General features: G+C 39.1%; 1 protein-coding gene and 2 pseudogenes across 1 annotated transcript; all 3 read right to left on the reverse strand.

Moving 5' to 3' along the window:
- Positions 1–6,606: 6,606 nt before the first annotated feature.
- On the reverse strand, positions 6,607–57,734 carry LOC131687876 (uncharacterized). The gene is made up of 11 exons (XM_058971967.1): positions 56,887–57,734; positions 56,703–56,830; positions 45,040–45,176; positions 44,390–44,981; positions 44,044–44,332; positions 34,123–34,423; positions 27,718–28,322; positions 27,524–27,651; positions 27,328–27,464; positions 7,040–7,637; positions 6,607–6,918 (listed from the first exon to the last, which is right to left on the reverse strand). The coding sequence occupies exons 1-11, from the start codon at positions 57,490–57,492 to the stop codon at positions 6,624–6,626; spliced, it is 3,816 nt and encodes a 1,271-aa protein (XP_058827950.1). The 5' UTR covers positions 57,493–57,734; the 3' UTR covers positions 6,607–6,623.
- LOC131694245 (ribosome biogenesis protein BOP1 homolog) lies at positions 52,844–54,056 on the reverse strand (annotated as a pseudogene).
- Positions 57,735–65,070: 7,336 nt separating the features above from the next.
- LOC131694244 (esterase B1-like) overlaps positions 65,071–72,089 on the reverse strand; it is a 15,972-nt pseudogene continuing 8,953 nt past the window's right edge.

Genomic DNA, 72,089 nt, shown 5'->3' on the forward strand with positions numbered 1-72,089 from the left:
TCGTGAACAAACTCCTGCAATCATAAACATCGTTTAACTGTTCGCTGTGTATTCCCAAATTATGAACAAGAGTCATAACAAAAACTAAACATGGCCAAGGAACAATCACAGTAACCCTACCAAACATTCGAATGCGCCATGTATATATTCGGCGAGAAGTGGTTTTTTGGAAATAGTTTCATGAATACTAGGTTTATTATTCATAATTTCAGGAACTTGATCATGGTTTTCGTAAGTCGTTCAGTTCCCGAAATCGTGATCTTGTTTTCATGAATTTATGAACGAATTGTTTTGCGTATTTTTAAAGTTGAAAAATGGTTGTTTTTATAGAAAGGTCCAACATCTTCTAAAATACACGAGATACGAGAATATATGCATTAATTGGTGTTATGTAGGTTGACGATTGACAAAACTGCATTTAATTTTTCAAACGTATTAGAATGACATTTTTTTTGAAAGGATTATCAGGAGACATGTTGGTGGACTTGAATGATTCGTAGTTATGCTGCCTAAGCTCGACTCCTACCAGTAGAAGACACAAGATCAGCCCGTAATATTATAAACCTGATTCTAATGACCCTGCCACTTCTAGTTTTCCGATCTATATATTTCACATTCTTGCTCTCACTTGTGTACTATCGCTCTAAATTTTCATAACTTTCTCTACTCAATAATCTCTAGCTAGTTGAATATCGTTCAGAAGTAAAATAGAAAATTTGACTACATATTAGTCGAAATGGAAACCGAAAAAATTAAAAAGATTTTTAAAATAAAACGACTTTTTAATGATTCAAAATATAACGAGCTTTAGGGTAACCAACCTAATTTGGACCCCTAAATATTTTTTTTTTGTATTTGCCTCCTGCACTGCCAGGTTTCTCTTCATTTGTTTGTTTTTTAATGCAATGATTACATTCCCTGGGTAGTCAATTAAGTTTCAATATGAAAATTTGAAAATGCATACGACAAAATATTCGAATTTAAGCATAATGAAATGAAAATTTTCAAAGAGAGCACTGCTGATGAATAACCTAATAAAAATAGATGATAAGGGACGCTGACGAAAATAGCTAACCACAGCCCATTTTTGAAAAATACCAATATTTGATTTGATTAACCCTTTCATGCCCAACTTTTTTCTCGTTCATGTAGGGTTACAAAACTATTTTTTCTTGAAAACGGTGGGGTAAATAAGCGAAAAGCCTTCATTCATAAAGATAGGTGCTACCCTCGCAGTGCTAGAAGCTGCTCAGTTTTTACCTGGAAAATTCATTTTCCGTCGTCAACGTAAACTGTTCCTGGCAGCACTGCTCCATCGGAATCCAATCAAACTAATTGCAATAACTTCAGTTCTAGAGCTGGTTCTTGCAACTATCAATACTCAAATGAAACGCAATAGTCACATTTATTAGCCTTACTTGTTTTTGTGAGCAAATTGTGCCTTAATCAAAAGTTAATGCTGTTTGAAAACGTGGTTGTCCACAAACAACCTGGGCATGAATGGGTTAATCGGCATAAGTTATTTTTTTCATGCCGAATTGTTCTGTTTTTCGAGGGGGGTTATTAATTCTTATCTCCCCTTCACCCCCCCCCCCCCCCCCGAGCAGAGTCTGATAACAAATTGAGAGCTAAACTTGATGTTGTGATGTAGTAGGGAATGATTGCTCAGGTTGCTATCATTTTGGTCGTTTTAACAGTTAAAAGATCAAAATCGAAAGCAGAAAAATTGCACTATGACATCAAACAGAAAACTATTTATGCTATCAGTGAAAGCAAATTGAAAACTCATTGAGATGGTGAAATATTTCATTGATAGCAAAATAAGTAATCATTTTGATGTTCGTCAAAGATATAGAAACAAACATTTTTTTCTAAAAATGTAAGCACATCAAAATGAGATCAAAATATGATGTCATATCTGAAAAAGTTTAAACTGATATCAAAATAAGATTTCAATGTTGTCTATTTGCTGTAATTTTGATGTTGGACTTTGCTCGGGCCTGGCTACGCTGTTGAAAATTGAAGCGGTTAATGTTCAATTTCTCTTTTCACCGTTCGTTTTCAACAAGACAGATTTCAATTCATATTCAAATATATGCTAGTTTGAGGGAAAAAAATCAGAATGACGCTTGAATGGTAACGAGTCGCGTGGATTTTTCGCGAACGAAATTGTATGATTAAAACCATTGAAAATTTCACCGCCCGCGCGTAAAACAAGGAAGAGGAGCATCACCATGGATAGCGACGACCAGCAGCAATAGTCGTTGTTTCCCGGCCAGCAAACGTCGGTGAATGGTCATCATCTTGGTGGCACGATATTTCCCGGCCAACAAATGCCGTTTAACTTACCTCCAGCATGAGCCACGTGAAATGCCGGCCAACAACTTCCTTCAACCGACGCCACGCTTTGTTGCTCCAGTGTGTGCAGATGATGACGCAGGTCCTCAGCCGGCAGCAGCCAGAGTTTTTGCAGACGGCAATCAACCGGCAGGTACCGTCTAATCCGGAAGTGATTCTGGACAGTTTGGCCTCCAACATAAAAGAGTTTCGTTACGAAGCCGACACAGGATTCACGTTCGGGGCCTAATACGGAGGGTATGATGATCTTTTCGAAAAGAATGAAGCACGTTTACATGACCTGTCTAAGGTTAGGTTACTGCTCAGGAAATTGTGCATTGCGGTGCACGACCGCTATATTAGCTACACATTGCCGCAGGAGCCTAAGCATCTAAATTTGGCTGAAACGGTCAGTAAACTGAGAAGCCTTTTCAGCATCAAGGTGCCCATCGTAAGTAGACGGTACAAGTGCTTGCAGGTGGCCAAATCCCCAACTGAGGATAACGTGACATATGCTTGCAGAGTAAATAAACTGTGCGTGAGATTTGACCTCGGGAAGCTGACGGAGGATCATGGAGAAATGTCTTGTGTCCAAAGTGTGATTTGGAAATTCGCATACGACTTTTCTCCAGAATTGAGGAACGCGAGAATGTTACGCTGGAGCAGCTTTCGGAGAAAAATCAGCGACTGCAAACACGATAGCGCCATGATAAAAACAACAGCAGGTGCACACGGTCAAACAAAAGCACTTTCAGCGTCGCGATCAAATGCCACATAAACCTGCCACAAGCAACACGAAGAGATGAAACACCGTGTTTCTTCTGTGGTGCTTTTCATTGCAACCGGACTGTTCTTCTAAGAGCCACAAATGTTCCGACTGCAGTCAAATCGGGCATCGTGAGGGATACTGTGGTGGCTCCAAACAGTCTCGAAATTCACAGGAAAGAAGACAGCAAATAATTAACTAACATTGCGGTGATCAACGAGTGCACCGTCCAAAAGCAACGGAAATTTGTCTCTGACGGTATTAATGGGACGGCCATATCGCTCCAGCTCGACACGGCCAGCGATAAAACGGTCATCGGGAAGCAGATTTGACGGCAAGTGTGAAGTCCAGGCCCAACACCAACAACAGTAAAGGCCACGATAGCTTCCGGTAACGCATTGCAGCTTATAGGCGAGTTTTTCAGTGACGTCACTATTGACGGTCACATCCGTCGAGAGCTTTTAGCCAGCAGCTAGGTCTGTGTACGAAAATGCCGGGCAAATTGGAATTTAACTAGCAGTGTAATCCAGTTTTTTGGTCTAAACGGCCATTGCAATGATGGCATACGCTATGTACGACTCGGTCGACCAAGAACTCGACCGGTTAGAACAGTTGAAAATTATCACTCCAGTTGATTTTTCAGAGTGGACGGCGCCAATCGTGGTTGTCCGCAAAGCAAATGGTGCCATCAGAATCTGCAGAGATTATTCAACTGGCCTTAACTCTGCTCTGCAGCCACATCAGTACCCGCTCCCATTTCCGGAAAACATTTTTGCCAAGCTGGCTAACTGTAAAGCGTTGAGCCAGAGTGATCTTTCGGATGCGTTTCTACAAGTAGAGGTCGATGAACACTCCCGCCCTCTTCTTCCCTCTTCGTCTCCCGCCTGGTGTGAAAATCGCACCTGGTGCCTTGCAGCAGCTCATCGACAAGATGTTGGCTGGTCTTAAAGGAACTTGCGGCTACTTGAACGAGGTCGTGGTCGTTGGCGAACCCGAAAAAGGCAATTACTAAGCTACTACCTCCCACAGATGTTTTTGGCGTCCGTTCCTTTCTCGGTGTGATAATTTTTTATTGCAAGTTTGTTCCCAATATGTGAACACGGCGGTACCCACTCGATAAATTACTGAAGGCAGAGTACAAGTTCGAATGGACCCACAACTGCAAGCAGGCATTTGAGCGGTTCATACAACTACTCTCATCGGATTTTCATCTCACACACTTCGATCCGAAGCTTCAAATAATCGTAGCGGCCGATGCTTCTTCTATCGAATTAAGGGCCGCTATTTTTCATCGGTTTCCCGACGGTACCATCAAGATACACGTTTCGAGAGCACTCACCAAGGCCGAGCAGAACTACAGATAACCAGATTGTAAGGGTCTGGCTATTATCTTCCACAAAATCCTGTTAGGTCGGCGTTTTCGACTGCATACTGACCACGCTCCACTGCTGCGTATCTTTGGTTCCAAGAAAGGCATACCGGTATACACAGCCAATCGGCTTCAGCGCTTTGCTGTAACGTTGCTGCTCTACGATTTTGGAATCGAGTGTGTGCCGACTGAGAAGTTCGGCAATGCAAATGCATTGACCCGTTTGATTTACCAACACATTTGGCCAGAAGAGGATTACGTTATCGCGAGCATCTCTCTTGAAGCGAATATAAGGTCAGTAGCAACTGGTACAATTGATGTTCAGCTCTTGAGTTTCAGTGTCATCGAGTAGGGCACCCAAGCTGATCCATTTCTTTGGCAAATCTATCGGTACGTGGTCTCAAACGAAAACCGTCAAACTGGAGATTAAGCGGTTCCACGCTAGGCGAGATTCACTCTGCATAGTGGAAGTGTGTCTTCTGTTTGCGGACAGGCTCGTTATTCCGTCGCAGTGTCTGGATCAACTACACCATGGGCATCCCGGTATTCAACGGATGAAGACCATTGGCTGGTCGTCCCGTAATGACGACATCGTGAGCTACACCAAGGTTTGTCAGCACTGCTTCAGCAGCAAAGTCACCCCGCACCCTCCCCCTGTGCCGAGGCCAAAATCGTCTGGTCCATGGCAGCGAGTACACATCGATTTTGCGGGTCTAATCGAAGGCGATCATTTTCTTATCGTGATACATTATTTCTCAAAGTGGCCCGAGGTTGTTCAAATCAGCACAATCCCCGCCCGCGCCACGATCGCTACCCTGCGTGGTCTATTTGCTCGACTAGGAATGCCTACTCTCGTGATGAGCGACAACGGGAAGCAGTTTACAAGTGCGGATTTTGCAGAATTTTGTGCAATGAACGGTATTTAGCACGTGACAACCGCACCGTACCATCCATAATCCAACGGCCAAGCGGAGTGATTTGTTGACACTTTCAAGCGGGTCATTAAGAAGATCAGAAAGGGGAGAGATACAATGAATGCAGCTTTGGGCACTTTTTCTCACTTTCCGAAGTAATCCAAACTGTTCAGCACCGCAGAGGAAGTCACCGTCGGAGGTAATGTTCGCTCGGAAACTCCGAACTTGTCTCGACCTACGGCGCCCGCCTGCTGTGTGTGCTCCAGCTACCGAGTCAACCGATTACAACAAACGTAGGTTCTTTCACCGAGCTGATCCTGTCTTTATTCAGATGCACGATCGAAACAGCTAGAGATGGCCCTCTTGCGTCGTTGTTGAGCGCATCGGAACTATGATGTACAACGTGTGGGTCGAAGAACATCGTAGGTTGCGATCTCACAACAGCCAAATGCGCAGCCGTGCCGGTCTAACACCAAACGTCGGGCAATATCCAACCCGTTGCCTTTGGAAATCCTTTTGGAAGCATGGAATCTACCGCAGTCACCACAAGTGTAATCTTTTTCACAACCAGCATCGGTAAGCACAACGTCTACGCAGATGTTGCTCGATAAATCAGTCCTCTGGGAGCCGTCTATTCGTGCGTCATCCTTACCGTGGCGTGGAGTCAGACTCATTTTCGCCATCCAGTCCAGAAATATCAACATCTTCCTCATCATCGACCTCACGCCGTTCAACATAATCAGGTCGACTTTAACAGCAGAATCGGTGGTTGGTCTACCACGTCGTACTTCGAGGACTCGAAGAGTGCTTCAGTGGTTCGATCCATACCACCTGTATTAAGAGAGGGAGATGTTACGATTGGTAACACTGGCGGTTTTACACCGCTGCCTACCAAGAGGCTCGAACCTGACAGCAGGAGCTGTCAGGAAAGCGACGTCATCGAAGCAGCAATAGCTGTTTCCGGTTGTCAGTCAGATTTTAACCTCGTACGAATAAAATGTGTTTTTCTATATTGTTACATTTCCGTCGTTTTATTACGGTTTCCAGTGCCATCTTCCACGGAGGCAAAAGTGTAGAATGACTAGGATGCGTGCATCCTGCAAATACTTTGATTTCTAAGGCTCATCTTTGTCTTTTATATAGAACTTGCTTATTACACATATTTCCAAATGGAATTTTAATTTTGTTAAGATTGCTTTACTTTATTTTCTTTTATTACGTATCATAAGTTTTTGTATTATAAAAATCCACTTCTGTGTCTGTCGAGCATATCTCTCCAAAATTCAATCCGGTTCCTGTCAGGATTTTGAATAATGCAAACGTCCGCTCCAATTTCGAGGCAATCCAAATGAAATTGGTCTGAGTTGCCTGGCAATCTCTGTACAGGTGGCCACTGGACTGGTAACGGGTCGTCACTGTTGGCTACTGGAGTTGGATTATCATACTTTGCAAAGTTAGTCCATAGCTTGACTAGATTCGATCGAACCTTCCACTCGTTGCTTTCAGTTGGAAGTGAAGGCAGAAGAGGTGAGCTGTAGGTGAATGAGAACAGAGTTGAGTTACAAAAATGAGTCTCGTCAAGAAATTATTGACTTTGATGGATCGTTTCGAAAATGATATTTCCTTAAATAATACTTTTGAACTCATACTTACTCAAACACGTAAAACGTATCATCTCCGTGACTGGCTCCATCCACATCGTCCAGATTAAAGAATCCTTTGTACAGACTAAACCGCCCATGATACGAGAATCGGTAGTGGTAGTGTCGGACATTGGGCTGATATTTAGCCAACCACTCGGCGCTGATCATGGTCGTGGTAATAAATGTTACATCCGACATTAGATCGCACATCTGCTTTCTAGTGTGGCGAGTAAATTTTTCAGCGCCAAGATAAAATTGTTTAATCTCTTGTCCCACCTCCATGCAGTTTATCGCTGGATTTTCTTTGAGAAAGCAAGGCACCAATCTTTGTGGTTCCTTATCGAAAGCGTTTTTCTGATTTTTTTGATTCATGCAATAAAGTGCCAATGTGCCTTCGCTGCTGTTGCATCCAGTGATGATGGTAGTTTTGATAGTGTCAAAATCTTTCAGAATCTTCTCTGGAGCGCTGGTGATGATGCTGTCCTCCGTTTGTGATTCCTCGATGACCGGTCGGAAAAGGTAATTCATTGCGAGTTCTTTCTCTTCTTCGGTGGCCACCTGCTCTTGGTATTTCACGATTAGACGAGCCGGAGCTTTCATAAGTGTTTCTGGAATGATGCCAGGTTCATTAGTGAAATATTTTTTCAAGAAAAAAACTTAAAAATATTTTGAATATGTGCGGGTATTTAAAGATAAAAAATACATCGTAAAGCATTTACGATTTAAATTTCTATAAAAATGTGATATCTGCAAAAGAAATTTCGTTTTTTTAACCAAAACCTTATTTGGTTTGAACAAACTGTTAGATAAAAGAATACATGGTGTGTAAAAATATATCTTACATAAATCAAAAGAATGTGATCCTATTAATAAAATATAATGATATATGCCCAAACATGTATATTTGACACGTATTGATTACATTTTTCGAAATGATGACCATGATTTTAAATTACCTTCTCCAGACATGGACAGAATCTGGAGCATACTCTTGAAATATGCCATTCCGCCATCAAGGCCTATGAATTTGCACTGGGGTGGTATTCATAGGCTTTAGCACCCAAATGAAATAATCGAGAAGATTTATGTTTGAGATACTGGAGTTCATTAACATTTTATATATACCTTTCTGTGACATTCATGTCTTATTAGACTACGGCGTCACTCTTCTGTCGAGAACGTGCGTGAATCCTTCTCTAAAAATTCTTAACTTCTCAAGGTAGCACACTAGATTCACTAATATTCGCACTGTTCTAGAATGATGTGGCCTGCATTCTACGACGTGGCAGAAAGCTGTTCTTCGCCGGGGACTTGAATTTTTTTTCTCGATAACCCTCCGGCTTTCGCGATATTATCTACATTTGGGCGACGCACAGTGGCGGATCTTCTAACAAAAGTCGGACGAAACCTCAAATGTCACCTAATTTGGTTGAAAATCACAAGTTAACCTAATTTTGAGGAGCTAAGCTCTTTTTTGATGTCAAAAGTCGTAAAATAATAAATGCATTTTTCCATACAGTATCATTGATACCTTATGCCTATTATACCGTTTTCATGATAGATTTTCCGTTACTGTTCTGTCTACGATCACGCCGCTGCTAGGTCAACTAAACGAACGCAGCCAACAATACTATGATCATACTTATTGGTCACCCTATAATGTCGGAGTTCGTAGATCGGGTCTCGTATACCATCTTCGGGATAACGAAACAGATGATCATCGCCATTACCTATCACTGAAATCGGATCAGTAGTCAGTCTCCAAACGATCACGGTCGGATACGGTCGATCAGGGCCAAGCCCTTTGCACGATTTTTAAATTGTTTAGTTTTAAGAATAAATGTTAGATTAGTGAAGTAAATGTGTCTTTGGTGTTAAATGGAGTGCGCGTTTTAATGCTCCGAAATGCATGCGCGAATGAACGCTTGAAGAGCATCTAAGTGCCGTGGTGGTCAATTTCCCGTGAAGGCGCGGAGACAACGGAACGATCATCCACCCAAGAGAACCACGGCATCAAAGGTCGTCTGAAGGACATCGAAGGTAGGCTGCTGCGGAGCAGGATTCATCCCTTAAACGTACATTGCTGGTCCTTCGAGCCGGATTTCTCCGGAAAACGGTGGGATTGGATCCTTTTGGGACGAAGGCACGCCAGAAGGTCGCCATTACGAACGCCAGGACGCGGCGTCGGTACTATTGTGTCCTGAAAGAACAATCGGCCTTTCAGCAGCACAAAGGGAACCTATTGAGGCTATTGGGCGATCACCATTACTGTTGGCTATTGTCATCATTGTCCTGGACGGTTTTCTTTGTGGATTGGGCCATCGTTACAACAAAGGGCAAGGAAGTGGCTCGGACTGCTGTTTGGTGACATCACTGCATGGTCCGGAGAAACTCAACGCACGTAGAATAATCCGGAGATTATTCTACTTTTCCGTAAGGTTAGTAGAACTGGTATATGTGCAGCCGAAGCCACGACCTGCAACTTTCTAACACAAATATTCGATTCTCGTCAAAAACATCTTTGGCCTCGGCCACATCACGATCACTACGGAGTGGTTACTTTGGCTCATCCAGTGCCAAGCGGTTCAACGTGCATCGAAGCATCCTGAGACGGAATTCCCACATCGACAGTTTTGCGGTAATTTACGCAGTGGACTGGACATTGCGGCGCCATTATTTCTGGCAGGTAAATACACTTTAGTTATGTCCAGCCGTTGCTGGATTATGTATGGTACTACAACAATAAATTATACTTTCGGTGAATACTGGATCGCTACTTTCTTGCGGACGTATCCCTGTATGTTTGTTGGCCGGAGGAGTTCTATCGCTCTATTGCGATTATCACGACATTATTATCGGAATTCCACTTCGTGTCTTGCTACGTCATTAGTTGTGGAGGTGAGGTGCAGTGTTTGTTCACCGAAGCAAGAGACATTTCGATACTACATAGATGTTTTTCCCTTACGTACTGGTTGGATGCTATGGTGGAGAAATGTGCGTTGCTAGCTGATGTCGGATCGTCAGTTATTTAAGTTGTTGCCTTTATTAAGGACATTCGTCAAGTCATCCGTTATTTTGTCCAGGTGAGGCAAGACGGTATATGTTCGGCCGTCGCAGGCCTGTTTTGTTGATACTACATTCGTAATTTCCTCCCGACATTGGTGAAACGACATTGAACATCGATATCTAAATTGGATTGCACTGGAAGAGCAACTGTATGTGGATTGAGTACTACCATCTCGTTGCTACAAAGGCATTTCGGTCGTGTTGCGGTTCTATTAGTTCTCAAAGGTGAGACTACATAGTATATGTTTGGCCGAAGTGGCCGCGTTTGATACTACATTGCCGTTCCTCTTCTCGCTCTAGGATTCCTGAAATCGCTGCTTCTGTTGGATCCTACTGTGGTGCTAGAGTTAATTTCACAATCGACTGACGTTACTACAAATCGTCAACATGCCGCCGACATCGTCCTCTAGTTCGAGTAAAAAGGGCCCATCGTTGAAGGCGCTATTAACCAAGTTCAAGGGACAGCAAACTTCCTTCAATAACATTTCGAAGTTTGTTGAGAACTTCCCTGAGGGTACCACCGCTAGTCAGATCACTGTGCGTTTGGAACGGTTGGATGATTTATGGGAGAAAATCAGCGAATCCATATACGAAGTCGAAGCCCATGAAGATTTTACGGATAGCGATGTGTATTTAAAGGAGCGTACGGACTTTGAAAACCGTTACTACGATATCAAGTCATTTCTACTCGATAAGGCAAAGGATTTGCAGGATGTCGTTCAGCTCGATCAATCAACCAGGGCCGCTGATGCGACACTTCATGGAGGCATGGATCATGTTCCTTTGCCACAAATTAAGTTACAGAACTTTGATGGCAACATAGATGAATGGCTCAGCTTCAGGGATCTTTTCACTTCGCTGATCCACTGGAAGCCAGATTTACCCGAGGTAGAAAAATTCCACTATCTTAAAGGTTGTCTAGGAGGCGAAGCGAAGGCGCTCATCGATCCGCTGAAAATTACAAGAGGAAACTATTTGATCGCATGGGAAACCTTGCTCAAACGCTACAATAACAGTAAATTGTTGAAAAGGAGACAAATACACGCTCTTTTCAAACTACCTACGCTTGGAAAGGAATCCGTTGTCGAACTACAAGGGTTATTGGAAGGGTTTGAGAGGAGTATTCAAACCTTAGATCAAGTAGTTCAACCAGCAGACTATAAGGATCTCTTGCTGATTGAAATCCTTAGTTCGCGACTAGATACAAACACCCGACGAGGCTGGGAAGAGCTTTCTTCTACGAAAGAACAGGACACATTGAAGGAGTTAACAGATTTCATTCAGAGGCGCATACGGATTTTGGAATCACTTCCTATCAAGACTGCAGACAACCGTCAAGAATCTGCAGCGACAATAAAAAAGAAACCGTGGGTTCGCGTTTCAAACAGTGCAATGCAGAATACAACTGGAAAATGTCCTGCATGTCCGGACAATCATCTATTACATCTATGTCCGGTATTCCAGCGAATGGCGGTTTCCAGTAGAGAGTCTCTACTGCGTACTAATTCTCTTTGCCGTAACTGTCTTAAGCGAGGCCACCAGGCTAAGGATTGTTTGTCTAAATTCACATGTCGGAAATGTAAGGCGCGACATCACACCATGCTATGTTTCAAGGTTGAAACCGACACCAAACCACAACACCCACAAAGAGTTTTCAGGGAAGGTTCTGGGCACAGCGAGACGCCGAAACCTCCTGATGAGCGGGCAGCCAATACAGCTTCTACAAGTACGGTTTCCGCCAATATGGCACATGGTCGAAGCTCGAATATCCTTCTCGCTACGGCCGTTGTCCTTATCGAAGATGATACAGGTGCCCGGTATCCCGCACGCGCATTGCTTGATTCTGGGTCAGAATGCAATTTTATGTCAGAAAGATTGAGTCAACGATTAAGCATAAGAAGAGAGAAGGTCGACGTTTCAGTGATGGGTATTGGCCATGCAGCAGCGAAGGCGAGACAGAGAATACAGGCGACGATTAAATCTCGGGTTTCAATGTTTTGTCGGTCATTGAGTTTCTTGGTATTGCCAAGGGTAACGGTTGACCTTCCCACGGTGTCAGTACAGACAGCAGCATTGGCTATACCGGATGGTGTGGAGTTAGCGGATCCAGAGTTCTTCAAATCATCTGTAGTAGATCTGGTTTTGGGAATACAGGCCTTCTTCAGTTTCTTCCGCACAGGGAAGGAAATCACATTAGGTAACGGTCTCCCACTGCTCACCGAAACAGTATTTGGGTGGATCGTATCTGGAGAGGTGGCTGACACAACTTCGTCTTCAAGAACTATGTGCAACATAGCTATCTCAGATAATCTGGAGAAATTAATGGCACGGTTTTGGTCCTGCGAGGAAGTAGGAGCCGTCAACAACTATTCTCCAGAGGAAGCGCGCTGCGAGGAGCAGTTTGGGCGCACGGTCAAAAGGGGATCAAATGGTCGATATACAGTAGCACTCCCAAAAGACGAAAACCTCCTATCGAAATTAGGAGAATCAAAGGATATTGCATATAGGCGACTGCTAGGACTAGAACGAAGATTGGCAAGAGACGAAGACTTAAAGCGGCAGTACACAAAATTCATGGCAGAGTATCTGACATTGGGCCATATGCACAAGTTGGAAAGTGCAGCGATGGGTGAAGGCAAACGGTGCTACTTACCGCATCACCCCGTTGTCAAGGAGGGCAGTACAACGACGAAGGTGAGAGTGGTGTTTGATGCCTCATGCAAAACATCAAGTGGAGTCTCGCTCAACGATGTTCTTCTTGTTGGACCTGTCATTCAACAAGATTTACGGACGATAGTGCTTCGTAGTCGAACCCGGCAAATAATGGTGGTAGCAGATGTTGAAAAAATGTTCAGGCAGATCAACATGAATCAGGCGGACATTCCACTACAATGCATCCTATGGCGGTTTGGATCGGAAGAAGATGTCGCGATATACGAGCTAGCGACGGTGACGTATGGGACGAAACCGGCGCCTTTTCTGGCGACTCGTACTTTAAAACAATTGGCCTTAGACGAAGGGCACAAATTTCCTCGTGCTGCACAGGCGGTCGACGAGGACATCTATATGGATGACGTTATCTCCGGCGCAGATGATGTCGACACAGCAGTGGAACTGCGCAAACAACTAGCTGCCATGATGGCGAGTGGCGGTTTCAAATTAAGGAAGTGGGCTTCCAACTGTCCCGATGTTTTGGATGGCATTCCGCAGGACTGTTTAGCACTTCCAGACTCCGAAGAAGTTAACTGGGACCAGGATCAAGCAGTAAAAACGTTAGGTTTAACTTGGTTTCCGAAAACCGATTGCTTCAAATACCAGTTTCGATTACCAATGCTCGAACCAAATGAAACGCTAACAAAACGCAAGGTATTGTCTGCGATAGCTATGCTTTTCGACCCCTTAGGTCTTCTAGGGGCGACTATAATACTGGCAAAACTGTTCATGCAACGTTTGTGGTGTCTGCGAGATGAGGAAGGTAATCGGTGGGACTGGGATGTACCACTACCTCGTACGGTGGGGGAGGAATGGCGTAGCTACTATGAGCAACTACAATCTTTAAATGAGCTATGCATTCCACGGTGTGCCATCATATCGAGGGCAGAAAACATACAACTCCACTGTTTCTCTGATGCATCGGAAAAGGCGTATGGTGCTTGTCTATACATACGTAGTGTAGACAACCAGGGTACGGTGTCGATAAAACTTTTTACGGCCAAATCAAAGGTGGCCCCGGTCAAGGTTCAAACATTACCTCGCTTGGAATTGTGTGGAGCGCTACTAGCAGCACAGTTGGTCGAAAAGGCCACGGAAGCGATCAAGGGCCCGTATCAAATCTACTTCTGGACCGATTCGACCTGCGTTCTGCGATGGATATCTGCGACACCAACCACTTGGACCACATTTGTAGCGAATCGAGTCGCAAAAATACAGAGGATCACGGAAAACCACATATGGAGGCATGTGCCAGGCATAAGCAACCCAGCGGATCTTATCTCACGCGGTGTCTGGCCAAATGCAATAAAGGAATGCAGTTTATGGTGGGATAGTCCACGATGGTTGAGGTTGGAGATGGATGATTGGCCAAAACAACAAACACTCTCGTTGGAAGACATGCAGGAAAAACGGCGGATGGTTACAACTTGTGTTGCCTCAGGTGAACAAACATTCAGCGTTTGGTTCATTTCTAAATTCTCGTCGTATACTAAATTGATCAGGAGTACAGCTTATTGGTTACGGCTGATGACGTCATTGCGAAGCGTAAATGAAAGAGGCAAAAATGGGTTTCTAAGTACAACTGAGCTGCGGCAGGCTGAACTGGTGATCGTTCGGCAAGTTCAAAGAGAATCATTTTCGAAGGAGAGGAATGCAATTTCAAATGGCAACAATGTTATTCGAAGTTGGTTTAATCCGACGATTACCGATGATGGAATATTACGGATTGGTGGGAGATTAGGTCAATCGACGGAATCATATCAAGTCCAACATCCAATGATCCTACCCTCTAAACACTCGCTCACTGATATGGTCATGCAGCATTATCATGAGCAACTGCTACATGCTGGTCCACAGTTGCTACTAGCCACGGTTCGGTTGCGTTTTTGGCCCCTAGGGGGGAGAAATGCTGCAAGAAAAATCGTCCACAGATGTCTACGTTGTTTCCGAGCAAAACCATCTATTATTCAGCAACAAATGGGAGAGCTGCCTTCGGCAAGAGTTACAGTTTCAAGACCGTTTTCTAGAACTGGAGTGGATTATTTTGGGCCTGTGTACATTCGTGAAGGACGACGACGCGCGGTACTAAAGGCATATGTTGCAGTTTTTGTGTGCATGTGCACCAAGGCAGTCCATCTTGAACTCGTCACTGACTTGTCCACAGAGCGGTTCTTGCAAGCACTGAGACGATTCACTGCACGACGGGGTAGATGCACCGATATTTACTCCGATAACGGAACGAACTTTGTTGGAGCGAGAAACCAAATCCGAGCATTGTTTACATTACTGAAGGATCAAAATCACCAGGAAGCAGTCATAAAAGAATGTGTCAACCAAGGAATACACTGGCATTTCAATCCACCAGGCGCTCCACACTTTGGAGGCCTATGGGAGGCGGCAGTTCGGTCTGCGAAATTTCATTTGCTACGGGTACTCGGAGGAAATTCAGTTTCACTTGAGGACTTCTCGACCCTCTTAGTTCAGGTCGAAGGGTGTCTCAATTCGAGACCACTAACTTCATTATCGGAAGATCCAACTGATCTGGAGCCACTAACTCCGGCACACTTTTTGACCGGGGGTTCTCTACAGGCGATACCTGAACCAGATCACAGCGCGATACAGATTAATCGGCTCAATAGATGGCAGATGGTGCAGCGTCAGCTTCAGGATTTCTGGAAACGTTGGCGTACCGAATATCTTTCCCAGCTGCAAGGGCGCACAAAAAATTGGAAACCAGCGGTGGAGGTGCAAGTCGGAAAACTTGTGGTGGTGGTAGATGCAAATTGTCCACCGTTACGTTGGAAAATGGGTCGAATTCACCAGCTGCATCCAGGACCTGACGGGATAACTCGTGTGGCGACAGTAAAAACTTCAACGGGCTATTTGACACGACCAGTTGTCAAACTTTGTTTACTACCAACAGAAGAAAACTGAGATCAACTCCGACAGCAACTAAACCCAGCGATCAGTTCTACCGGTGGTACACCTCTAGTACGTCAAAAGGGAGCTTTCTTTCTTTTTTTTCAGAAGTTGCATGCTACTTCAGGGTGGGCCAGGATGTCTACGATCACGCCGCTGCTAGGTCAACTAAACGAACGCAGCCAACACTACTATGATCATACTTATTGGTCACCCTATAATGTCGGAGTTCGTAGATCGGGTCTCGTATACCATCTTCGGGATAACGAAACAGATGATCATCGCCATTACCTATCACTGAAATCGGATCAGTAGTCAGTCTCCAAACGATCACGGTCGGATACGGTCGATCAGGGCCAAGCCCTTTGCACGATTTTTAAATTGTTTAGTTTTAAGAATAAATGTTAGATTAGTGAAGTAAATGTGTCTTTGGTGTTAAATGGAGTGCGCGTTTTAATGCTCCGAAATGCATGCGCGAATGAACGCTTGAAGAGCATCTAAGTGCCGTGGTGGTCAATTTCCCGTGAAGGCGCGGAGACAACGGAACGATCATCCACCCAAGAGAACCACGGCATCAAAGGTCGTCTGAAGGACATCGAAGGTAGGCTGCTGCGGAGCAGGATTCATCCCTTAAACGTACAGTTCACAAATATCAGCAATATCATAAAAAATGAAGAACACTACTTAAATCCATTGTATAACGTGTTGGTTTACTGTAGATTGTCTAACTATAAACACAAAACACCATGAGCCTCCATATCAGCAACAAAGCTTCAAAATATCCTTAAATCTTTTTGCGCACCTAGGCGCAGAACGACCCAAGTAACCATAAGCATTAAGCCATTGCACTATATTAGCTATACATTTGCACTAATGTTGCATTGAAACTCCATTACAGCATTAACAATGCAATAAAACTCTATATTAGCATCAATAATGCATAACTGCACAACCGACATATAGCATTATCGCTTGCTCTATATGCGTATATAAAGCTGATATAACGCGTACATGCTTCAAGGATCTTTAAAGCATGTAAGCTTTACAAGTGCATTTAATGCCATTATAGAGCAAATAAAATGCCGATATAATGCTATTTTAATGCTGTGGGTTTATTTGTTATGCAACTCTTCTTGAAGATTATATTCGGCATATTTCGTTTCAATCGAACATATGCAATATAGTCCAGGGAGCAAACGCAGCGCACTTACCGTGAAGGACGAGGTAAGGTACCTCAGTTGGAGACTTACTAAAGGTAATTTTCGTAAAACATTCATATCATATCAGAACGAAAAACCATTATGGATATTCATTACAATGCATTAGAAGAAAGTCAATTACGGTTTTAAACAGAACATTTTATTTTATTTTTTTTTCTTTTTGCTCGAAAGGAAAGGAAATATAAGAAATGGTTTTAAAATCATGGCAAACAATGACAACCAGCGGAAGCTTTTTTATAGCATTAGTAGTGCTAATATAAGGTTTTAAAATTTGACATTTGTGCGCTGGTGCTATATAATAGCATTAGTACTGCAGAAACGAGCTGTCAATCTCTGCACAGTAATAGCACTATATTTCGCCTTTTCTGGCATAATACCAGCATTATATAAGTATTTAGGGCTTCACAGCTCTATGAGACTGCATTATATGTGTTTCTAAAGCAGATATTAGGCTACGATATAATGCTTATTGGTTACTTGGGGAGACCATGATATTCGAAAAGTAGAGATTATTTCACATAGAATGTATAATATGCGACCGTTCCGAAATGATTTGCAGGTTTGTAGGACAAACCTTCTTGGCAAAATCAAATATCTAACGGTTCGAACATTCCACCTGGCCGTGCCCCAAAGTGTGATCATCGATGTTTTTCTTGTTAGTCCGTCAATGAACCGGTGCCAGTAACTGTGGTTTCTTGGCTTTTATCAAACTCTTCATTCGTGTTTCAAACGTCGAGTACTGTCGATAGCTATCAGGTAACCAGTCGCCCCGAAAGGTCTTGTACGCGGCGGCCTTCTCCGCGTATACGTCTGGGGACTCTTTGTCCCACCGTGGGTTGGAAGGCAATAGACCTTTCTCGTCAAAAAATTTTATATGATAGGATGCTTCCTTTTTTATCCCCAATTCGTTACTGCCGATTGCCGCGATGATTTGGTACCTCTAACTATTGAAAAAATCAAAAATAGTGCAAGCTGCTCATTTAACCCCATATTCTGAATACATATCTTGCCTTGTTTTCCCGTATTTTTACACCATTTGGATGAATTTCCTGTGGGGAATACTAAAAGGATGCCAGATCTGCATATATATTAGTAAATCTGCAGATTTTGCATTTTCACTGCAGATGTTTTGCAGATTACAAATATTTAGCAGAACAAAGCCTATGCCAGCCAATTTATACACAAGCCTTCAACATTTTTGATCATTTAAAATATATACATACTACATTTCTATGTCAAATTTATTGAAGACTTTTATATTTTCACTGCAGGCTATTGTTTAAATAGACCTGGCATCACTGATGCTGAAATGATTCATTCATATACCTGTCAAAAACATAGAGCATTGCATGAAAATGTATAACCTCACTTTTCTGACAGTTGAGTGTGCTTGTTTACCTAAGACTTGTTTACATGGACTTTTAAAATTTACATTACTTGAATACTTGCGATGCTTTTTGAAAGACTATCAACTCAAGAGGGATGAGGATTGGAACAATGGGAACCTGGTGCCACATTATGCAACCAATTCGAATCGACCTTTTCACACAAGCTTGAATACAATAAACCTTTCGTTTCGAGATGCGTAATGTCACCCCTGGTTCATACGTTGACCAATCGGCGCTGGATGCAAAACCCGGTGGCATATGCTGAATCGTAAGATCAATCATTGGGCTATAAAACGATTGCTTTCTGGATGATGGATAAGGATTTGTACACATTTGTTTGTTTGCTCGTGGGTTAAGTCTTAACAAGATGATCCGATTTATTACTCATTTTAGGTGGTGAACCTGAACTTTATAGGTAACGAATTCGGTCGACGATAAGTTGTTGAAATGATCGTTCAATGCCCATACCGAAAAACGTTTCCATTGGTCAGAATGCCTACCAGCGTATGATAGCTGCAAACATGAGGACAACAAGGTTATCGCTTACGAATGGAACAATTATTTATTATTCGTGTTCAAGTTCCATTACAGCAAAAGTTTCGTCGATTGACGATTATCGCATTGTCGTTGATTTAGCCGGCAAATGAAAAACAGTGCTCGGCACTGACGATAAGGAGTAAGAAGGATTTGATAGGAGTGATAAGAATGCAGAGCATTATACATTCTGGAAGAATATCAGGGAGGAGAAATTATATGTAAATTTATATTATATCCCGAGTTGCCATCATTTTTGCACCGCAATAAAGCTTTCTGCAACTGCTGTCTTGTTCAAATTGGCAGGAAATAACTAGGCAGCGAATGATAAATTGCATAGTCAATTTATTTACCGGCGACACACACACACACACACACACATATATATATATATATATATATATATATATATATATATATATATATATATATATATATATATATATATATATATATATATATATATATATATATATATATATATATATATATATATATATATATATATATATATATATATATATATATATATATATATATATATATATATATATATATTAGACCTCTCCACATTTTCAAAAAGTTTTGAAATATGCATCGGTCAGCTCAAATTTTTGTTCTAGGTGTGAATTTTAGAACTTTCGCCAAAAATGGCTTAATTTGGACATGATTTAGAGGTGTCTCCAATCAAAAATCGTGTTTTTGCTATGTTTCCATAGGAAGATCACTTACACTCTGAATTAATACGCTCTACATGCCAACATATCATCAAAAGTTGTTCCTTAAACATATCTTAACATGTTTTAACAGGTGAATATAGCTCCAATCGCAATAGAAAATTTGTTAACTGGATTTTCATATAGAAAAATATATCAAAACCAACGAAAATTAGTAATATTTTTTCTTGGTTTTGGTGTTCTTTTATATATAAAAATCCAGTTAACAAATTTTCTATTACGATTATAGCTATGTTCACCTGTTAAAACATGTTAAGATATGTCTTAGGAACAACCTTTGACAATATGTGGGCATGTAGGGCCTATTGAATCAGAGTGTAAGTGATCTTCCTATGGAATCATAGCAAAAACACGATTTTTGATTGGAGACACCTCTAAATCATGTCCAAATTAAGTCATTTTTGGCGAAAGTTCTTAAATTCACGCCTAGAAAAAAAATTTGAGCTGACCGATGTATATTTCAAAACTTTTTCAAAATGTGGAGAGGTCTAATATATATATATATATATATATATATATATATATATATATATATATATATATATATATATATATATATATATATATATATATATATATATATATATATATATATATATATATATATATATATATATATATATATATATATATATATATATATATATATATATATATATGTCGCCGGTGCCGTGTGTTATGGTGGTACCGGACGGAACCGTTGGTCAGCAGACCGTTCATGTCGTACTGGTCATAGATGCGACGTTTTTTCTCATCTGATAGCACTTGACATGTTTCGGAGATCTGTCTTAATGCTCTCTACTTAGCGCAGGATACGCGAAACCGCTGCTAGCTTTCGAAAGAAAATGCCTAGCTGCTGCTACTCTATCAGTCTCTCTCTCGACTGAGGACTACAATTTCGGTCGACTAAATTGTGCTATGAAAATTGTACTTCCTGGAATTTCACCTAACGAGATCAATTCATTGTGCGGAATGAATGGTGATGGTGAATAGGTGATGATGTGTGTGGATTCACTTCGGCAGCCAGGTCTTATGTTTTGGGTAATTTTGCTATCTTATTCTGCTGAATAAATCATCTGGCTAAAGCCTCTACGTTATACTATGGTCACTTTAATAAACGCATTGCTATTTAATCTTGTAGCTCTTGGAAAGTCAGTCCTGGCACTGTTCTCGACTAATCCTGGCACTATACCGCGGACGTCGCACTTATTACGGTGATCAAACTTGGCGAGAGCGGCAGTGGTTTCGTCGAAATTGTTCGCTCGACAAGCAGGAAGTGCAAGGACTCTGCTACTTATGCCTGAGCCCCTCGTTGGAACCTTCGTCCTGTCGGAGTGTTAGCTTCGTCCGATACCGGAGCGTATTGCTGAACCGAAGCAGTCTGCTACTGGCGCTGCTTCCTTCGAATCGGAATCGCTGAATATTCCCATTAGCCGAATGTCCAACGTGGCCGAAGGCAAACCGATTGCAGCAACACCACCAACCGTAGCTGAAATTTTGGCCTTTAATCAAAGTCCCTGCCATTGACATAGCGACAGACGAGTGCGGCGCAGGTTGGACCATCGGTTGACTCGGTGCCGGACAGGGCGAAACAGCTGCAACAGGAGCGGACCTAGTATGGGGTGTAATTGCCATAGATCACCAAAATGCTCTGCGACTAACATTGTGAACAAAACAAACCAAACGAAATTGATCGCAACAACGATAAAATAATCTAAATTCTACCCAAACATTTGAAAATGAGAAAAAGGCAAAAGAAGTTTTGGTCGAATTCATTATAATTCTATTTAAAAATTGAATACAGTTTTATTTAGTTTGGTTGCGCATATTGTTTACATCAGACACACCCCTTAATTCATTGAGTACGTATTTCACTGCCTTTATAATCCTCTTGGAATCAGTTACAATAATCCTTTATAATCATTTTATAATAAGTGTATTGCTAGTTAGGACTTTTATATCAGCCGGGCTCTTTTATAATTTGTTATAAAATCATTATCAAAATTCTTCATAATCCATTGTTGCGTTATATTTATGTACATGGCCAGATAGATAGTTTTTAACTGGGACGGAACGTGTGGATATGAAAAAACCTAATGTCGTAGCCAGGGGAGCTGTCAAATGCAGCCAAAGGGAACCGTCAAATGCAGTCAGGGGGACTGTCAAATGTAGCCAGTCCATTTAAAATATGTGAGTAAGAAAGTGGCTATGCAAGGCAAGAGATAAAATGAACAGAAAAAAGAAAAAGAAATCATCTATCCACAGGTTCTGTCCCAGAATTTTAATAGAGAACATCAAAATTTGATTTGTTTGCATTTGGCAGTAGGCCTTTTTCAAATGTTTGGCTAGAAATTCCTTGCTTCTTCAATGAATCATGAATCACTATGATCGAATCAACAAAAATTCCAAGATCATGTAAACAATCTCTTTGAACTGTCAAAAAAGTGAGGTTAAACATTATCATGCAACGTTCTCCACTGAGAGGTTCACTTTAGTTTGTTTACATAACCAATGAACTTTGTACCGCGACTCACCACTTCATTTGCCGCGTTGCCAGGAAGCCAAGCAAAAATATACAAAACAGTGCTGCCCAAACACATATTTTGAGTCCCACCATTCTTGCAAATGTGAAAAAATACTCAACATTCTTGCATTTTTCAAATTTAAAAAAATCATTAAAAAATCACGATAGCTCTAAAAAGTCTCATTTCAACGGAAATATTCTTAATAATGTGTAGTCTTTTAAATAAAAATAAGAAAAAAGGCGGTTAGGTCGTACGAGAAAGGTCTATTTGCGAGAGTTCGCCTCTGGTACTGGTTTAATCTGAGCTTGAATCATGGTATCCAGAATCAAGCCAGCCAGGGACCCGTACTCTTCATCCGGAGGAAGCTATGTGGTCTCGATTTTGCCGACGCGTAGCTCTTCCAACTAATATTACGAAACATTGTTTGCATTAAGTGGCTGTGAACCGTTAGCACTAGTAATTACGATTGGCATTTGGTCACTGCGGTGGGGATTGGGGATTAGCTCCAACATGCAATCTAACAGCAACGATGACGACCAGAGGGACAAGTGTTAGACGCTCGGGCGTGCTGGAAAGAGGGGTATTTTACCCGTGTTCAAAAAAGTCATAAGTTGTGACAAAGCTTGAAGGCAACCCCATACCGCCAAGCCGCCGGTGGCTAACTGTGGTTCTAAGGGGATATAGGTGGAAGCAGCGTGAATATCTTTGTCTTTAATTCTGGTTTGACAAGCGACAACTGCAATGCCTGGTGTCGAGCGCAGATAAATTTGATTGGAAGAATAGCCCTTTTTGATCCCAGAAAGTATTCCTAGGTATGAATATTCTCATTTCAAGTGAATAATATTAAAATCATGAAAGTGTTTCGCATAATGCCAATGAATCGCATTTAAAATTATTAAAATTTTGAAAGAATCGATTTTCCGGATGATGCTTTTGCAATTCCACTGTTGAACAGTCATCAAATCCCTGACCATGTTCTATGAATTAGCCATCGAAGGATTCAATCGCTGAAAGGAAGGGTCATTTTGCAGTCAACTGCATCAAGAATGTTTTTGCTGCGAGGAGAAAGCTTTTTAAGATGCTTTTAAGAGGATCGGAAATATTTAAAGTTTTTAATATTCGGTTCACAATGTCAGAGAAATTTATTAAGCCAGCGCTGGTTTCTTTCTCCTGGTGAGATGTGGGAACACTTGTGCTGGGAACTTTTCTGAGCTCAGGTTTTTGAGACAGGGAGCTTCTTGATGCGGTTTTGCACCAGTACTTCCTCGTTATTATAGGGGGTCTTGAAAAGACACCTTCTTGCCTTTACGACGAAGTTTAGGAGAGGAGATGTTCCTCCTTTGTCTATTGCTTCTAGGCACCGCAGAAGATGTTCCTATCAGGGGTTCATCACAGTCGTCTTCGTCAGACAAGTTAGTATAGCTGTTCGTAGAGACCGGCGGAGTAGCCATCTTAAGCATTTCTGCACAAAGATCGCTTAGAGTGTCCCTGAAGGGATTGCTTGAGTTTCTCCTCGCGCTATTTGTACGCGGAACATGTCGGGAGATCATGTGGATTTGTTCACAACCCCCACACCTTCCCCCAGTAGAGACACTTTTCGACATCCTTTTCACAGGAACCATCTAAATTATCCCCACAGCATTTCGCATAACGAGCCTTACTGATACAATGGGAGGCTGTGTGTCCTAGTTGTTTGCAATTAGTACAGTTAAAGACCCGCGGCACAAAAGGTGAACAGGTAGACTAACCTTGTTAAAGAGGAGGCAGTTGGGTAGAGCAGACTGATGCTGAATTCAAACGTTTGCAGTCCAGTATGTCCAGTGTGGCTGAAGCATGGGGTCTTTAAAACATCCAACCCTTGTGTCAGCATATCCGCGCAATTCAAATTCGAATCGACAGTGTGACGACCCCGTCACATTCAACCAGATTAGCCGGTGCATATACTCTATACTCCTTCATAAAAGGCCCGTAATCAGCAATATCATTTTCCTGCTTCAAACTATTTACCACTATTTTGTCTTTGGTCCGAAAGAAACTTACCAACGGCCCAGTTGAGCATTGAAGCTACAATTTCAGTCGGGAGTCTATTTTATTACGATATCTATTTGTCTTGAGCCGGATTATTGTCAGGGAAAATCATTTTTGCACGGACCTATTGTCACGTGCGGGATGGTATTGGAGACAAGTATGGACATTGTAATACTATTTTTAACTACTTAACTTAATATTATACTTAACTACTTAACCTAACTTGTAAATGCAACGGTATCCAGGTGGCTTATTTAAAGAAAAAAACTGCAGCATTACTGTTCTACTGGCCGAACAACGGTTAAGACTACGTTCACACTACGAGTTAAAACATGTTTTAACCTAACCGAGTTAAAACATGTTTTTTCACCTAACGAATAAAGTACAATCCGACAAATGTGTCTAGATTTTGGGTGTGAGCGGCCTTCAGGACATAGTGTCAGTTTGATATAAATTCTAAATACACATACTAATTTTATTGACGAGTCTTTGGGCAAGCACCATGCATGATTGTTGTCATTAAAATACCGTTTAACAGTGCCCAAAACCAAAGTTATAATTTTGTTAAATTTTCATGGCACATATTTTTGTTGGAATTTTATTTATTTACATCACTCCGCGTTTTCTCGCCTATATCTCAGAAAGAGAAACACCTATATCTGTTTTTACACCCATATATCAGAAACTGATAACCAAAACCAAATTCGTATACGTTGCATTGTCCATTTGGAATTAATTTAATTGAGGCCGGCTCATTAATGGGGTCATTAAGCCGGCATATGGCAATGACATATATCAAATGACAAATAACATTTATTTTATGGTATCGGAATTAATAGGACCACATCTTTCATTCAACCACCTTGACTCTTTTGCTGAGTTAACTGCCAAAAAGGCTAAATCATGTGTCTATAACCATTGACATGCAAGACCGATAGTATTAAACAAGTACGTTTTTATATTTTCATAGAAAATCAATTAAAAAATTGTGCTGAAGTTTTAAAAGCTGGGCATTAGAGTGGCTCGCGGTTGTATGGGAAAACTTCAAAATAATTTAAACTAGCGGGCGCATCACTTTTTAAGTTCCTTTTGTTATCACAAATACCTGTGCAAAATTTGGTAGCGGTTGGTTGCTTCCCGGGTTTGCGCATTGCGTTCAAAGTTTGTATGGGATTTTATATGGGGAAATCAATTATTTTGCATTTACGTTAATAAAGATCGCCATTTCACTCAATATGAAAAACCAGCTTTATAAAACTATAGTTCAGACCTTCGTTAACAACTTTGTCGCAGACCGTAACTAGCTACGAGTTTTCAAAATATAGTTAAAACGATTTTAAAACTTATGGTACAATCCAAATGCAGAAATTTATTATTTTTTCCAACACTGCCGGTGCACCACCGACATCGACACTAAAAACCTTAATAAATGAGAATATAGTCATCGCAAGAGACTTGGTACCTTTGAATGAAATGTTCAGAATGAATTACTGAATATCATAGATGTAGTCAGAAAATGAAAAGAAGAGGGGGGGAGGCTTGTGTACTCCCCAGTCCCTTTTTAGATTGTTTTGTATAAGACAAAGAATCATTACGTCCTTGAAAATGTCAACGACTGAACTTTCTTAACATTTTGATAGACCCAAAATATGAATCATATTACAATCTTTGTTGTGAGCAATAATATAATATATGGAATATATGGAAATAATATTTACAATATTTAGGATATACACCTACAAATTTATGTGTTGTTTTTGCTTGAGGCAAAAACTAACTCAGGTCTGGAAATCGCGTTGGGTTCTAACCTGAAGTATATTTCTGGTTCGCCAACATCACCTCTGTTTTGCGTGAACCTCAATTTCATAAAAAAATCGAAATCGTCAATAGAAACATTTCCGAGGCTTCAAGGAATCTAAGGATACGCATTTTTTAAATTCTGACTGAACGGCTAAGAAATAGGGTTTTAAAATATGTAAAATTTATAAACCGTTGTACCATTTTAAATGAGATAACAGTAGAGCCCTTAAATAGTAGCACTCAAACACGTAAGATTAATTTTTAATTCGGAGGTATAAACCTGCGTACACAAGCCACACCCTCTCTTCTTTTCATTTTCTGACTACGTCTATGTTACATTTCATTCAAAGGTACCAAGTCTCTGCGATGACTATATTCTCATTTATTTAAGTTTAAAGTATCGGTGTCGTGGTGTACTGACAGTATTGGAAGAAATAATGAATTTCTGCATTTGGATTGTACCATAAGTTTTAAAATCGTTATAACTATTTTTTGAAAACTCGTAGCTAGTTACCGTCTTTGACAAAGTTGTCAACGAAGGTTTCAATTATAGTTCTATAAAGTTGGTTTTTCATATTAAGTGAAATGTCGATCTTTATTAACATAAATGCAAAATAATTGATTTCCCCATATAAAATCCCATACAAACTTTGAACGCAATGCGCAAACCCGGAAAGCAACCGACAGCTCCCAAACTTTGCACAGGCATTTGGGACCACAAAAGCAACTCATAAAGTGCTGTGCTGAAAAATGTCATATTCGCGCCACTCTACTGGGAATATATATTATTACATGCTGAGAGTTGAGCTCTATCGAAATTAGTAAACATGCACACGTACATTTTCCCAATTTGTCGATCTACATCGATAGCATAAGTGCGTGTCGGTTGTCACGGTAAAGATGGACACGTCTATCGATACAGGGACACATGTTAATGAACTCGGGTTATTCGTAGTTATACTGCCTAAGCTCGACCCTCATTAACAGAAGACAAAGATTAAGCCCATACGATATTAAGCCTGTTCTAGTGACCCTGCCACTTCTAGTTTTCCGATCTGTTTACTTCATATCCTTGCTCTCATTTGAGTACTATGGTTCTAATTTTCATAACTTTCCCTACCCAGTAATCTCTAGCTAATTGAATGTTAAAATGTAAAAAAGAAAATGTGACTAACATAGTCGAAATAAAAAAGGAAAAAAGAATAAAAAAAATAAATCGATAGCTTCATAAGACTGGGCCTTCCGGCTACGGATAAATTGTTGAAATTTTTAAGGAATTATATACCATTTTCTTATTGGAAACGCCATCATGTGGCAGACAAAATCGGGATATCAGTGTAGTCGAAAATATTGCAAGTCAAGCACTCACCATAAACACCAACATCGCAGTTTCCTTGGTAGCCGAGTGCCTTCGCTAGCTTACGTGCTTTGCCTGCTGGATCAACTTGAAAAAATGACTCCGTGCAGACAACACCACTCTGGCAGATCGCCCGGTTGAAGTACTTTCTGGCAAAAAAGAACAGCAAATAGAATTCGATCATTCTACTCTCGCGATGGCAGTGTACCTTGAATTTTGCGAAAGATAATGCAAGAACGTCGACCAACTGCCAGCACTTTCGCCGAAGATTGTGACATTTTTCGAGTCACCGCCGAATTGCTCGATGTTCTCATGAACCCATTTGAATGCCAGCAACTAAATACAATAAGTGATTAAAATGTAGTGACGGTTTCGGTTTGATTTATTAAATAATATTCATACCTGATCTTTAAGTCCGGCATTTCCGGCAATTCCCATACTAGGAAGGCTCAAAAAACCTAACGGTCCAAGACGATAGTTCATCAGCACTACGACTACTCCTTCTTGCACCAAATGAACAGGATCGAACATAAAACTGCTTCCGGATCCAGAAACGTATCCACCACCATGAATGTAGATCATAACTGGCAAATGTGGATTGTTGTTCTTCTCCACAGAAACCGGCACTGGAGTATAGACATTCAAGTGGAGGGCTTTTTCCGAACCGACTACTACGGTTGGTAGGAACATGTTGAACTGAATAAACACATCACCATCCGAGGCGCAGTCGATAATTGGGACATTGAATTTTTCCAGCGCGACCGGCGATTTGAATCGCAACTCACCGACAGGTGGCTTCGCATAGGGAATGCCCCTGAAGCAACTGTACTGGGATCCATTCGGAAGAGTTCTTGTGATGCCACGGACTTTACCTTGGGTAACCTGCACAACCGGTCGTACCTTTGTGGGCCACAATTTATCGAACTGGTTTTGAACGAAATGTTTTCCGGTCCCTAATACTAACCGGTAAACAGCTCTGATGAATGCAATCATTGACCTTCGAAATCAGTCAGACACGCAGAAAAACATTAATAAATTTCGTTTTACACGTTTTGGGTTCTATTTTGCTTTGACGCGATCGGCTCAGCGGCAATAGTAGTGGATCGTCCCCATCAAGCGCTTGCACAGAACTGAAACAAAACAATGCTGCCAGGCACGTTCTGAAACATTTTTTTTTCGAATAAGCGCGTGGCGAAAAAACGCTCTTGAATTCTACCGGTGCTTTGGAGAGCTTCTTGAAATTGTTCTGCTCGGCAAGTGGGATATTTTTAAAGTTTGTCATTATTTTTTATCTGTGAGAACTGATGATGCGTTTTTATTGGCTGGTCAAAGTTAACCCAATCGTTGATTTCTTTTCAATTCATCTCTTTAGGATCTAGACATTAGCAGATCCTATATTACAAATATTCTTGGTATATTAGTAAACAAACATCACTAAAATTATCGCTGCATGGGTAATATTTTTTTGTATTAAACATGTTTGATAACAGAATACGTTTCGATGTGATTTGGAGATGATTATGGCAAACTTTATACTGTGCGTTGTGGTTCACTACTGGATTTCTATTGTTGATTGTATGTTTTATGTCATACTTCATTCAATTAAATAATTTTCAATTTTTTTTGTCGATTTTCACACCTTTTATATTATTTTTCTAAATGTACATTACCCCAAGCTGTCCTCGCCAAATTTTTGAGTCAATCGATTCAAAAATATAAGTGCAACATTTTTTGAACCGTGCAAGGTCTTCAAAATCTGCAAGAATTTGAGTGACAAAAATTTTTTGTTCATTCTAATTCATCTCGCTTTAATAAGGACTACAATGATAATTTAACAACACATATAAGCGTTTCTAATAGAAAATTATCTCAGAAATTCAATGGTGTATTTCGATTTGCGAAATAATGAGTATTTCAAAAGTTACCAATAAAATAAATATAACTATGTTGTTTGACGCGGACTTATTTACATTCAGAGTGTCATCTCTTTATCGGTAAAAGCGTGTTGAAGGATCTCATTGAGTACAACTGACGTAGAATTTTATCTTGTTTTCAAAAATCATAGTGCCATCTTGCGCCTTTTTGCACCAAAGGTTGATATTTGTAAAATAAGTTTTTTCACGGAGACGCATGGTATTTTTTTTTTGATTTCATGATGTTTTGCATTATTTTTCACCGGTGGATTTCTTTTTCTGAACGCTGCTTGTAAATTCAGGGTTTGGGGCGATTTCCTTGATATAAATATAAGTACGCTTTAACCGTCTTGCAACTATGACTCATGTTTCTACATTTTCACAGTTATCTGCAGAATAGAAAAATTGAAATAATACAAGCCAACGAGGCAAACTAACTGCAACTATTATCATATCTTTCCACAAATACTATTTCTTTAGTAGGTATTTTTTTCTGGTGACCGATGTAAGGTAAACACGTGAGTTTGGGAAGTGTTCTTTTTCACCCGATTTTTAGTTATTGGCCAGTAATGCAACATTTATTTTCAATTGCAAACTCCCTATTGAATCTATCACAATCAACAATCAAATTCAAAATCTCCCTCAATAATTCACTTCCAAATTGATGAGAGTTTCATGCAAAAACGCTCACGCCTCTATTTCAAAGTATACACAAACAGTGCAAAGTATGCTAAGGATATTTTCGTACAAAAAACCAAGTCAGTGCCCACAAGGAGAGATATTGATATCATAATTGGAATTGAAAATCAATGGAAAAGTATTGAGCGGCTTAGCTGCAGTATGCATCGTATGAGAAACTGTGAATAGAGCATAGTAGGGCATGATTTGAGATCTTCATTAAAATCAAATAAACATCTTTTAATAGCTTTGGTGATAACTATAAATAAATAAAGCAATAAAACAAAAATTTAAGGCATTCTTTCAAACACCTTAAGATATGCTATCTTTTATAACTATTCTAAACATATACGTTCATAAATTAGTACATGAGGATTGTCTCTTAAAGAGCTATGAAGGGATGACTTTTCTACGATGGTATTCAGATTGGACTGAAGATCGACAAACAAATGTATAAAATTACATCATTTTTTATTCACCAGATTTCGATAAATTGGAACCAGTCTAGCTAACTCGTTACTAAGGACTACCCTAGGAAATCCAAATGTTTCTGTTCACTTACAAAGTAATTGTTTTGAGAAGTTAATAAAATTCACTTTTGCGAAATTCAAAAAAAAAACTTTTAGAACCACCCTAGGCCAAATTTTCATTTTAGCGTCCTAATTTAATCAAAGTCGATTTCAGCACACCAAAATTACCCTTAGATGATATTTTCAGACATTTTAAACTATTTTTGAGGTTTTGTCCAGCTTTTGTATGAAGTGGATCCACTGTGCAGTGTGAGAAAAAACTGCTTTTTTCGTTTTCCAAGATGGCCGCTTTTCTAGGCTTTCTCAATTGAACCTTAAGAGTTAATGATATATAGAATAAATCGAGATGTCTCCGTCAACTTGTTTTCAATTAAGACTTTTTGATTTATGACTTCGTTAGTTGGGGGTTCGCTAGTTGGGGTGTTTGTTAGTTGTTAGTTAGTTGAAAGTCAAAAAGGGATTGAAATTTTAAATCATCATCAATTTTAAGGGGCTCATTGGGTGATTCCTGTGGCTATCTAGAAAATAAAACATGCTCTGAAATCTAATGGAATTTTATATTTTGAATTCATATTCCGGAAAGTTTTTGATTGAATAACTTTGTTAGTTGTCGCGCTTCTTCCATTCAGTATCAATTAGTTTATGGCGTTGTGTGTTAGTTGCTAACTTCTTGGAGGTCTTATCTGATGAATTCAATCACATTATCTAATGATTTTTTAGTTAGTAGTAACGTAGTATGCTTGCGCTTTATCGGCTTTTTCCGGCGCCGTATCCATTTCCTGTTTTATGTGAAAGAACTATTCAAAAAAGTAATTAATCTCAAAAAGAACACACATTGTCACAAAAATCAACTTTAAACTGGGAGCATTTATTTCTGTTTGTTTTTATCGGAAGAAAACAAACAATCAGTATTTCCCTCGGGTAATTTTTGCAGGCTGTTAGTTGCCGCAATTAACGATACGGATACGATTCGCTAGTTGGGACGCAGTCGTGACGAATTTGCGCTGTATGCAGATTTTCTGAAAAATGTTGTATAGGCTTCAATCCCCTACCCCAACTATTTTCATAAAATTGTTTTTATACAAACGACAAATGTTCTGATTAATACACCTTAGCTAATTTGTGTTAGAATTTGAATTTTGCCAAGTTCGTTCAGAACTACATGGCATACTGTGCTGATAGTTGTTCAACAGAGAATTCCAGTGTGATATAATATTTCAACATTGAACATCTCATTCCTTTGCACGTTTTCTTATTGAATAGGCAACCTTATCAATCGCAAAATACATGAATACACGTGGCAAGAGCGCAGTTATTCCTGAGACAATGCAACATACCACGCCTTTATGCAGGATTGATCAAACTATATGCACAATGAGAAAAAAGATTATCGAACCTACAACAGGTGCTAGAAACCCAACTAATATCTACGTGCAGGTAAATGAAACACCCGCATCATAATCCTTTTTGACTGAGCAGATCATTTAGAAATAATCAGTGAAGCTGTTCAGGTGTGTAACTAATCCACAATTCCATGATTTCGGAGGTTAAATTTATTGTGCAAATGATATACAATTATATCAAATTTATGTCGGAGCGGCAATTGCTAAGCATTAAAATCTTTGAAAGTGGAACCCTACCTAAGTGCAAACTGAAAAAGAACACTTCGAAACAATTCATCATCTGTTTTCGTACCTTGCTTACTTATGTGCGCTTCCTAATTGGACAACAACTATTGCTGCTATGGCCGCCGAGATTCCGACCGGTTGTGAAAGTGCGACAGGGAATAGTGAAGGGGGCGACGGGAACAATGACAAATGGTAGACCCTATCATTATTTCAAGGGTATTCCTTACGCCAAACCTCCCGTCGGTCAACTTCGTTTTCAACCACCAATTCCGCTGGAGAAGTTCGATTGCCCTGTGCTGGATTGTTACGTCGACTGCGAGGATTTCATTCAGCAATCGCTTTTCATAGGCATCGTAAAAGGTTCCGAAAAGGGATTATTTTTGAATGTGTACACTCCGGAACTACCGAACGAGATGGAGGTTGGGCGAAAAATGCCAGTAATGGTTTGGATTCATGGCGGTGGATTCAATACTGGAACCATCGGGAGCTTCATGTGCAATCCGGTGTACTTTCTGGAGCTCGGCGTTGTGTTCGTGGCTATGACTTATCGCTTGGGAGCACTGGGTTTTCTCAGTATGCCAAGTGTCGGAATTCAGGGGAACGCTGGCCTGAAGGATCAAGTAAGTTCTGGGGGAAAGGTATTGGATTTTGATATTTAAGAACTTTTTCCCATAAGGTGCTTGCTTTTAAGTGGGTCCACGAGAACATAAATCAGTTTGGTGGAGATCCCGGGAATGTTACCATTTTTGGTGAAAGTGCTGGTAGCATGTCGGCATATCTGCATTACTTATCACCGAATTCCAGGTATTTTTTTAATCGTATTAGCAGATTTGGTTTTGACTCTCTGGTCTATTGTAGAAAATATTTTCATCGTGTAATATGCCAGAGCGGTGTAACGTGCTCCGAAACCTTTTTCCAGAATAATGGGGCTGATGAAGCGCGAAATTTGGCCAGAACCCTCGGATGTAAGGGTAATTCGGATCAGGAAGTACTAGGTTTGTATTGATTCAGTTTCATACTCATGAGTTTTTCAATATCTAGTGGCAAAAGAAAACATATTGTGGTTTTGAAGAACCGTAAGATTCATTGTTGACATCGGTAGGATTATGCGATTTTGAGTTCGATTATCAGGTATTCCATTCAATACTAATCTCTTAAATGAACAAAAACCGTTCGTTTAGCATCAGTTTGCCCTGTATGTTGTGTTGAATTGTGAAAGTGGACAATCGTCATCGATCCTGTGATCGTTTGTGGTCAGTATTTGATTGGTCAGAAGTTGAAATGAACTACGGTTAATTGATAATCACATTCTACGAACTGACAGTAGATGTTGCCTAAGCTTCCGGTACAGCAAGCAAAGAAAAATGTCGTGTGTCATCTGTTAAAAGGGTCGAGCACAAATGTCTCTAATAGCCATTACGGGGTTCGCTATAGGCGATTGTAAGTCAACGTGTTTGGTATCTTCTACACCCAAAACTCGGCCGTAATACTTTTACGGTAATAGAAAAAATCCTCTAATAGCAAGACGTTTAATACTAAAACGGTCGCAACAAATTCCCTTGTGAATATTGCTATTGACGCATGTCTTATATCCAACCTCACAACTCGCGATATCTGTGCTATCACGTTCATCACCCAAAATCCGACGGGTATGTTTCTATTACTTTTGGATAAGATTCTATTGTCTTTTCGGTAACAGACCACGCAATTGCGCATTGTGGTATTAAACTCATATTTCCGCAATGATAGTAAACGGTGGAATGACGAATTTCGGTTGCTGTTCATGTCTGTGTATCACACAACAAAACACTTTTTCAGTATGTGTTAACCGCGGCACTGTTCGCATGTAGGATAATTCGGTCGATTTCTATGATAGTGTTAGTATTGGGTCAAACCAACCGGAACTATGGCGAATTTCTGCCAAATTCAAGCTGGAATCTGCCCCAATATTGGCAGAAACCAGCCGGAATATTTTACTGGGTAGGTTGGAAAGTGAAATAAAAAGTATAGGCAGTTTCTGGATCCGGCACAGTTCCCGATCTGGACCTGTTCCCAAACCCGGTTCTCCCGGATCCAGACCATTTGCCGAATTCGGACCAGTTCCCGGATCCGGACCAGCACCCGGATCTGGACCAGTACCTGGATCTGGACCAGCACCCGGATCTGAACCGGTACCCGGATCTGGACCAGCACCCTGATTCGGACCAGTCCTTGGATCCAGCTGAATCCTTTTTCCCATTACCAGGTCCGGACCTAAACCAGGCCCAGACTTGGCGTTTAGATCCAGACAAGTGTATGGATCAGGACCCTCGGTTCGGATGCGTGGATCCAAACCGTAGGTCTTCCTTCCCGTACATGACTGGATATCAGTTTGAGATGCACCGAATTGATGGAATACTTAAGCAGTACAAATCTGCACATACCTTGTGAAGGAAATCGCCCAACATTTGCACGAGCTGGCAGAGAAGAGGTGTTAGACGTAGCTCTCTGCTCTGACTGTACTACGCAGGAGTTGGAAAACTGGCTCGTACCAATCGAGCTCGAACTGTCGTTAGCTGATCATAAGCAAATCGTATTTGATCATTTAAATGTCTCACTATCTCGTCACGTATAGTAATCCCAAATCTTCGATCTGAGACCTCTACGAAGAGGGCTTTGCGACTAAGTTTCAGGGGTATCATCCAATGATTGAATCTCCAAGTGACTCGGATGAGGTGCTGGATAAAACAAACTCACTCATAGGGACCATTAATTAATTACGTAACACTTTTAGAGGGGTTAAATAAGTTACTTTCGAAATTGAAAGACTTTCATGTCAGTTCAATTAGAACTGCTAATGGTCAATACTCGTCTGACGAAGATGTAGTACTCAACTGTCTTTTTGACAAACACTTACCAGACTGTAGTTCTGATTCTTGGGCATCTGCTCGTAGAATTGTGACAACCGTATCGATCGAATCGGGGATTAAAAATTTTGCTCCGTGAAAGTCTCTGGGAAAAAATTAGTTATGGAATTTGCTTTTCGACTTCGTCTCAAGAGAATCCGACACTAACTTAGTTAACGGACTAAGCTAGCGCCGGATTGACGCTAAATCCAAAAGAAACGGAGACACAATTTGTATTCCGAAGCAAACCCTAGTCAAACGTGATGTCCCGCTCCGTTTTCTGAAGCTAGCGTCAATCCGGTGCTAGCTTAATTAACTAAGTTAGTGTCGGATTCTGATGAGACGAAGTCAAAACGCAAATTCCAAAAATAATTTAGTTGTAATTATAGGCAAAAAAAGAGAAATATAGCATAGTGCTCCGTGAAAAGATGGAATCATTCCAGTTCTACTACAAAAAGGATATGAACACATCAAGCACATTTTGAAAAGGTTTCTTACTTGTGATCTTACAATAGGATACATTCCATTAGCGTGGCGGGAAAAAAACAGTAAAACTTATTCGCAAAGGTGGCTAATATGTAGGCAAAGAGCTTTAGACCGATCCGTCTGACCTCCTTCCTTCTCAAATCAGTGGAAAGTTTAATCGACCACTACATTCGGGATGTTAGCATGGGCGAGCATTCGCTGCAAGCAATGCAACGTGCATATCAGCGGAGGAAATCTACTAGCACCCTGTTGCACAATGTTGTATACAACAAAGAAAAAGCTTTTTCACAAAAGCATTTCTTGATATTGGAGGTGCTTTTGATAACGTGTCTTTCGAATCCATTTTGGAAGCAGTACGAGGTCATGGAGTACCTTCATATATAACGAACTGGATACACGCAATGCTTAGCCACTGACATCTGTGCTCATTGTTAAGACCAGTGGAGATAAGCAAACAAGTGTCTGCGGATGTCCTCAAGGTGGTGTGATGTCACCACTTCTATGGCACCTTGTCGCCGATGGCTTGTTGAGCAAAATGAATGAGCTTGAGTTTCCGACATATGGTTTTGCCGATGCTTATCATATAATGATCACTGGTATTCGCATTAACACACTTTTTTATTTGATGAAACAAGCCTTATGTGTTGTTGAGCAACGGTGTCTTCATGTTGAACTATCAGTTAATCCAAATAAAACATCAACCAACCAAGAATTACAACCGAAGCTCGTCCATTACAGTTCTTTGACTTAGAAATTGTTGTTGCAGATTAAGTTAAGTACGTTGGGGTAACTCAAACTCAACTCAAAACTTAATTGGACAAGCCTTCGGCCAATGTAGACAGTCTTTCCGCAAATCTTGGGGACTCAAACCCAAGTACATTCAGTGAATCTACACAACAATTGTTAGACCAATACTGGCTTACGGGTGCCTTGTTTGGTGGTAGAAGAGAAAAGTTATGACAATCCAATCAAAGTTAAACCACCTTCAGAGGAAGATCTTGATGGCGATGACTGGTACGTTCTCGACAACACCGACTGCTGCTTTAGAGGCACTCTTGAACATAAAACCACTATATGTGTTTCTGAAACAAGAAGCACTTTCTCGGGCATTCCGTCTTAAAGTAACTGAGCCCCAAATGATTACTTGGGATGAGATTACACTGACTCCCAGTGACTCGCACATAGTTTTTCTTTTAAAACTTTCAATGTGAGAACTCCTCCTCGCGAAGAACGGCTGTCTGGCTGGATGGAGCGACAACTTGACGATTTTGTAGTTTGTTATACTGACGGTTCTTTGTTCGAGAGCCGAGCCGACGCTGATGTCTATTGCCGTGAAATGTTATTCCGGTATTACTGGAAATATATGGGCGGACGAACTGGCTAGACCTGGCGCTGCGACTTACTTCGTTGGTTCAGAGCCAGCTCTACCACTGTCGATAAGTTGGATAAAGCACAAGATCCGCTTTTGGGCTGCATCCGAACATGCCAATCATTGGCGTAGCTTGCAAACTTGCATTCGAACAAAGACTTTTCTATCGGATGTTAGTTAGACAATGTGAAAAAGTTGCTGCAATTTTCTAAGCACAATTTCAGTATTCTAGTCAGGGAACTGACTGGACATTGTATTCTCAATTATCACATGGTTACTATTCAATATGGTGAGTATTATTCGTCTGATTTTTGTGAATCCGATTACGGCACTTCATATCATTTGATATGTAACTGCCCTGCAGTAATGCAATTACGTATCAGGATTTTTAGTTCTAGAATACATAATGAAGTTATGTACAGAGAGTTGAAACTCAAGGATGTGCTATTGTTTATAGCCCAGTGTAGTAAAGAGGTATAGTTTAAGCCGCATTTGAATGACAATATCTCTTCGGGGATGTTGTCGTTCTGTTATCTCAATATCCCCTCGTGGGTACATCAACACCCACGAGCGGATATTGAGAAAAAAGAATAAAAGACACTTCTCGATGAACGGATACATCAACGTCCCTTTGTCGTTATTTTCCTTATCCCAAACCTTACCACTTCCCCAATGTTCATCATAGCACATTCACATCAGGAAATGATGAAAAGACAAATTACGGCAAGACACAAATCTCCGATCAACAAGGGGAACGTGCCATTTGAGCCAGTAGCGATTTCTGATTTCAGATTCCAGATTCCCTGTATCTCATCTTTGAGAAATCTTTGCTGTTTAAAATACTGTAATTGAACATTATTTTAAAATGTAATGCACGCAGAAACGTTTACATCCTTTTAAAAAATTGCTCTCGTTTCAAAATATTTGCAATGCAATTTCCAGAGAATATCACGAAGATTCATAAACCAAACACAAATGCAAAGTTTCTTCCGAATTGGCAATGGTCATATTTTGTGATCGGCCGGTTTCTCATGGATCCCTCATTCAGTTTATGTCAGCTCGATTACATGAGTAAATATGTACTTAATATGTTGATACTATTCCACATTTACTAAACATTCGCAAACAACCATGCTTTTCTTTAGCACAAATTAATACTTATTCTTTTTATTACTTCAAAAGATACCCTGCTGAAGGCTCCCGCACATAAACTCGTCAGCAAGCAAAGCTTCCATAGCACCAGTAGACCAACGGATCTTTCCCTAAAGTTATGCTTTCGACCAGTAATTGAGCTGCAAGAGACAGCGGTCAGTATCATAACTAGGCCACCACTGGAAATACTACAGCACCACGACACTTTGCAGATGCCCTTTATGAACGGATGCACCAGTGGAGAAGGGATTCTGCCGACAGCGATGATGGGAAATAGTTGGAACCAACTGAACCACGAACCTGCCTGGTTTGTGCCGAAGTTTATGAATAATTTGAAGGTTCCAAATCGAGAAGAGCTGGGACGCAAAATACAGAATTTCTATTTCGGATCCCGACGAATCGATAAGAATGTGTTCCAGGAAATGTGCAACTATAAGTCCGACACAACGTTCTTTACCAGCTCCATTGTAAATGCAGAATGGATGGCTAGACACCAGCCTAGCGTGCGCCATTATCACTATCGATTTTCGTACAGCGGTCGCCACAATTTTGCAAAGCTTTACCTAAATTTGGATCACCTGGAAGGAGCGTGTCACACAGATGACATATTCTACATGTTCAAGTATCTCATTAGTGTAAAGAGTATTCGATCTAAATATTTAACTGATTGTATTCATCGTTTATTTCCAGATCGCAATTTCTTCCGCGCTTGGACGATAATGATGAAGAGGTAACTGTGCGATGCAATGTCATCAAACTGTGGACAAATTTTGCAAAGTACAATGATCCTACGCCAGACTGGGATAACTCTGTATCGTGCAGGTGGAATCCAGTAGTTCCGTTGAGCTCATTTACAGAAAATTTTAGTCTGAATTGTCTTGATATTGGAATAAGGCCTCAGATGATTTCTAATCCATGTGAAAAACGAATTCATTTTTGGAGACAAACCCTTCGACAGCACTGCGATACTTTACTCAAATAAATAGAATTTAACAAACTAATAAATCTTTAAGTCCATGCAATGTTAATGTAATATAAATCCGAAACTCAGGCCTGACTCGAATCAGAATATTTTTTTATTCTAACCGTGCGTTGGGAATATTCAATTTTAATATTCTCGACTGTTGAAGCATAAATTGTGGATTGTCTTACAACTCATCTTTTGGAGAGTGCCGAATTGCCGGTTAAGATTAGGCTGCTCTCGATAAAAAGAATCAATCATCGTTTGGATAATAGGTATTGTTATGTTCATAATTTAATATTTTAAGAAAATTAACGAAAATCTCACAAAAACACAAACTTTTGACTACTTTATCATTTAAAATACATTCTCTTAACTGAAAAAATGAGGGTTTTGTTTAGTAGGAAATTTTTCAGCTTGTAAATGGATCTAACAGAATGACAATAAAAAGAATACTTTTTGAGTTAGGTTAATTTTAAGACAAATAAGTTATTTACTTAAAAAAGTTGAATACGTCTGTAACGGTTGAGGTTTGATGGTGTGTATAGAACGATTATTTCCCCAAATATAATGCTCGATCAAGCGTAGAGAGATTTTTAAACATGAACTAAGCACTCTGCATGATTTTCTAGAACGCTTTTATCAATATAAAGAATTCTGATCTTGATCATCAGAACCGAGCTATCGAAGTTGAAACCAAAGTTGTCAAAATGTATTCAACGAATTTTCACTTTGCTGAATACTCTAATCCACCAGATTACCTATAGCACTGTTTCTCACAAGCAGTTTTCTGCCACATTCTGCGAGAGCTATGGGCGTTCGATGTGGGAAAAAATGAACGAACTAAATTGGGCAAAAGAGTTACTGATTACTACACGAAAGCTTCATGGGAATTTAATAAAAGACAAAATTTGGTGAGCAATAATGTGCACATTTTTTTCTAGTGCACCCTTTATAATTAGCCTAAATTATGTGAAAGGAAGTTCAAATTGTATACAACTTGCGTACAATCCATGCTACTTGCTTACAACCTTTGTTGCAACTGTATTATGTATTCCTCCTTGCTTTCTGTTAAATTTGCGTGATTAGCATGTTACAAGCCATTATTTTTTTAATTTCAATTTTCACCTCATTTCGTGGTATTTTCCAAAACCCGATTTTTAAACTTTCACTCTTCCAAATAATTGCACTTTTCAAAAATATCGTTATTCCATTTTATACCGTTTCTAGACTATTCTTTCAACTTTAAAATTCTTTGATTGATTTCAAATCGGTTAAAAATTCGCAAAGTTATAGTAATGTTGTGTATTTTTTTTATTCAAACCAATCTATGTATCATTGATTCAATAAACTCCGTACTTTCGACTTACACAGCTGTTTTCGCAATTAAAAAACGAAGAAAATAATGTATTATACATTACATTTCTTTTGTTTACATTTTTACCTGCGAAAATTGCGATCAATCGCGTTGGTAAGTTGATTGACTTGTACGTATCTCACCTTGATTTTATTCCCAACCCCGCACATTAGGTTAGAAATCTTTCAAACCACAAAAAAGAGCCGAAAGACCCTAAAGTGAACGCCTCTATAATCAAAATGAAAAAAAAAACTTTGTTGCAGACGTATAGAAAATATTAGAAAGAAATCTTTGAAAACAAGTTATTCTGATCGTACTGCAATTAATATATCTCTTCTGCTGTGTATAAACAATAAAATTCGAATTCTATTCAAGGCAGTCTCTGAAGTCGAGTTTTATTGAAAAGAATTGGCTTAAGGTAAATTTCTTAAATATTGTTTTGTATCTCGTTATATTCCATTTCTGTAGTCTTCATATTTTCTACAAAGTTTTTCAAAATGACATTATCAACAACTTTGCTGAAGACACCAAATATCTTACTATTTTTAAAGAGTTACTTCTCCTGAATTACTTCTAGGGGATTTCATCACCAAAATTATTATATTAAAATATGACCTTTTAAGTTGGAAAGCTTCTTCGAGATTGTTATATCTTCAAAGTTGATGGTTTCGAAATTATGTGATCTTGACCGTTAGAAAAGTTTTTTAAACATTTATTCCACTTTACAAATGCACTTTGCTAATGCAATCTTTGACTTTATTGACATATTGTAAAAGAGATTATAAAGGGCATCTGTTAGATTAAATTTGTTACTGACCATTCGCTAAAATGCATGAAACATCGAGATTTGATGTAATGTAATGATCTTTGTTTTCGATATGGGGGTGCACTCTGCAAATTCTACAAAAATGGTATGTAACGAAAAGTGGTCCAATTTTAAACGCATATAATTCAGCCATCTCACGATAAATTTTCAAATTTTTTGCACAAATCGCCCCGAAATACTTCTAAGAATAGATTCCAACAGATAAACCCAAAGATTTTTGATATCATGCCATTAAAAAATCAAATAATATACAACCTTGCCAAAATATCGCGCATTAACACACAGAAGATAGCGCTTCCCAAGCCCTGTACGACATATTGGTGTACCTAGCGCGCTATGCTTCTATGAATGACGTCATCATCGACTATTTAAAGAACGGACTTGGTCAGACACGCTCAGTTCACTGATGAATGGCTGGCGAAGCAGATCACTGCGCTGTGTTTTTTACAGCCAGTGTAGCCGAGTTAGAAGTCCGTTACACTGACTGTGGAGGTACACTACCCTGTACCGTCCAACAGGCGACCGCTCCAACTGCTTCCTAAATGCCGCTGTAATATTGCCAGTAAATTTTTGGTTTAACTAGCACATGTATTTGCTATTTGCGCTTGAAATTAAGTAATGTAGTGGTAGTAATAAGCTTCCCGTTTTGGTTTAAACGCGAGGACAGTTTTTAAAACAGGATTTGATTTATTAGTTAAGCTCATTTAAGAAATTTTATCAATTCTGTAATTTAAAAGGAATTTTACGGAACTTGGTGAATTTGGCACCACTTGCAACTGGTATAATCAACCTGCACAAAGTGTTGCATAACGCAGGGCTGTTTTTTGGAGCAAAATGTGTTATCATTCAGTCCTTCGCTATGCAAAATCACGATATTATGACAGATGGGCTAAGCGCGGCCGTTCCTTTCAATCGGGAATGGCCGCGTTGAATTTTGGTGAAATGCGCTAATAGTGTCGTGGTGGTACTAGTTGTCTCTTTCGCACTACCCATCATCATCAGCGTTGACTCGTTTTGCATTGTGCGCTTGGGTTCAATGTTTGGGGCGAATATTGGTAGGTAGGGGAACTGGCGGTAAAATGAACACGTTAAGCAAAGTCATTATTTTCTAACTAATAAGTGAATGAGATATTACAATCACCTTATATGTTTCTTGTTAGACATGTTTTGTACATATCTGGTAAAAATACTTCGTCATAAACACATTTCTTCAAACATGATTCTTGATTTCTAACCATGTCCAAAAATGAGACATGTTTATAGCGAGTGGGTAAATTGAACATGTGGCGGTGGTAAAATGAACAGCTTCTGGTGACTTGCAAAATGTCCTGTATGTATGAAAAGCGCAGCGTTGGAAAGCATTTTTCCGATCAATGCTAATATCCCAACAAATCATGAGCTTTGCATACACACAGGGCATTTTGCAGGAAAAAAAATGTCACGGAAGAATTGAATTTTCATGACGTAATATTAACCATTTTACAATCCTGTGGCATCGAAACACATCTACAAACTTAGGGTTATCCAAGGGTGTTTGAACTTTTAGGATCTGTTTGAGAGCAACTAGAAAGCTTGGTCTATACATGAGATGTGATTATATTATCTAAAATTTGATTTTTCTTCACCGGTCCGGGTGTTTTTCCCACACACTAAGTACTAAGAAAATAAATATTTTACATTAAGTAGTATAGTCCTACGTCTACAGTTCGTGCAACCCCAATCGACTCTTTTGCACTTTGATGGCTGAATATCTAATAAGAGCTGGTAAGGAAATGTTAAATAAGATTTCATACGAATCCGACCTATATTAAAACCTCAACAGCATGATAGCCACCATTGCCGGCCGCCCTCATCTCCATCGTTTACGGGAAAGGATAAAGGATAAGGTAGACAGGAAGTGTTGATGCTCCACTTACTTAGAAGGTCTAGGATTCACTCCAAGCAAGCGAGGGGACATGTAAATCATGGTTTATTATGTAGCTGTTTAGTTAGTCTTCTAGTACACGATCAGTCGAAAAAGAAAAAAGTTTAGTTTTTGTTGCTTTTTTTAACTTTGGGTAGCCGGCTACCGAGAGTATCCTGTTTCCTAAACAAAAGCAATTTGAACTCCACACAATCGACCGCGGGAGTATTGCCTAGAAAAGCTAATCTTATCTGCGTAATGGGCTGGATCACTATTTATTGCGACAGTATTTAGACAGATTTCGCCACTTCTTCTTTACGATACGTTTATTGGGTTGAAAACTATCGAGTGATAACGTTATACAGACAAAGAGTTAGGAAAGCGCGAGATGTAATAAATCAAGGAAAGTATTTGGTATTTTCCATATCGGATTGTTTGTAAAATAAACGTATACGACCGGTAATAACGGCCACTGAGCGGAAATACAAAGGATTTTTAACCTGATACATGGGCTTTTTAGTAATAACGGAACGAGAAATTGGATTCATAGAAACAGACGCGGTGAATTTTCAATACGTATTGACCCGTGATCATCGATACTAGTCAGATTAAAATGTTATTGGGGCTGATTTCCAACCAGCTACTCATTTTTGCGATAGTGTTTTCTAGACTAAATTTGTTCGCATCCTTTGATAGCACCCAGTCGTCACTGGTCTAAGGATCAAATGCCATCAATTGACTTATACTCGCGTGGAGGCGTGAGATAGGATACTTGTGAGAACTATGCTAGCTCACCGTTTGACGACCATTTCTAGAGCGAAATACAAATACTTCAACAAAACTACCTCCCCATGCCCCTGCCTGGAGCCGCCAGTACGCTTACTATTTGCGTTACGAAAAAAAAGTCATGTTGTGATTTTTATTATTCGTGGTGAAGTTTTCTAATACGAAAGCATATTCAGGATGTCATGGACCATTTCTCGCATTTATAACACCGGGTTTGTTTACGTCGCGTTTCATGTTATCTTTATAAATCCCTACAGAAAACCTTTACGATAAGTTTTCAGATACTGTCGCCACAACTGAATTCGCTGCTCGTATGGATTCCGAATCATTCTCGATTGAGTATTGATTTCCAGACAGTCAATATTGAATGTGTCAGCATCTCTCGCAACAGTCTCCACCGGAGACCACTTGCACAGCACCAGCGGATCGTCTTGATCTGGAGTTGGATCGTCGTATTTGGCAAAATTTGTCCACAAACGTATCAACAAATTCCGAACTCGACATTCATCACTGCTCTCTGGTAGACTAGGTAACATTTTCGATCTACAAAATGAAGGAGCCGGCTACAGCGGTTGTTAGTCAGGAAAAAATATAACTTACTTGAATAAGTAGAAAATATCATCTCCGTGACAAGCCCCTGCTAGGTGACTTAGGTTGAACAATCGCTTAGAAACACTAAATTTCCCATCATAACTGAAGCGATAGTGATAGTGCCTCACATTTGGTTGATATTTTGCTATCCATTCGGCACTCACCATTGTATTAGTGATGAAAATATTATCCGACATAAGATTACTCAACTCGTTAAGTGTACTTTTATCTATTCTTTTGTCGCCGAAATAGAACCGCTTAATCTCCTTGCCGACTACGGACTTGTCTAGCTCGGCAGGACTTCCCATTAACTGAGGAACGAGTCGGTCCGGTTCGCGGTCGAAATCCTTTAGCCGACCCTTTATCATAAGAACCCCCAAGAGGCCTTCACCACTGGTGCAGCCATTGATCAGTGGCATTCGAAGGGTATCGAAAGATTTAAGTATTTTCTCGGGGGGTTCGGTAATAATACTATCTTCGGTAAATTCTTTTTCGATCACTGGTCGGAAAAGCATTTGCATAGCCAGACGTTTCTCTTGATCCGTCAATATGTCATTTCTATGCTTCAATATCAGCTTGGCCGGAGCTTGCAGGAGAGTTTCTAGGAAGAAGAGAACTGAACCATACTGAATGATTTTTGGTGTATTAAAAATACTTACCCAGGACTTGTCGGTCGTCATTCCCTTCGTAGCCTAAGCACTTGGCTAGCTTTCGCGCTCGATCAGCTGCATTTGTTTGGAAGAACGATTCGGAACAAGCTACTCCGCTTTGGCATATTACACGATGGAAGTATTTTCTGTAAATGTAATGAAAAATTTATAACGGTTTGAATAAACTAAGAGAGAGAGAGTGATATTAATCTTCCGGCAATCGTGCTAGAGGACAGGGCGCACGTCGCCCCGCCTCAAGAATCTGGCGAAATCATCCTTGAGCAACTGCGGCTGCTCATTCAATAAACCATTTACTTGCCTTTCAAAATATTAAAGGTGCTATAAACTATGGTCATTCTGGATGAGATCAATTTAGAAAAAATAGTTCAACGATGTCTACATGTGATCGCAACTACACATCAAAACTAGGCCATATTAACCATAGAGGAAAATCGGTTATTACTAAAAATATAACAGAAATCAGGAATCTATAGCGACTGGCTCAAACGGCACGTTCCCCATATTGATCGGAGATTTGTGACTTCTCATGATTTGTCTCTTCATCATTTGCCTGATGGCAAGGATTGGGAAAGTGGTAAGGTTAGGGATAAGGAAAATAACGACACAAGAACATAAACAAAACGGAAGTATTCTTCACCAAGGGAATAAAAAATACTTCTCGATAAGCGGATATATCAACATCCCCGAGAGGATATTGAAATAACAGAACGACAAAACCCCCGAAGAGATATTGTCATTCAAATTCGGCTTAAAACAAGTTAGATTTATAAAATTTCGCCGTGACTTGTTGGAAGCCATAGTTCAGTTTATGATCCATTTTTGTTAGAAATACCAAAGATCGGGCTGATACTGCAAAAATACTGTTTTATTTTCGCTGCATTCGACTGGGTTCTCAAAGGCAAACTGCCCACGAACAAGGATTTTGGAAATCTAACCTCATCAAAACTTTAGAACTTTACCGACTTTTCTTGGGATTCCATGAAATACCTTATACCTTATTCTGGTGAAGGCTATATGGTTCGACAATAAAACGGAATTTCTCTGCCCTCCCACTTATCTTCTAGCTTTGTTCGTAATCCGGATAGAGCCAAACAATATCAGACCTTATGCCATATTCACTGAAACTGGGAATGCAAGAGTTAGGAGGGATGCAGTGAGACACCCATGAAGATATTTTTACATATCATCCTTCGGCCCAATCGCGAAGTGACCTTACTCCAACCTTACTTGCACACGATAAATATTGAGACTCTAACCATATACGATCATAGCACTACACATTTAATCATCATCACTTATTGTACAGCAACTAGAAGATACTAAACACGTGGGCTTATAATCGCCTATAGCAAACCTCGAAATCTATATTAGAGACATAACCATCATTTGAGCCCCACGATTTGAGGAGAAGCAAACATCCACTGTGTCAGAGTTTCGCTCAACACAGCAAGGGAAAGACCCACGATACTCTGTAGCAACTGGCATATTTTTATCGCGCCGTTCCAAATTTTCGGCCGGAGTTTTACCAGATTTTTTGCCGTGCGCTGTACATAATAAATAAAATAGATTCTTGCACAATCTTTTTAAAAATATGCATAATAATTTTGTAACAAATTCCGTAAAATGCACAATTATAAAAATAGCATGAAATGGATTTTGTGAAAGCAGCAATTAACTACGCCATGATTGGTCCGCACATTTCGACCAAGCAGCGAGCGTTGCTAGGATTGCATCTTTGCTATTCAATGAATTGCGGCACACGTGGTGAATTTCGCGCTAAATCGTATTCAAAGTAGTAGTCAGGATCTGAAAAACCGAACAGCAGGAGGAGTGAAAAGAAGGGGTGATCTTCCAAATTCACAAGAAAGGCGACCATTTGTAGTGTGAGAACTTCCGAGCGATCACCATTTTGAATGCCGCCTACAAAGTGCTATCCCAGATCATATTCCGTCGTCTATCACCTAAAGTAAATGAGTTCGTGGGAAGCTATCAAGCCGGCTTCATCGATGCTCGGTCGACAACGGACCAGATCTTCACCGTACGGCAAATCTTCCAGAAATGTCGCGGATATCAGGTCCCAACGCATCACCTGTTCATCGACTTCAAGGCAGCATACGACAGTATCGACCGCATAGAGCTATGGAAAATCATGGACGAAAACAGCTTTCCCGGGAAGCTGACTCGACTGATCAAAGCAATTCCCGAGCAAACGAAAAGCCCATAATACCCCCATGCTCATGGGGTTTGACATGGGTGTTTGAAATGGGTTCAACCCATGAAAACACCATCACCACGGTTCGGAAGAGCCTATATAAAACACCATATGTTGGTGTATTTATGGGTTATTGAAACCATTTTATGGTGTCTTGATGGTTGTGTATTTTGACACGGACCATGTTTAAGGTCTTTTCAAGGGGCTATGTAGTGTTTGAACCCATGAGTATTAGCTCGGGTTATGGACGGTGTACAAAACAGCGTAAGGATTTCGGGTGAACTTTCCAGTCCATTCGAATCTCGACGGGGACTGAGACAAGGTAATGGACTCTCGTGTCTACTATTCAACAGCTCTGAAAGGTGTGATGCGACGAGCCGGCTCAACAGCCGGGGTACGATCTTCACGAAATCCGGCCAGTTTGTATGCTTCGCGGACGACATGGACATTATCGTCCGAACATTTGGAACGGTGGTAGACCTGTACACCCGCCTGAAACGCGAAGCAGCGAAGGTAGGACTGGTGGTAAAACAAAGTATACGCTGGTAGGCGGAACCGAAAACGACAGGATCCGGCTAGGAAACAGCGTTACGATCGTCGGGGATACCTTCGAGGTAGTGGAGGATTTTGTCTACCTAGGATCCTTATTAACGGCTGACAATAAAGTGAGCCGTGAAATCCGAAGACGCATCATCAGTGGAAGTCGGGTCTACTATGGGCTACAGACGAAACTGCGGTCAAGAAAGATTCACCCCCGCACCAAATGCACAATGTACAAAACGCTTATAAAACCGGTGGTTCTCTACGGGCACGAGACTTGGACCATGCTCGAGAAGGACCTGCAAGCGCTAGGAGTTTTCGAGCAACGGGTGCTAAGGACGATCTTCGGCGATGTGCAGGAGAACGGTGTGTGACGGTGAAGCTTGCTGCACTCTATGGCGAACCCAGTATCCAAAAGGTGGCCAAAGCTGGAAGGATACGGTGGGCAGGGCATGTTGCAAGAATGCCGGACAATAATCCTGCAAAGATGGTGTTCGCTAATGATCCGGTTGGTACAAGAAGGCGAGGAGCGCAGAGAGCACAATGGGCGGACCAGGTGGAACGTGATTTGGCGAGTGTTGGGTGTAACCGACGTTGGAGAGCTGCAGCTACAAATCGAGTATTGTGGAGGCAAATTGTTGATTCAGTGTTATCATGAAATTGATGTTGAAATAAATAAATGAAATTAACGTATTCAGAGTTGGCAGTACCCTCTCAGATTTTAATGAAACTTTCTGTACATGAAGACTTTGTCACAAAAAGCCACTTTGCATACCTTGTTTTTCCAAAAATGATCTAGGGTCAAACTTTTTTAACCCTTTTTTTCTAATTGCTATAGTCTAAAAATGACACACATTACAAAAATGCTGCAGGAGTGATTTTCACAAAATTAGTCAATTTTTTTAACAAAAATATTTAAAAAAATCTTAATCGTCTCCTACACAGAAAAAAATTTAAAGTCGATTTATAAAAAAAAACCCATCTTTGATTTGGATGAAATTTTGTTCCAAGATAGGTAATTACGTTCCCTACCTACCGTCAAAAATTCAAGTTGGGCACTTTCAAGGAAAAAAGTTATTTAAAAAAATGTTATTTCTATACAAAGAAAATATTTTTGGTTTATCTTCTAAATTAGAATACCTTTTCGCCTCTACTTTTCCACCAGGAATAGGCACAAAACTGTAAATTTCTGAGTGCCAGATATTGTTTTGGCGTTATTATACAGTTCTTCAAGTTCTTCTGAAATTTTGTTGTACTGTTCAGCTGATATGCAGCAGAAATTTAATTTTGTGATATTTTTATCAGTTTGTTCAACTGCCCAGTTATATAAATCTCGGGCAGTTGTTATGGTAGTTCTATTGTCGCGAGCAAGACTAGCTCTTTTTGTCATTCGCGTGAGAGTGCTATTGGTGCATCACAGGGTTCTTTTCCATGGGATGTTGCAAAAAATGCCATTCTGTGCTTAATTCATACTTTGACTGGAATCTACACAAGCTTGCGAAGTTTTTCTTATTTTTGTATTGTGCTGCTGCTCCATCAGACTGAAAATAAAATGTAGGAAAGTTTGTCAATTGTTTCATAAAATTTATTATTTTTTAGATGAACAACTGAATTGCAATCGATGAAGAATTTTTGCAATAGTTTTATTCAAAAATTTGACTCATTTTGTGAAAATCACTCCTACAACATTTTTTTTGCTGGATTTGTCATTTTTAGACTATAACCATTTGAAAAAAAAATGGTAAAACAGTTTGATCCTTTTCAAAAGACAGTCTGGATCATTTTTGGGAAAACAAAGTATGCAAAGTGGCTTTTGATGATAAAGTTCTCATGTACAGAAAAATTAATAAAAATCTGAGAGGGTGCGGCCAACATTTGTTCGAGTTGGCGCGAAATTCGTCTCATAAGAAAAATTTATCAGTTTGTGTTCTGACGTCGTAGCAGCTGCTGCGTTTCATGTAAGCTCGTTCTTCAGGAACTGATAGCATTTTCTTCCAATAATGCACTGGCGTGCCAGTTTCATGCATCCACAGAGGATACAATGATCACACACCACAGAAAGAACAGAACATTCTCTGCACTAGCGATTGATAGTTTGATTAGCACTGGTTGTTGCATTGTGAGAAGGAGATGGTGTTGGCTGATATTATTATTTTCTGCTGATAATTTGATACGAGTTACTTCGTAAAGCTTAGTCACGAGTTTTCAGTGTATAATTGCACTACCGTGGGACAAACTGGGAAAAAAAATTTAGGTATCATCGTATAGGCCACTATAAACATAGCTTTATAAGGATCCGTAGAACCAGATTAATGGTGTAACATGTAGATGCATCACAGAATTTGCACATCTTCATTATCGGCTAAATGACTCAATGTTTATTTTACTTATTTCGTTTGCGAACTTCGCGGCTCTACAAGTGAAATTCTCCATTTAAAGTAATGTCCTAGTAGTCATTTATTATCACACGTGAGAATGCCAGGTTTATTGCGAAAATGCCACACTATGATCCTTAGTTTGCTATATTTGTGAGCGCCACGCTTTAAACTAGCCTATTTCTTAGAATATGTAGCTATACGAATATATTTTGATTCCACTATACGTGTAATGAAAAATTCAAGAATCGAAAGTAAAACACATGACTTGAACCTATGCTAGATTCATTCTATAATCTTGAAGAAAGGCTAGATGTTTGAATATTTTCCATTCCAACGTACGTGTGCCGTTATATCGGGATTGCACCAAAAATACCGAAATTGAATACACAACACCATCTCGGAACACCCCGCTCACTGTATGTATCTCACCCATAGCTATATTTCCCATAATATGACCGAAACCGTAAAGAACCTACCTGATCACTCACTCACAATCTATTATCAGAATGTCCGCGGTCTTCGGACTAAGACTAACCATCTGTTCGCAGCCCTATCTGCTTCTGACTATGACGTAGTAGTATTAACAAAAAAACCATAGCTTAAAGACGATATATCGATGTGATCGAAATAGCTCCACTAGCCGCGCCCTTCGTGATGGTGTGGTAATGACATGTGTCAAAAAGGGAAATCGATGCAATATTGTAGCTTTCGATGGTGCCGACCATCTAGAACAGGTAGTAATAACTCAACTCCATTGTCTGAATCATACTTAAGTAATTTGCCAATGTTCACCTTGCATTTGCCTGCAACATTGTTCTCCAAACATGAGGGATATATCAAGCTACGCGGTATTGACAGTTCGAAAGGACCTGGGTCGGACGGGCTTCGGCCATCGCTTATTAAGAAATACTCTTCATCGCTGGCTCTACCAGCATCTATACTTTTCAATCGTTCCCTTAATGAAAATATTTTCCCACTAAGTGGAAAAAGGCTTTGATTGGCCCTATCTACAAAATTGGTAATGTACATTAGACCTCTCCACATTTTGAAAAAGTTTTGAAAATACATGGGACAGCTCAAATTTTTGTTCTATGTGTGAATTTAACTTTTCTATATAAAAATCCAGTTAACAAATTTTCTATTGCGATTATAGGTATGTTCACCTGTTAAAACATATTAAGGTATGTCTAAGGAACAACATTTGATGATGTGTGGGCATGTGGGCTTCCTTCATGTCCAAATTAAGTCATTTTTGGCGAAAGTTTTTAAATTCACACCTAGAACAAAAATCTGAGCTGACCGATGTATATTTAAAAACTTTTTCAAAATGTGGAGAGGTCCCTTATATTATGTTAAAAAATACAGAGGAGTTTCAATACTTAAAATCCTCAAGGAAGTCTTCTTGGGCGTCTTGTTTTTGTACTCTTCGTGGACAACCTCTGCAGTAATCTGTCGTCGTCTAAAGTCACGTATGCAGATGATTTGATAATGTATCATGTTGTAACAACTATGGTGGATTGTTGCGCATTGAAAATGGACCTCGAAAGGTTTATGGATTGGTGTGACAGAGACGGCATGAGACATTCAGCAATTCAGCTTAATCACTTTCGCATGAGTTCAATTGCCCATTGTTTTCCAATACTTGATGTGTTCTGCTCCTGTAGAACAAGTCGCATCCGTCAAGGATCTGGGTATTACTCTCGACTGCAAACTACGGTTTACCGCACATGTTTCTTCTGTCATAACTAAATTCTACTCTGGACTTGGACTCATCAAGCGATACACTCATGATTTCAGTGATGTTTACTGTCTAAAATCTCTATACATCGCACTGGAACGTTTGGGCCCCGCATCACACAGTCCACATAATGTGACATTAATCGTCGTGAACAGGTACAGAAGAATTTCATTAAGTTTACACTTCTTTGGCTACCCTGCACTGATAGAATATATTCGTAAATCGCTACGAATTAGTTTCGTACGGACAATTTTCATAAAATACACGAATTTTTCGTACATATGATGAATCATTCGTAGTTCCATTGAAACACTTTTATTTTTTATTACGAGTTTTTCGTGAAATCCACGAAACGACTTTCGTTGGCTTATTACAAAACGGCTTCATTAGGCAAACGTTATTTACTGTTATTTACGAAAGACTTAATAATATTTACAGGCACCATTCGTCAAACAGTCAACGTCAAAAGAGCTTCAATAGAGGTAGAATATGGAGTCCTTGTTGCTATACGTCGCAGGATCTCACCGGATGGAACAACACACACTGAATGAGCACCTTGCTTTTCGGAAATGGCAACTGTGGCTGTCGTTTGGACCACTGATGAATCAATACTGAACGATTGGCAGGTTCCAGCATGACAGCAGCGAAGTAATCCCCCGCCCGTGCCCCATAACCTGTTTAATGTTCTTGAAATGATTGATAATAATACGGACGCCGGATTTCCATTCATCTTCCGTAACTTCCATCCACTGGACGGCAGTGCCGATACGTTAATTGTCAACTACTTTGGGTTTTGGTGCCTCCGCCAGCAAATTCTGATTTTCGATTAATTGAATTGTCGCTAACATTAGGATTATTCAACAGAAGTCGCTTTCCCGAGGCCACTGCCACTAACTGTTCGGACATTAGATATTACATTAGATATAATTAGATATTACAAACAGTAACCCGAGTTTATTTACCACGAATACACAAATACAGATCCAAGCACCGTAAGAACCGTTCCCGACTGTATTTGCCGAATTCGGGAATTTCATTGGAGCGAATTGTACTTTTGAGGGATATAATGCAATTTTTTTTTCAACGGATCTTCCCCGTGACTGTTCCATTCGGCCAGTTCTCGTTCGTTAAATAAATATTCCAGTTGTGGATTGTAGGACTCAGCATGTCCCGGTAGCGGTCTCTTAGGAGCGACAACATGATCATGAATGCGACGCATTTCTTCCTTGATCGGTGTCCCAAACCATGTAGAACTTGGGGCCTTTGTTCAAAGCGGATTACTTTTCTACCTCGGCACGTGTTTTAATCCAACCCATCTTGAGTGCATGAGCAAGGCCAAGGATTTTAGGCTTCTCCGGTTTACTTGGCAAAAATGAACGCTTTTGATCCATAATATTACGAATGGGCATCTTTTCTACTTCTGATGTGAACTACTGAATCCAGGGCTGCAAAGACTAATATTAGGAAATTCACTAATGAGCGATAATTTAAAAATTAATCTGATAATTGTCGTACTGATCATCCGGATTTCTCCCAGCCATAATACGCTTCATGAGCCGAAAGTCTTCGTCACTCAGCGCAATATTTTGACCAGTTTGTGGATTCTTAACTGTTCGCCAAAAGTTCGGATCTTCCATCTTGTTCAGGAAATAATCAATGGCATCAGTTTCCGGCAGTTTGGTCAATTTTTTGCATCTTAATCGTAACCAACGTGTTTATACTCATCGTACCAGTGCATCGGAACGTTTCCCACAGTGATCCTTATATTCTTCTTGTCCGATGTATCTCCAGCAGCATACTCGTCCTGGTTCTTGAAGAGCGATTTTTTTCTGGGAAGACACCTACGCTGTTGAAATCCGGATAAATTGGCTTAATTTTCTCACCTTTCTACTTTCAAACTATGTGCAGCGCATCTTACCTCGTCCAATTTATAAAAATCACTGGCACTTTCCTGGCCTGCGGATTCCGTAGTCTTTAGACTCGATTTGGGGCTGTTCTCATTTTCCGTCTCCAATTCCAATGAGGTAAACGCCTTCCGTTTCCCCGCAAACCAAAAATTACTGAAGGCACGTACAAACGACTATCCACGCGATTTCCTGAACCTCTTTCGCTTCCAGTTGATGCAGAATCCGGAGCAATACGGATTCAGTTGAGCCATCGTGAACTGCTCGTTGGTTTTGTGTGAAGAAGTCTGAGTTTTTCTCTACCGGGGCAATGTCAAAATAATATGATATTAAATACGACAACTTTCTTAAGATGAACGAATGAATTCATGCGACCAACAAAATCGTTCGTAATATACCCAACCGTTTATTAAAATATACAAAACATTTCGTTTCATTCACGAAAAATAATGTCGTTATCAACGATTACATTCGTGCAATGTAAACTTCTTCGTACCATAATAAAATCGATTTGGCCACATCGATTTTTTTAATTAAAAAAAATCGATGTTGTCAAATATCGATCCCAAAAGATCGACTTAAAACAATAAGAGGCTAATAAATGCGAAAACTTTTCTAAGGTAAACGAAATTAATTCGTGCGACCAACGAAATCGTTCATCATATACATAAACATTTATTGAAATAAACGAATCACTTCATTTCATTCACGAAACATAATGTCGTTATCAGCGATAACATTCGTGCAATATATATTAAATGTGTAAAATTTACGAAAGCTTTCGTTCACCAAGCGGCCATTCTTGTTCATGGAATGAACGAAACCTACTGTTTACAATGCACGAAAATACTTCGTTGCAGAAAACGACGAATGAATTCGTGCATTGCATGATCGATTTCATTATATTTACGAATTTATATTATCAGTGTGGCTGCCCGATTACTGCTACCTCCATTCGAAGATCACTGAGCTCTCATCCATCTCCCTAAGCTGCAAAATAGGCAATTTTGTCTGCAACGACTATTCATTTTCGACTTGTTTACAGGCAATATTGATTCCCCTGTGCATTTAGCCAAGCCTGATTTCAACGTTCCGGGAGAAATGATTTTTCCGGCGCTCAACACATCGAACGCTAATCCACGTCAATGTTAGCTGCCAGCTCTTCAACAACGTTTATCATCTTTTTGATTTTAGTATAAGCAAAGAATCATTCAAATTAAAAATAGTTTGTTTATAGTTAGATTATAGTTATTTGATTCTGTGTGATGTAATATTTTGAATCGAAGACAATACACAATCATTTAAGATATCAAAATGTCACAAGGTGTATAGAGATAATCACCAGGGTTGTTAACGTTGAATTCAACTTTACCGCCAATAACGACGAATTCAGCGCCATTATCGGCGTTGAATTTGGCGTTGATTTCATCGTCATCGCGCTTCGTTGAATTCAACGTTAGTGTTATCGTAAATTTTCGCGCTGATTTCTGTTTTTTGTCCATTTTTCGTCAAAAATGTATTGTGTATACATAAGAAGTTTAATTGCATATTCAGCAACGTCTATAGAAAAAGATATAATTTTATTTTATTTGATTTTGATAAATTTCAAAACCCAAATTCGGCCCGAAACCGAAATTAGTCGGGTTCAGAGTTCACGAATCCGAACTTGAACCAGACGCTCTCTGGTCCTGCACACTCAATTGCATCTTCCTAGCTCGGCAAATAATTTAGCTGAGATATGTCGGTAATACCAAAAATTGCTGACATTTCAGTGTTTTCTGAACATTTCCGAAAATCGTTAATTAATTTTACCGAACGATCGTCATCTAAAGCGTTTTAACGAGAATTCGGAAACTAAAATACCGAGAACACCAGCAATTTTGTCAAGAACCGAGGTCAGCATACCTCATTGCCGTAAAACGGTATACTGGTTGGCATTCATTAGATCCGCCATATTTTTTTCGTTTCACACGCGGCGTAAGAGTTCTTGAAAGTGTGTTTAAAAATTAACAGTTCAAAGATGGACTGTGCATGCTATACAGCACTTGGAAATCGAGGAGGAGTCAATAAAGAGTCGTTTTCTCCAATTATTGAGTAAGTTAACATATCAATACTATCTTAATTTTTAGATATCCAGTGAAACTGACAGCTGCAAAGATAGCATAACCCTGTCGTTAAAGGAGGAGAGAGACTCGAGAGCGACAGAAATGCTTCGTATCGTGGTATCAGTTCAACGATGATTTAATTGATGCTTTGAGTTCTCAATAAAAAAACTAACAGTGGAAATAAAAAGTGCTCGATGTTATTTTATGATTTTAAAGAAAAATATTCAATAGCCAAACATAGTAAACATTTTCGTAAATATCAGTTGAAATTAAACTGAGCTTTCGGCAAAGTGTGACAGTTCTGAGTAAAATCCAATTACCGAGATTTCAGTTATTTAGATGTGAGTGTTCATTTACCGAGACTATTGCTGAACAGTCGGCTGTTTGATTCTCGGCATTTTGTTTTGCTGACTTCGGCAAAAAAAATTAAGTGTGTGAGACACTTATTGATGAATCAGTTATGTTGTATTTTTATAACTCTACATGAACCTAAACAACTAACAAACAAACTCTATATGATTAGTTTAGTTTAACAAAAGTAATATTGTATTAATGTATTAGAATGACCACATCTGAGTCTAATAGCATGATGAAATAGTCTCTCCAGATGCGATAAGATAAAATTTTTATTTGAAGTAGGAATACGCTTAAAATTACGCATCGAAAGTCTTATATTAGTAAACAATTATTCTATATTACTTTTACTAAAGACCAAAACATATATCGTTATAAGTTAACAAATGAATCGAATAATTGAATTTTTTGTTTACTTACCTAGAATTAGAGGACAAATAGTGCAAATAGGCGGACATACTTCCAGCACTTTCTCCGAAAACTGTGACGTTCCCGGGATCTCCTCCGAAACGGGTGATATTTTCATTAACCCATCTGAACACCAGCAGCTAGAATAAAAGTCAATGATTAAATTACTGAAAGTCACAATCACTTACCAGCTCACCTGATCCTTCAATCCCGCGTTTCCTACAACTCCAGCACTGGGCAAGCTGAGAAAACCGAAAGGTCCCAGCCGATAATTCATCGTAACAACGATCACCCCCTCTTGGACTATGCAAACCGGATCATAAACAAAACTATCTCCAGAACCGACGGTGAATCCACCTCCATGAATCCAAACCATAACCGGCAACTTGGGATTCTCCTGATCGTACCCCGGCAACTGTGGTGTGTAAATATTTAGGAACAATCCTCCTTCCTTGCCCATAAGAAAACTTCCCGCAGCGGGTTGAATGCACATGCTTCTATCGAGCAGACAGTCAACCACGGTGGAGTAAAACTTATCAATCGGGACGGGAGGCTGAAAGCGCAGGTTACCGACTGGTGGTTTCGCATACGGAATCCCTTTGAAGTAGTGATAACTGGATCCATTTGGTAGTGTTGACGTCACTCCACGGAGTTTTCCTTGGCGTACTTCAACGATTGGTCTTACTGGAGGTGGGAATCGCTTGAGCAGTCGATTAGATATCATAAACTTCACCAGCGCAACTAGGGCCACGAAAGCTGTTTTGATGAACTCCAACATCGCGCAATAAATGTATGTGCGCATGAATTGATTAAATTGATTAATCCCCAGCGGTGACTGAGCAGATTTTCGTTATAAACTTTGAACCTGCTCTGATATCTGAACCATCCTACTCAAGAGCTTGATTACAACTGAGCTGCCGTGCTCTGAGAGAATGCCGTGTATTTCATTGATGGACGAAGTAATTTGAGTGGTTTTGCTGATAATTTTTCGTTGCTTCATTCCACACCAGAATTAACTTGAAAACATATGTGCGGTTGATTCGGGGACCTGTGTAGCAAGGTAACACCAGTTAACATGACTAAACCCGTTAATTTTTTGCTTTCTTGTGTAAGTCAACGTAAATGTTGTCAGCTTTCGATTTTGAGGCTTGATCATGTGTCGCACGAGAAATAAATGTTAGTGCTACAACTATTGTCACCGCTAGTCGAGTGGATTGTATAGGCACGTTTCGCGTTGTGGTATAACGAATCCAAATGATGAGGTGGAGGGGTAACCATAGTTAGATGTCGGTATACCTTATACTGATGTTGTTCGACAGTCTTGTCAGCCCGCTGGTCTTATGTATGAGCCATCATGTCTCACGCAACAATCAGCAATCGAGTCACAGGTTTCTCTACCTAGCACGGTGTGCTTCTTAGCTCAAGATGCTAGCAAAAACATGTTTTAAGGGATTATATACAAAGTTGAAACTCAAAAAATTGGAATTTTTTTTTATTAAATTTCGGAAAGTACATGATTTTGAAAGTATCTGTGCGAAATTTCATCTAGATCGGAGCACTAAATTTTCAAATTACAGCCATTAGTAGCAAGCTGGTTCTTCCAAGAATGAAGTTAAGACAAAACTTTAAACGCAATTTTCCCGGAATGAATTTTTTTGAAAAGTACCGTTGCGGTGAACGTGATATCTCAAAAATTATTCATCCGATCTTCATTTTTTTAATTGTTTATATTTCCATTCTCGTGTACTTGAACGGTTCCATTTTTATCAAAAAAAATTAGATTCTTCGCAATTAATTTTTGTTTTAAATTTGGAACACCAAAAAACTTAATTTTTTGGTCAACATGTTTTTTTTGCAAGAAAAAATTTTCTATTGGGAAACCACCACAATACATTTTTCTTCAATAATCTTTTTAGTTTTTGGATTTCAGTTGAGCTGTTCGGCTTGGAGAGCGTTCACCGCAAACTTCTGCCAAAAAACACGCTTCGGGGGATGGGCCATGACTCCGACAACCTGGGGAATTTTTTTAATTCGATTTGGTACTACCAACGAACTGTCTTTTGCTTTTTCAAATGAAATTTGCATAAAACACGTTAAAAAAATCACAAACTTAGCCTACTCTTTCGCCACAACTTTTATATAACCCCTTGATCAACCTAGTAGTGCCAGTGTTTGTTTCTCAATCCTGAATACTAGGATATCATGGTTGGCTATGTTCATTGTAAATTATCAAATTTAGCTATATATTTCATTTTTATTAGATGCGACAACTATATACAAGCATTCAAATCAATATTAGAGTTTTAAAATTTTGTAAACGAAGAAAGGCCATATCAAAAACTCGAACTTTCAGAACCTTTGATCGGCAGAACCAATTATTATCAACTGATTCGTTTAACCGAACGTTAAATTAAATCGATTCTCTGGCGTAAATAGCAACTCCACCGGTATGTCTCGCATGAGATAGGCAAAATTCAACTTTATAACCCGGAATGCTATACTGATCAGGGATGCCACATTGGAATCTGTATTTCGGTCAAAAAAAATCTCTTTACCATCTGTGATGACTGAAACGAATAAAAAATCTGTGAAAATCTGTGATAAATATCCAAAAAAACTATCAAAAATCACAATATTTTTAAAAATCTGTGGAAATCTGTGATTTTTTCATCAAAATGCCAAAAAATCTGTGAGCTGTAAAAATCTGTGATGAAAAATTATGAAAAAAAATCTATGACATTACAGAAAAATCTGTGAATATGGTAATCCTGATACTGATCAAATGCCGCAGCATCAACAATATGTGTTTCTGATATTAAAACCAACAATGGACGTTTGTTTTCTACAAGATGTCGCATTGCGACAAAGTTTATAGAAAACCCAGTTATACTTTAATACAATGTTTCAGACAACCTCTCGTTTGTTAGTTGCTATTCACTTGACAAAACGTTGCTTTTTCCAATTCTAGTAGTCTCCGATATACTGAACACTGCTTACTAAATGCCGCATGATTTACCTCCAAATCCATTTTACGTTCATTATTCTTTTTAGTACAATCCACGCATTTAAAATCAATTGACGAGCATTCAGATGTTCTGTGTGCTCCATTACATATGGAGCATGTTTCTTTATTTACGCATCCCGTACTCTTATGACCATATTTTCCACAGTTGTAGCAGTGCAGCACGTTAACCCTTTCATGCCCAACTTTTTTCTACTGCATGGGGTCAAGAAACACGAAAAGCCATTTTTCATAAAGATAGGTGCTTCCCTCGCAGTGCTAAAAGCTGCTCAATTTTTACCTTTCAATGCACAATACAATTCTCCTAGAATATTTACAATAGTTCATTTGTGTGGAAAACGTAGCCAAAGACACTCAAAATTGATAAGTTTTATCAGTTTTCAATAATATTGCAACATAACGAAGATATATGAAAAATTCATTTTTCGTCGTCAACGTAAACTATCTGTGACAGCACTGCTCCATTGGAATCCAATCAGACTAACTGCAATAACTACAGTTCTACAGACGATCCTTGTAACTGTTAGTACTCAAATAAAAGGCAATAGTCACATTTACTAGCCTTACTTGTTTTTGTGAACAAATCTTGCCTCAAGCAAAAGTTATAGCTGTTTAAAAACGTTGTTGTCCACAAACAACACGGGCATGAATGGGTTAAAGGCCTCTAAAACAGAACACCTATCCCAACCAAAGTTTACCGCACGGGCTGACATCAGGCCGCTATAAGTGTCCTTATCAATAGGGTTCGTCGCGGTGCGGATGTGGGCGGTAAATGGATAGCCCGCACCGCAACCGCAAAAAAAAATAATAAAACCGCACCGCTTACCGCAACCGCACTGCATTTACCGCACCGCGCGGTAATGCGGTAAAATTCTGTATTTTTGAAAAGTGTGTTGAAAAATTATTAATTAATTTGTATAACTATATACAATAAAAAATTATTTCCTATTTACACGACCATGAACTTTGTCGGACTCCTCAGAATGTAACATTTATTAAAATAAGAAATGTAAAATGTCAACTTTGCAAGTTTTATTAATAAAATGCCGTGCATCTTGAGATAAATACTTTCGAAACAAGGTAAATATTAGCATAGCACTGAAGTCCTATGAAATATAGCTGCATTTCATCATTATACATACAAAAACGTTCTTCCGCAGCAACTAATAGGAAAGCTTTTAATTTAATTATCAGAAATCGTTTTACACATAACATAAAAGGTATCCATCCCATCTCAACCGATACAGAGTTGTTGAAGGACATTTGAAAAACTGCAAAAGATGTATGATTTACAGCATACAGCAGAAATGTTTTTACAAATAGGGGATTTTAGGAACAAAATACGTCAAGCGTGCTCCCTTAAAATTGTATGAGTTGTAATTTTCTAATAGCTAGTTCGAAAGTTCTACCTTTTTATGTATTTTTTCTAATATTTTTCCATAATGCCAATGGAAAAAACTTCAATTGAAGTTGGTAGGGGGTCAAAAATTGTCCTGTGAAAAATTTGGTATCTGGGCTAGCTTTGACACTTGTAACAATATGAAGGGAGGCTTTGAGAAACAAAAAAAATCGAAATACCCTACACTAACTTCGAAAGCTTTAATTTCAAAAAGTTACAAAATACTCACAACTGAAAAATATTACTTGTTAACTTGGTAGAAAATATTGCCAGTTGGATGGACAATGGAAGTATGCGAAAAAAAAGTTATGTAGAAGGAGCCTTAAAAACGAACTGCAGGAAAATTCATTGCGAATTTACACAGAAACCAAAAGATGTTGAAGAACGAATGATAAGGTTATCAGCCAAATTTGGACCCCTCCTTATTTTGGACGCTTTTCAAACATTTTCCTCCCATACTGCTGATTCCTCCAAATTTGCTTGTTTTGATGATGATAATTTAATTCTTTGAGTTGTTTTTAAGTCTTAAGACTTTTTTAAGTTCTCCAAATTAATCAAAATTCACAGTTGAGAAAATGTCATCGTAAACGATTCATAATTTCACGATTGCCAAGAGGAATCGGGAGAAATGATTCATTTTTAAATTGGATTTGACAGTACAATTCAATTGTTTTTCAATGATTGGATTGTGCATTTTATATATTTGAAAAGGTTCGTTTGTAAATTTTTCAAAGTGCTCCAAATATGTCGTAAAAATAATGATGCCAAATTATACTGGACACAGTTTATAGATTTTATTTCTTAGTAACAGATTGTTTTATCATATTAGAATAAAGAAATTGTAAAAAACCAATTAACGATAGGTTGAATACAGATTATATTCGGATTTCTTTTCAAATCATTGTCAAGTCCATGGAAATTAGATCAATGAAATGTTTATTATGTTTCCCTATTCTAAGGTAATAATTTGCGTCGTTCTTAAATGGTGAAAGTCAAAGTTTTAATTCACTTATTTAATGCAGACTGCAGATTTTTTCAATTATTTTTTTAAGTGCGGTTGCGGTAATACCGCGCGGTAAAAGCTCATTTCCTGCACTGCATCCGCGAGAAATAGTATCTCACCGGTAATTACCGCAACCGCGACGAACCCTACTTATCAACTTCAATTATTACATTGTATTTGCTATATTTGAAGCGTGGATTTTCGAAATTGGCAACAACTTTAACATATTCAAGCGGAATACCCTCATTCTGACTCTTCAATAAATCAATGAAGACTTCTTCAGAGTATCTATCACTCATCCCCATTATTTTCAACTTCGGTTTACCGGGTATGGTATAACCTTGCACCCAGATTGCTTACAATGTTTTCTTTCACCGATTCAATGTTATCCCGTGATGTACACTCCACACTATTTTTTAATTCATTGCTCGTGTCGTCACCCGATTGCAACGGCTCGACTGGTTTAATCACAATGACCGGGCGAGCCTTACGTTTCGTTTGACTTCTAGTTCTAATTTTATTCATCCCAGTAGCTCCCGACAAAACAAGTAAGTAATTCTACTATTTCTATCAAAAACCTCGTAATTATTTCCATCATCGTCTATTTCAATTAGCATCGGTTCATCTTCTTTATTCGTCAAAATTGAATGAACCTTCATATTACTAAAATTCCTCTTTCTGTTCATTCCAACTAATTTAATTTCACGCTTAACATTTTCATTAAAACAACTTTTCAAATCTTCCAACTTTTTCGCAACACTATTTTCCAAACTAGCCAATTTACTCTCGAGAGAGTTGTTGAAAGACCTGATCAGTTTTCTATTCGGTTTTCTGCTGCGATCTTTATCTGTGCATCGACGTTTTTTCGGGCATCAGTGAGAGATTCAGAAATGGAAGCTAATTGTTTCATCTTCTTATCCAACTCAATGATTATCGAAAAGACATCCTGCACACCAGAAGACTGGCCTGATAAACATTTCGCACACTTGTAGCAAAGACTTGTATTATCAGCCACCCAATTCACCATGGCCTTTGTTAACCCGGAACATTTTTAATGGTATTTATCGCCGCAAAAAAGGTATAGTACAAGACCTTCGGCGAGACTCACCGTGCCCGTACACTTTGCACACAGGCCACTCATTATAGGCAAATTAAACAACAGCTGGAGAAGCGGGACAAAACCAAAAAAATAACACTGCGTCACCTCGCTGCGGGGAAACTTACAAAGCCAGCCGATGCAGCGAAAGAAATCCGAAAATCACAGAACAATAACAGTCTGTATTACTACACACTATACTTATCTGAATGATATTCCGATTAGCGATTAGCGCCCACAAAGTTTTCAAAGTTTTTTCAAGTTGATTTCCGAAATTATCTATTTGCCACACTTCTAAATTATCATGATCTCGAGATACTTTGAAAAATATTACATGCTCACTAGCGCCGCCTGGCGGATCTATCTCAGTTTGATTTGTCCATAATCGCGTAGCGTTTGATCTCCTCTAGAACTTTGCCGAAAACACCATCTTTCTAACTTATTAGACTTTTGAGATGTAAGCGTTGCATACGCTACTGATTGCTGGCTATATTTCGGACACTTCCTCAGAGCACTTTCCACTACTGTGAAATTCCATGCTGAGCTTTAATGCGATATGAAACTAATCACAAACAACTGGGGTATGAAGCCTATTTTAGCCTTATTTCTTTGAACGACCTGTCCATTTGAAGTAGTTAGAGCAGCGTTCGCCATCTTTATTCAACGAATTGACTCAAACAGTAGTACGACAATTGGAGCATACAATTCGAGTTTTCGTTGCCGTCAAATAGAAGTATTTGATCATTCTCAGGACATATAAAGTTGTCTTAAAGAGCCGTGAAGCCCTAAATACTCATATAATGCTGGTATTATGCCAGAAAAGGCGAAATATAGTGCTATTACTGTGCACAGATTTACAGCTTGTTTCTGCAGAACTAATGCTATTATATAGCACCAGCATACAAATGTCAAATTTGAAAGCCTTATATTAGCACTACTGATGCCAATAAAAAGCTTTAGTTGGCTGTCATTCTCCGCCATGCAAACCATTTTTCATGTTTCCTTTCAGTATGATGACCAAAAAGGAAAAAAAATGAAATAAAATGTTTTGTTTAAATTGACGACAATTGACTCTCTTCTAATGAATTGTAATGAATATCCTTAAAGGGTTTTCGTTCTCACATGATATGAGTGTTTTACAAAACTTACCTTTAGTAAGTCTCGAACTGAGGTACCTTGCCTCGTCCTTCACGGTAAGTGCGCTGCGTTTGTTGCCTGGACTATATTGCATATGTTCGATTGAAATGAAATATGCCGAATATAATCTTCAAGAAGAGTTGCATAACGAAAAAACCCACAGCATTATAATAGCATATATCGGCTTTCTATTTGCTCTATAATGGCGATAAACGCACATGTAAAGCTTACATGCTTTAAAGATCCTTGAAGCATGTATGCGTTATATCAGATCTACATATGCATGTAGACCAAGCGATAATGCTATATGTCGGCTATGCTGTTATGCATTATAGATGCTAATATAGAGCCATCTCATCTTTTTTTTCAATTATCTTATTCTACATGTTATCAGTTTCATTATATAGAAGAACAACTTCATATGAAATTGTCAAAGAAGAGTGTATTCGAATGAGCATCTTAGAATTTCCTAATTTGAAAAATTACCTTTTTCGCAAATGGCAGTAATGCTTTTTATATAAAAATATAAACGATTGAGACCATAGCAATGTTGGAATCGTAATTTTAGATGGATAATTTTGGATATTTGCAGATTGTGAGTTTTTGACCTTCTGCATGAAACCGATTATGAGTACAAATTTAGCAACCTGCTGGAACACATTTATTGATTCTAGATTTCTATTTTCATATTCTTACAAGTCAACACATAGTATAACACACCTATTTACATTTTTACATACACTTATTTAATTTGCTTATTCATTACTAATATAAAAATTATATAACAGATTACACATTTATTTCTTATCACAGAAAACCTCGCCTGTACTGCTTCAGCATATCTCTCCAAAACTTGAGTCGCTCCGGGTACGGATTTTGTATCATTCTCGGGTTAGTGTCGATCTCCAAACAGTCTAGTCCGAAGTCACCGGTATCTCTGTCAATCTTAGTGACGGGTTCCCATTTAAATCCTAAACATTGATTGTCCGGAGTAGGATTGCTGTATTTGGCAAAATTTGTCCAAAGTTTAACAAACGTCTGTCGAACTCGGCACTCTGCACTTTCTTCCGGAAGATTTGGCAAAAATGTAGGACTGAAACACGGATAAACTGTGTAATATAAGGAAATGCTTTGACAAACAACAACAACCTGAAAATGTAGAATACATCATCACCGTGACAGGCTCCGTTGATATGCGTCTGATTGAAAAGTCGCTTCGTGAAGCTAAACCGTCCATGGAACGTAAACCTGTAGTGATAGTGGGGAATGTTCGGCTGATACTTTGCTATCCATTCGGCGTTGATCATCGAGTTAGTGATGAAATAGTTATCAGCCATAGCATCACTCATCTGTTCGTAGGTGCTCTTCGTCACTGGCCTTTCCCCAAAGTAGAACTTTCGAATGAACTTTCCCACTTCAACGCGATCCAACTTTTCGGATTTACCCAACAGTTGTGTTATAACAGTTACCCAAGTGGATCCGACTGCTCATCAAAAACAGGGAAAGAATTCCCTCGCCACTATTGCATCCATCGATAATGGGCATGTCGAGTTTGGTAGATTTTAGGATTTCTTCTGGAGTCTGCGTGATGATGCTATCTTCACTGAGGAGATCTTCGATGACTGGCATAAAGGCGAATTTGACACCCATGCGTTTTTCTTCATTTGTCAGCACTTTATGCTGGTTCTTGATTAAAGCACTTGGCGAGGCTTTCATTAAGGTTTCTGAAATAACATTTGGAAAACGTGTTAAAAAAAATTTGAAGATTGATCTGACATGGTTGGAATACACCTACCTAACGCCTCCTCATCGGAATTCCCGGTGTATCCTAAAATGTTGGCTAATTTCCGTGCTTTTTCGCTTCCGGAACTTTGAAAGAAGGTTTCACTGGCAGGAATTCCACTCTGGCAGATTACCCGGTGGAAGTATTTCCTACGAATTAAAAAAAAAGTAAATTAACTTAACTGCATTATAAGGACAAACAAATTAGTCGTGATAATATATGTATACAAAGTGCACAACATGCAATGGAATTATAGTAACTGTCGTGTTTCTACGATTTATTGCTTCGGTTCAGTTTTTAGTTTGATGACAACAACTTTTATTGTCATTTTAGTTAGAAAGAACAGTGTTTTGAAACTTTTTTCTCTTTCTCTGAATATTGAAAAAGGAGTTTATGATATTGGTTTTCCGCTCCAATCTCGAATTTCTAAGACTAGAAGCTGTTTGCTTCGGCTTTGTGGCAGATCTCTCTCAAGCTGGTATATTTAGCGGAATTACACCGAACCTGACTCATATAATAGTCCATTCGCTTGTAGTTAGTGCAATACTGTAATGCATAACGCACGGTACAAACAACTGGTCAGGCAGACTACTTTCGGCATAGCTGACATAATAAAACGCAACACAATCCCTCCAAAAGTCACCCGACACGAGTTTGAAGAGATACACCCCTTTGTGCCGTCTAGTGCGATAGCTATACAACATCTTCGCTCACTGGAGCACAGGGCTTTGGAAACAGCCAACCCTCTACTTCAGCAAAACCACGCACGACACACTCCAATCGGTGGCTACACCGGTTACCGATGAAGTTAGAAGAGTTTGTTTTTGCTTAAAAATTAGACTGCAAAGCCATACACCTAACCTAAAAATTGGAAACAGTCGACTCCAGTTCAATGGTGACTACACCGTCGATCTCACCTTTGTGAATGGGCATATAGACGTGGCAATCCGTCATTAAAGACTAACGTCATTGTGTTGTAGTATTTTTTTGCAGCTAGCGTTAATCCTAGCTTAGTCCTGTCACTAAGATAGTGTCGGATTCTGATGAGAGGAATTCGAAACGCCTCCCAATAGCAGTCTAGTTACAGCACTGACATGTGATCAGCGTTGCTTTCTTATAGGTTGAGCAATCTCTCGGTGATATGCAGTCGATACTCAAATAAGAAGGATTAGGTCTGCCCGACCAGAAGAAAATAGCTGGCCGATTACCCGAGTATATCAGTTTATGGTATCATACCAAGACTTGGTGTTAAATGTGTATGCCATTTTTCTCCATTAGTATATTTTGTAATTGGATGCATTAAAAAATTTAATGATAGTATAGTAATATAGTTCCATATTTCATTTTTAACTAGGTGTTTGTATAATATGTATAACTTATTTTAGTATTCTTCGTATTTAGACATAATTTGTTTGATAAAATCTGTTTTAGTGTTCAGTGCTAGGTCGTGTATACGACAGCCGCCATGTCATCTTCCATATAGAGTATCTTTTATTAATTTTTTTAGAATAAGGTAGGAAAATTGTAAAAAAATTGAGTTCATTATCATTTTGTAACCGTTCCGTTACGTTCCTAACATTCACGTATAATTATAAATACTGCTGCATTCAAATTAAAAATTTCTATAATATAAACTAAACACTAGATTAAAACTTTTTAAAAAATATAAAATTTATGCTATAGATACAGATTTTTCACGTATTAAAAGAGAGATAACGGCCAACTCAAGCACGGTGCTACACAGGTTTGGTAAAGTAAGATTCCGTTTTTGGCACTTCCGTTTTTTGGCATGCTCCATTTTTGGCAACAAGGAAGTTCCGTTTTTGGCAACAAATGGGTTCCGTTTTTGGCAACATTATTTTTGTTCATAGTAAATCTTTTGAAAAATGCTCAATCATTTTGTTGTAATAATGGATATCGCTTTAGACTTTATTTCCAAACATAGGAGTTATATTTGCTATATATTATGGGGGCGGGCATAGCGAATCAAGTTAAATTTGTTGATTTTTTCTATTATTTCATACCATTTCACATATTCTTTTATAATTAATGTTCTTGTAACATTTATGATGTCACAAATTTTAAATAAAAGCTGTCAAGGTAAGGTTCCATTTTTGGCACGGTTCCAGTTTTGGCAACTGAAAAAAATATTGTTGGCAAAAACGGAATCCTACTGTACTATGTGGTTTCGTACACACTTACACTACAATTAAAACAGCTCTATAAAAAGTAACACCTGAGACAATGCAGTGGATGAAAAGGCAAACGATACGGGCAAGCGCAAAATGAGTGCGAGGCCGAGTACTACCGATCTAGACACAAGATGGTCTCTTTTTAACTCTCCTTGTAAGAAGTAGTCGACTTAAAACCAATAGGAAACCTACAAATGAACTTTATTTGCATAAAAGTTATTTAATAACAGTTTTATAAAAGAGATTGCTGTAACAACAAAAGACAGGAAATTGTGATAAGTCTTGTTGCAATAGTTTAAATAATCCAGTAACTTAATTGTAAGAAACAACTGAGAAATCCTGGAAAGGCGGCCATCTTGGAAAACGAAAAAAGTAGTTTTTTCTCACACCGTTGCAAAAATCTTTATGAAAATGAATCAAAGTGTTCAGGCATTCGAGTACTATTGATTTTCATGAAAAAAATTTCCAACTGTGTACGAAAACTTCTCTTTTCGTTTTTCAAGATGACCGTTTTTTCAAGCTTTCTCAGTTGAACCTTAATCACACTCTTTGAAGAAATCAAAGAAATCACATTTCACATAAGTAACGTTGCGACGTGTTTTTTGTCTGAAACACAAGTTTACAGCATTTATGAACTCAATGAACTGGTGGTCATTTTCAATGAAAAATCGTGTGCTGAATCCGAAAATAAAGTCCAAAAACTTTGCAGTGGAACAGTTTTCGAGTTACAGTAAAAAAGCATATCACATTTGAAATAAAAAAGTACATTTAGTAAAATTCAAATATCTTCCGTTGAGCCCATCGAAATGGTGAAAAGCAACCGTTTTTCATTATTATTATTATAGTGGAATTAAACGGAAGGAATTTTTAAAAGAAAAATTAGCATTTGGTCAAGATTTATGGCAAGCTAAAGCACGTTTAAAAATAATACTTTTAGAAAAACTTAAAGCATGCCAATAACCAACTAAAACAAAAATTTATTATTTGTTGTGAGTTATTATTTTTTTTGTGGAATGACAATTTGTGAGTTTATTTGGATGAACTTATTGAACCTTCTCGATCCCAATTTAATATAGGGCAAAAGTTCCAGAGTGGTAACAGTTTAGATTTCTCGTCTGACCGTAGCTGGTATCAGTCACTGACGAGTAGAATCGAAATACAAAAAATATTATAAATTTGATAAAGAAAACCAATAAACAATAAATGATTATTTAAAACAACAACCCTGAGAGCATCTATCCCGCTTGGGGTGTCATTCGTCGACGCACTTGCCATATATACTTTATCGGATTAAAATCTGGCATTAACTGTGCTTCTTTGTGCTCACGAGTAATACAGCATAACTCAGCATATTGAAAATAATTACGGTTTTCCTCATCTTGATTTTTAATGATACGTATACCAATCTTGAAAAAATGTTTGTAAACTGCCAGTAGTAAAGCGATAAAGTAATTATTGTTATTTAGTTACCGTCAGCAGTGATTAGCAAAATAAATGCTTCACCGGCGATGATAGTCCGTTTACGGACATGAACTTTGCAATCTGATTATGTGCTACAGCAATACAGCACAGTCAACAGAATGGTTCAACGAATGAATGGCTGGCGTCCTAAAGGGGCTTACCCACATTTTTTTCCGAAATCAAAATAGTTCTAAGTAATCTACGTGTACTGCCATTTAAGAATTTTGAAAAGAATTTTTAAAGTTTTTACTATACGCAGTCAAAGTTGACCATGGAAGTAATCCCAGTACTAGCTGGCGTACAAAAGGGGCTAACCCCACATTGAGTCTTCATTCATTCATTGAAATTCAAGTTTTCTCGAACGTTTTCCGGGGATTTAAGAAAAAGTTGTCAATCGATTCGCAATCAGTAAATTTTGTGTTATAGCTCACATATCGGTGAACTCGATTTAATATTGTTTTAGTTGGATTGCATTGTACATTGACGTTTCGGCGCAAACAGTCGTTCCTGAAGGTGAGGGCCGTTCATACACTAGCTATGTATGGCTATTTTCTATCTAATACATATATCTTGCACAAATGTATATTATTGAGCATATTTTTTTTTGAAAACTCCAGTGAAGGTGTTATGTCTCTATATTGAAAGTTGACCGAGCAATAATTAAGATAAAGGGGGATTAAGAGAAAAACGGTACATTGTGGTCGGAAAGTTGAAAAACGTTGAATCAATTATTTTCTTTCGTTATAGAGTTATGGTGTCTTCGGAAGAGTTGCTGTGTGGCACTTAGCGCTTTATATGGTTGAATCACATGAGTTCGGAATTCATTCGCTAGGACGGCGCTGTTTTTCCAACTTTTTAATGAAGCTATATAGAAATGTGGTGTCTTCGAGAAAGTTGTAGCTATCATTTTAAACATATCTTCTGAAGATGCAAACTTTGTATGTCCGGTACGTTTTGAGATAGAGAAGGTTTTAGTTAAAACATTTACTTACAGGTTATGTTTTCAAAATTACGCGATATTTCAAAACCTGTAGGACCTACAAAGTTGATATCTTTAGAAGATATACTTATAATTACCTGATACACAACTTTGCTGTAGACACCATGTTTCTATCTCGTTCCATTCAAATGTTGATAACAGCGCCGCCCCAGCGACTGAAATCCGAACTAACATGAAACGATCAAATGAAGCGTTGGATGTCACACAACAACTTTGCCAAATACACCAAAACTGTATAATGAACGATAAGGGTGTTAATTGTGGGTTATCCTCTTTTGGATTCTAGAGGGTTAGCCCCCCGAATTACGAAAATGCTCGTGAATTGAAAAGTAGTACATGTAATGATCTTATTTTTTCTAGACAACATGGGTCAATGAACTACTAATAAAATAATGTACTTTTGCAATAAAACAATGTTATTTTGGAAATGCGGAAGTTTTCTCCGTTTCCTGTAAAAAATGCAAAATGTGAGTTAGCCCCTTTTGGACGCCAGCCATTTAAGGGGTTATATATGTTGAGATGCGGGAAAAAAGGGAAAAGTTTGAATTTTTATAAAGATATGTAGCTATATTTTTATGAAGTACTTGTTATACGTTTAGCATAGTGTATTGTCCAATTTGTAAAATCCACTTGAGAAAATAAAAAAATATTAATAATTGTCGAAGCTATAGCAATTTCCGCAAAACAAATTTTTTCAAAAAGGTTTGCCGTGACTACAATTCCAATCCAACAGCTTAACAGAAACCATCAAACTAAAAAAAATCATTGGTATATGTACCTGTGGTGTCCTTGAACGATCGATTAAAAAAAATTCTTCTTTTCCAGTCTTGCTACCGGGTATATCCCGAAAGCATGGCGAGAAATAACTGTTACATTTATTCCCAAAGGGGGGCGCTCAAGCTATGAAGAAGCCAAGAGTTTTAGGCCTATCAGCTTAAGTTCTTTTCTTCTGAAAGCTTTGGAACGGATAATCGATCATCACATCAGGAACGTTAGTTTAGTTGAATATCCACTGCACAAAATGCAACATGCATATCAGTGTGGGAAATCCACGATCACTCTGCTTCACGATGTTGTTTACAACATTGAGAAAGCCTTCTCGCTCAAGCAATCTAGCTTGGGTGTATTCCTAGATATTGAGGGTGCTTTTGACAATGTGTCCTTCCAGTATATTCTGGAAGCGACGCGCGGTCATGGGATACCTGCATGTATCTCAGGTTGGATAAACGCAATGCTTAGTAACCGCATACTTTGCTCGTCACTGCGACAGGCTGAGATACGGAAGTTGAGTATTTGCGGTTGTCCT

This window comes from Topomyia yanbarensis, chromosome 3 (assembly GCF_030247195.1).
Source record: "Topomyia yanbarensis strain Yona2022 chromosome 3, ASM3024719v1, whole genome shotgun sequence".
Taxonomy (NCBI): Eukaryota; Metazoa; Arthropoda; class Insecta; order Diptera; family Culicidae; genus Topomyia; species Topomyia yanbarensis.

Coding starts and splice junctions, on each gene's coding strand:
- LOC131687876 (XM_058971967.1), bottom strand. CDS start 57,492: ATGCGCACATACATTTATTGCGCGATGTTGGAGTTCATCAAAACAGCT. Junction 44,982..45,039: donor TGACGACCGACAAGTCCTGG/GTAAGTATTTTT, acceptor TCTTCTTCCTAG/AAACTCTCCTGCAAGCTCCG. Junction 27,465..27,523: donor TATCTTTCGCAAAATTCAAG/GTACACTGCCAT, acceptor CTTTTTTGCCAG/AAAGTACTTCAACCGGGCGA.